The 72,089-nt window shown below is 37.4% G+C and overlaps 5 protein-coding genes across 6 annotated transcripts in view; 1 reads left to right on the top strand and 4 right to left on the bottom strand.

The window, feature by feature from the left end:
* Nucleotides 1–531, bottom strand: part of LOC107147274 (olfactory receptor 6K3-like) — a 948-nt gene extending 417 nt beyond the window's left edge. The window contains 1 exon segment of the mRNA XM_015491661.1: nt 1–531. This exon segment is cut by the window's left edge and continues 417 nt beyond it. Coding sequence (XP_015347147.1) covers nt 1–531 — 531 coding nt within the window.
* Nucleotides 532–13,685: 13,154 nt separating this feature from the next.
* LOC107147581 (olfactory receptor 6K2-like) lies at nt 13,686–24,440 on the bottom strand. Of its 2 annotated transcripts, XM_015492083.1 has the most exons (2): nt 23,547–24,440; nt 13,686–13,748 (listed from the first exon to the last, which is right to left on the bottom strand). In XM_015492083.1, exons 1-2 carry the CDS (start codon nt 24,438–24,440, stop codon nt 13,686–13,688), a joined length of 957 nt encoding a protein of 318 aa, XP_015347569.1. The 2 variants fall into 2 exon arrangements, with proteins under 2 accessions (XP_015347569.1, XP_015347568.1); XM_015492082.2 differs by lacking the exon at nt 13,686–13,748 and having other exon boundaries at nt 23,468–24,440.
* A 22,867-nt stretch (nt 24,441–47,307) lies between these two features.
* On the bottom strand, nt 47,308–48,255 carry LOC107147580 (olfactory receptor 6K3-like). The gene is given in 1 exon segment (XM_015492080.1): nt 47,308–48,255. A coding segment is annotated over 1 exon segment (948 nt).
* A 7,328-nt stretch (nt 48,256–55,583) lies between these two features.
* LOC107147273 (olfactory receptor 6K6) lies at nt 55,584–56,593 on the top strand. Its single transcript, XM_015491660.2, has one exon. The coding sequence runs from the start codon at nt 55,649–55,651 to the stop codon at nt 56,591–56,593; it is 945 nt and encodes a 314-aa protein (XP_015347146.2). The 5' UTR covers nt 55,584–55,648.
* Nucleotides 56,594–65,704: 9,111 nt separating this feature from the next.
* On the bottom strand, nt 65,705–66,661 carry LOC107147579 (olfactory receptor 6N1). Its single transcript, XM_015492079.2, has one exon. It carries the CDS (start codon nt 66,641–66,643, stop codon nt 65,705–65,707), a length of 939 nt encoding a protein of 312 aa, XP_015347565.1. The 5' UTR covers nt 66,644–66,661.
* Between the last annotated feature and the right edge of the window lie 5,428 nt (nt 66,662–72,089).

Below are 72,089 nucleotides of genomic sequence, written 5' to 3'. Positions count from 1 at the left end.
GATCTAATGGATATGGTTGGGGCCGCAGAAGGGCAGGGTAGAAATCCACGCAATCTCTGGGAGCAGTACGAGAAAGCCAAAGATGCAGGACCCTGCAGAGAGCTGAGCACACAGCAGGGGGGTCATGATGGTTGGGTAGCGGAGAGGGTTACAAATCGCAAGGTACCTGTCAATAGCCATGGTGGTCAGCAAAATGCCCTCGGAATTGCCCAGCGAATGGAAGAAGTACATCTGTAGGAGGCAGCCAATCATGGAGATGGTCCTCTGCTTACTGATAAGGTTGGAGAGTATTTTGGGAATCGTGGCACTTGTGTACCAAATCTCCAGAAATGAGAAAATGCTGATGAAATTATACATGGGGTTGTGGAGACGGGAATCCATCCTGACTGCAAAAAACACAGTGAGGTTCCCAGTTATGATGAATATGTAGATGAGGAGCAAAGGAATGAAGAAGAAGATTCCATCTTCAGGTTGGGGAAATCCAGAGAAGAGAAACTCTGTCACCACAGTAGTTTGGTTACTTGGCACCATGGTCAGCAATCTTAACTGCTGGGGGAGAAAGGCTCAACTCCTTCCTAGATAAAATTTTTAAAAAATCAAATGCATTGGTTAATATACAAGTCAGTGAAATAGGTTTTATGTAACATGCATTCCTCTTTACTCATGGATTAATAGTTATTTACTTAGAACCTATTTTGTGCCTATAGCATCTGTTTATTTGTTGAATTCGCAGTGAAGAAAACAATCTCACTTTCACAAAGCTGTATTCCAATGAAGGATACAATAAAATAACACATCAAAAATGTCTTAGTCTGGCACAGGTGGCACATGGTTGTACCCCGAAAACTCAGAAGACCAAGGCAGGAAGATCACAAGTTCAAGGACAGCCTGGGCAAACTAGCAAGACCCTCTCTCAAAATAAAAAAGATAAAAAGGGCTGGGAATGGAGCTCAGTAGTAGAGCACCCTTTGGTTTGATCTCTGCTACTAAAACAAAACAAAAAAACTCAATAGACTAAGTTGTTCAGGCTCACCTAAAATCTGCCTCAGTCTTCTGAGTCACTGTTATTACAAGAATTCACCACCATGTACTGCACTTATTGGTTCTGAACAATAAATAATTAAAATATCAAAAATAAAAGAGTGCTTTTACTATACTAAAATAAAATTAGTAAAGAGGAGTTGTGAAGGAGGGGCAAATTTGGAGAAAGTGAAGAATTGTGTTTAGAGGGGTTGACTCTGGAGTATGCATGAGACCAACAAAGGAAGTTATTCAATAGGCAGATAAACAGACAAGCCTGAAGTCCAGAGAGATGTTCCCACAGGTGATATGGATTTAGGAGATGCCCATGTGTAAGCGGAGCAAGACAGTCCAGTACAGATGAAGGTCTACACGGAGAGTACACAGACAAGGTACGAAGTGCAGCAGAGAATTGAGCTGGGAAAACACCAGTGTATAAAAAAAATGAGGTAAGAGAATCATGAAAAGTAAATTGGGAAAGGAGGACTAGAAAGGTAGAGAGGAAAGAAGAAAGTAGCAGGTGACAGTTTCAAATACTGAGGACCAGTCAAGAAATACAGAGGTGGAAATATAAGAATCTTCCACATAAACCAACTTGGAAATCATCACTAACCTTATCCAGAGAAACTTCAATGGAAAATTGGGGGGAGGGGAGTAATGGCACATGGGAATGGGTTAATTCATTTAAATACATGATTTACTCATAATAAAAAAGTTCATGAAGAAATAAAATAAGATAGTATTTAAAGAAAGGTAACTTGAGAGCTAGGATATAGCTCAGTTGGTAGAGTGCTTGCCTTGCATGCACAAGGCCCTGGGTTCAATCCCCAGCACCATTAAAAAATAAATATATAATAAAGGCAGGTAATTTGGATAGAGACTGAAGGGTCCAAATCAAAGCTCTAACACTTCTTATTTCTGTAATATGAAGTCAGTTGGGTGAATTCTCTGTTATCTCAGTTTTCTCATCTGAAAATGGAGATGAGAACACTTAATTTACAAAGTTATATTAGGAATCATGTCAGTTTACGCAGGTAGAATACTTAAAACATGAAAATATTTATTATGGTCACATAAATCAAGGAAACAACTAGAGAGTACAGAAATACATTCCCTCATTCGTGGCCAGGCAATTCAATAGAGAAAAGAAAGGCTTTTGCAAGTGGTTCTGGAACAATTGGACATAAACATGCTTAAAGCAAGGTCAATAAAAGAAAAATAACTGTCAAATTGAACCTTGCCAACATTGAAAAGTTTTTCTTCTCAAAATAAAATTTTAAGAGAAATTCATATAGAGAAAATATTTGCAAAACATAGATTTGATAAAAGATATATCTAAAATATATAAAAATTCAAAACTCTAATAAGAAAGAGATCCCAACATTTTCTTTTAGAAACTAGCAAAGGATTTGAACATACGTTTCACCAAAGATATCAAATTAGTGTATAGATATCAAATTAGTGCATAAAAATATGCTCAAAAGACTCATTAGTCAATAGGGTAATGTACATTAAGACCATAAAGAAATACCTTATCATTATACATTTTTTTTCAAATGACTACTGATTTTTTTTTTTTTTAGCAAAGAGAACCAAAACACCTAATCATACTAAGTCCTTTGCAGAATGTGGAGCAACTAAATGTCACATATTTTGTTGTTGGGAATGTAAAATGTCACAGATGGTAGGAAAACAAGTTTAAAAGTTTCTTTTAAAGTTAAACACACATTTATTATTTTAAAAAATATTTATTTTTTTATTTATAGGTGGACGTAATGTCTTTACCTTACTTTATGTGGTGCTGAGGACTGAACCCAGTGGCTCATGAATGCCAGGTGAGCACTCTACCTCTGAGCCATAATCCAGCCCCATACATTTAATATTGATAAGGCAATATTATACTCCAACATATTTACCCAACTGAAATGAAAATCTATGTTAAATCTAAAACCTGAAATAAAATACTTATAGTGGCTTTATTTATAAAACTTGAAACAATCAGAATGGTAGTCAGTTGATAAACAGATAAATTGATACATTCTGATAGGGTAATATGATTCAAAAATAAAAACAAATGAAATATGCATCAAAATTTTAAAAACTGAAATAACAGGAACAAATGTCACATACATTAGGTGAAGTGCAAGAAATCCAAGTTTACATATTGCTTGAATCTCTTTATCTGACATTCTGTAAAATGGGAAAGCATAGGACAGAAATAGATAATGGCTAGGGATGGAGTGAGAGGAGGTGTCAGTTTTGAAGGGTGCAATTAGAGAATTTGGAGAGGAGGCTGCAAGCAGTGGACTCATTATTCTCCTTGATTTTTGTTAGTAGCTTTATTATCTCATGCATTGCATCCAGCATTTTCTGTACTGTGTGAGGACCCCACCTCTGCTCTGATCCACCTGATCCTCAAATTTCATTTCATGGAGAAAATAAAACTGGGGAGAATCAGTTCTCTAATTTTATACTATTGTACTAAATTATGAATGCCTTCATTGGTAATTTCATCATTGTTGATCTGATCAACTTCTCCTGACAGCTCAACACCATCTCTTTCTCTCACCTGAGATCCCAGCAAATCAGGGCAGTTAGCAGGGTAAGCAAATAAGCACAATGCCATTCTGCAAGAGCCAAAAGCAGAAGGATCTCACAGGGTACCTTGGTGGTGCAAGAGGAGTGTGGGGGCATATTCCAGGGGGTGCTACCTCATTGTTTGCAAGACACTGAGGGTCTCTCTCAGACACAGCCTATGGGCCTTGAGAAGAACAAGCAGATCTAGTGGGACACTCCATTCATGCTGGTGGGTCTAGGCAAGTTCTCGTAGAAGTTAGGGAGCATTCATAGAGGATGCTAGGGAATTGCTTCTATATATATTTTGTTCTGAGGGAGAACTTGGGTCCTGCTCCTTAGTCCCTGACTCCCCAGCTGATCCCCACTAGTGGGTCACAATAAGGATCAAACAGCTTGGGAAGTTTGACTGGATTGTATGCAAACCCCTAGAAATCCTGGCCAAAAGTAAAATTTAAAAAATAATAATAATAATAATAATTTTTAAAAAACTAGAAAAAAACTTAAAACAAACAAACAAACACAAAACAGCTGTCATCAGCCTTCTGCTTCCTTTGTATCGCCACTCTGTGCTTCTGTCCCAAAAAACTTGGAGCAAATCCTGACCTATGGCTCTTATACCTGACAAGAGCCCTGTTCCTTCCGTCCTTCCTTGTGGGTTTAAAGATATATTAGAGGATCTCACCCAGTAGATTTTGCCCACACTTCTGTTTCCATGAGAAATGAGATTAGAAGATAGGCCAATGTTCTTCTGTCCCTAGTCGGGGATCAGACACCCTAAGCTAAAGTTAAAGTTCAATAGAGAAAATAAAATTGTATTTCTTAAGCATTTTAGCTACCCAGGCACAAGTGACTATGATTCCCACAATCACTAGCACAAAAATGAAAGGAAAACAGATGCATTCTCTTCTGTCACCACCACCCAGATCCTTGCCCATGCCTGACATGGGTGGGTTCCATTGGGCTATATTAACCTCCACTGTTATGGTTTCTATTACCAAATTTATGATTGGTATTAGTGTGTTGTCCATTTACACATCTCTGCTCCAATCCTGACAATTGCTGCAATAAGGGCCATTTTAGTGGGGCCTATGGACTACTGCAAACTTCCCTGATTCACAGAATTTTTTAGCTGTCAGTCCCTAGTGGACATATGTGCAGAGTGCTAATCTAAATCATGGCCTGTCTGACTCTCATGGCAATGTTTGCCCTGGGAGCTGCCTGTGCACAGAGGCAAATCAAGATGCCCCAGTTGCTATGGTAATAGCTGCCATGGGTGGCTACCTGCAAAGAAAGGCACATGGCTCCAATAGGAAGAAGGTTGGGTTCAGATACTAATTCCTCAGAGTAGGGAATTCTGGGCATAACAAGACAACCTCGATGTCTCGAAAGTTTTGCTGCATCCTTCAGACTTCCTGCTTTGCTAAAACTTTCTCAGAAACAACCTTTTGATGACAAACCTATATAATAAACATACTGGGCTAGCTCAGGTGTCAGTCTCCCCCAACTACGGCTTGTCTGAACTACCTGGTCCCAGCTTTTCCTATATGTGTGTCTGTTTCTTTTTTCTCCATCTCCCATCACACCTCTGGTTCCTGAATTAAAGGCCCAGACAGGAGGCCTCTGCAGACATACACAAAGTGATTGAAAGAAGGAGCCAAGAACATTTACACCATGTCCATTTGCAAATCAGTATAAAGACAACTACTAGAAATTCCTGAGAACTGAGACATTTTGGATCTCTAAAGCAGTCAAATTATGACCTTACTGTGTTTCTGGCTTTTCTATTTATTTCCCCAAGGTAGATGGTTTTAACCTTTTAATGGAATAGGGGTGCCTAGTATTTAGCAAAATCAATGTTCTACTCTATAGAGATTAATATGCCAAATAGAAGTTTTATCTGTTCCACACTGGAAGGAGAGAAATAAATTGACACAATTCCACAGGGAAGAAGGAAGGTAGGAATGAAAAATTGACCTATAGGTAGAGATTACATTTTGTTTGAATCAGTACCTATCAATAGTAATCAGGTTTCTCTGATATGTGTAATCTCTAACTATTGCAGTAGATCCCACTGGTTTGTTTTTTATTTGGCAGGAACTTGAAGCCAGTATGTGAAATGTTGTCTTCCTGTATCATAATTTAGTTTAGAAACCTCTGTGGGTATGAACTTAGAAGAACTATATCATACCATTAAAAACATATTAATTATTTCATCTATCATGCCCCTCAAAATACAATATTATATCATATGTCTAATCCTGTGTCTCCTCCCCTGATAACAATTCCATTTAGCTACATGCAATCTGAAGTGTGCTCCCAAATATTGTCATTTAAAATAACAGAAGGAGCACTTAGTCAAGTGTGCTTCTTCCTTTATCTAGTAGGCAATTTACCTTCTCCTTGACACATGATTTATCTATATCTTGCACCTCTAGGTATTCTTCTCTTACCTCCAGCAGATCAGAAGTCCCCTCCCTTTTCTGGATTTATGCAGTTTATAGACACTTAAATTCAATAGGAAAGACTATTATACCTGTTTCTAAAGGTTTCTTGGGAAGACTTCTCTACTGAGGTATTTCCCCAAGATAATCAGGGAAAAAAGCATTCTCATTTCTCCAGGGCTTAATTAATTGTAACTTCCTCTGATTTTTTTCATCATTATTTCTCCTTAGTGTAAAGAACTCCAAGAGTCTTAGAAAAGTATGCATCTCCATTGATGTATTTACTCTATCCAACAGGATATATGAATACAGTAGTTATAATTTTCATAGCAATAAAATTGACTATATAAAGGCAATGTTATAATAAATTTGTTTACTTTCCTTAACATATTCCTTTATCACAAATTCTAAATATACATCCCTTCCCCACCGTTTTAACCCATACATACATTAGTTTCAATGGTTCCAATGTAGATTTTAACAGAATGGGAGGACATCAATCTCTATGTTACAAAAAAAAAAAAAACTGGCTAACACAAACTCTTCCCTCTATCTATGCTCCTTGCAGAGTGTATTGACACCTCCTCCCATCAGAGAATAGACTCCCTTCTTTCCCCTCCATGTGCCAGTGTGGGTGAAGGGTTCTTTTCCATTCTGAGCCAAGTTCTCAAGAGGTCTTGCACATTTAAACTCAATACCCTAACCAGTCATCAGGTGATCACATGAAGGGAATGCAATTGTCTTAGCCCATGTTGTCCCAGCTCAGCCTGTTCCAACCAACTAGCTTCTGACTCTTGATCAAACAGTTTAGTGATCAACGACTAGAAAAACCACCCATTTCATTCCAGCCCAAATTGCCAACCCATGAAATATGAGACAATTTCTGTTTTAATTTACTAATTTTTAGGGTGGTTTGTTCCATAGGAAAAGATAGCTGATAAAGTCTCTTAAATTATCCTTTCTACCTCCACTATTGTTACAATACAATCTACTATCTTAGGAGGCTAAGGCAGGAGAATCATGAGTTTAAAGGTAGACTCAGCAAAAAGAGAGGTGATAAGCAACTCAGTGAGACCCTGACTCTAAATAAACCACAAAATAAGGCAGGTGATGTTGCACACTGGTCGAGGGTCCCTGAGTTCAATCCCTGATGCCAAAAAAAAAAAAAAGAAAAAGAAAAAAGAAAAACAACAACAAAAAAAAAAACCTCTATGTCGCATGTGGCCATTCAAAAATGACTTAAGTAAAAGGTACATGTCAAAACTTACACTGCCTTCTGCATTATAATAATCAAGTTGTAACTGGGCATGGTGGTGCACACCTGTAATTGCAACTATTTGGACTGAGGCAGGTTGATCACGAGTTCAAGGTCAGCCTGGGAAACCTAGTGAGACTCTGTTTTGAAATAAAAGATAAAAAGAGATGGGGCTGTAGCTCAGAAGTGTAGCACTTGCCCAGTATGCACAAGATCCTGGTTTCAATCCCCATATGGCAAACAAAAAAAGAAAAAAAAATTTTTAAAGAATCATATTCCAGGAAAAAAAAAATCTTGTAACTCATTTCTGACCACAAGATACTAGGTAGTACTTCCCACTCAACTTCCAAGTCTGCAATGTGCAAGACAATATTTAGTACTAACCTCTGCCTCTTTGAGACCCTCCTCTTGATGCTGAATTCTGCCTTCTGCCTCCTTTTCGACCTCTGCCTAGTTCTCTTCCTTTGTTGGGTCCTACTGAGACGCTGTCATCAGAGTCGTTTGCCATTTACTCTGCTAGATCTATACTCATGAGGTCATCAGCACTAAAGGCAGATGTGGGTCTTCTGATTGACATCTGAGAGCTGGGTCCTATTGATGGCCTTTGTAATAGGGGAAAGCACACCTCAGAAAATAGTGCAGCATCCTGACGATCACTAATTTGGTCATTCAGATGAACAGTTAATATTGTCAAACTGTCCATTTTATTATTTTTCACTAACTGACTATAAAACTACAAAAATTAGATGTATTTCATTATATAAAGTATAATCAAATTCAATGCCTATTATCTATCAGATCAATTGATAATACTACCTTAGAGTGAAACCTTTTGAAAAGGTTTACCAATCAAAATCGGATTTCAAGAATGAAAACTTGAAGAACTAGATGGAATATTGGCTACCACCCCTACTTCAATACCACATGTATGAGCTACTTTTTGGAATGGGCTCTTAATCAATAACAAATTAAAAAAAAAAAAGACTTACACAAAGTAGCTATTTTTCTAGGTGGTGAAATTTCAGGGTGCTTATATTTTCTTTTTTACTTTTAACAAAACTTACACAATATGCTTTTTTCTAAAATATTTTTTGTTTCCATAATCAGACAACAATTAATAGTCTCATAACTATAAACATATTAAAAACAACTGAAGGTTTGAAAAAGAATGAAAATCCTGGAACCAACAGTATGCCACATTTGTTTTTTATTTTGATAAGAAACCATCTAGAAAAGACAAGTTGCAGATTTAATCAAATATTCTAACTCTAAAATGAATAGATTTTTAAATTAAAGATTGAATAAAAGAAATTCTGCCCTGGTCTCTTGGTGTAAACCAGCAAAATGTAAAAGGAGTACAAAAACAAAATTCATTTTTCAGTAAAACTAGAAAATAATCCCACCCCCAAACACACAGTCTATGAAGCAGAGTGAATAAATACAATGAACACTTGAGCTGGCTAAGGGGGAAAACTGAGAAGACGGCAGGCAGGGTAGAGTTCTCCAACACGATGCAGATGTCCCAGAATGCTATGACAACCGTCTTTCTTACTTGGGAAAGCAAGTTCTTAGTCTGAGAATAGATGACCAGAGCATTTCTAAGCATCATGGTGCCATAAAGGAGAGGCGGGGCTAAAGAAAGAGAAGGGAACAAGGCTTGCAGGATAGAAATGGGAATGAAGTGGGGGTAGGACATATGAAGTAGACTAATTCAGTATTCAAAAAGTTAGGAAAAATGAAAACTTTTGACACAATTGTACATAACTTGGAGAATCAGTAACATAAAGTGAACAAGAAAAAAACATGGTATCAACAGATTATTCAATAATACTGTTAAAAGAATGATACTGCCAAAAAGAACAACCAAAATTTTCATGGGTAAATTCATCCAAATTTTCAAAGTGATAACCCACTGGGTATTTTAATAGTTCTAGAACACAAGGAAAGAAATCTTCCAAATGCTTGCAAAGTCAGAGTAGCATGATACTGACAAAAGACTACATTCAAAAAAGAAAATTAAAGATGAAAAGATGCAGTAATATATTAAAAAGGCAAGGAGGAGGATTAAAAAAAAAGCATACTCACATATCGTGAGAGGGCAACCCGATGTGATCTTTAGAGCAATGTGGCAGTGACTAGAATTTAAAATTCATATGCCTCATTATAATTATTATTTCTTGAAGTGAATTACCAACCATCATTTCCATTTTTCTCTTTGCCCAAACACTGCGTCTTCATCTTTATCAAACATTACATTTGAATAGTATTTCAACTCTACCTTTCCTAGGCAGATTTTCATCATCCCAAACTTTACTATTCATATCACATCAAGAATGTTATTCTAAGAATATAATTTCTTACTTAAATTTCAATGTCTTCACTTGTAGATTGAACCCCAATATCTTGTCAAATGACCTACATGGCTCTCCCCATTCGACCCTTAGCTCTTATCTTAGGACTCTTGCTCACTGAGCCTCAACTGCGCAAGTCTCCTTCCTCCTGGTTTCTATGATGCGCTCAATGTTTCCAACCTCAGGACATTTGCAAACATGATTTATCTTACATGTATTCTTGGATGATTTCTTCTTAATCTTCAATTTTCAACTTACTTTATCGAAAAAGTCTTCTCTGTTGCCTACATCCAAATGTATACCCATGCATATGATTCTTTTGATTCAAGTTACTAAATTGATTTAGAAAGGATTATACCACTTGAATATCATTCCACCACTGTCAGAGAGTATATGTATTCTTCATCACATTTAAATGATCATGTTTTGAAAATCAAAAGTTGTCTTTTAATAAAATACAAGGCACTATTATAGATAAATTAAACACCCTGGAAAAATTGGTGAAATCAGTTTCACAAATGTTTTTAATGAACTAGATTAGGAAAAAATGAATACGATTTGAAATATCACATAAAGTATGTATAACTATTGTTTGTAAAATATTTTTGTTATGAAGAGAAATATAAATGTGCAAACCTATGTTTTTATTCTAAATTATGATTTTAATTGTTTTCCTTATTTTGAATCATGATCAACAAAGTATGTTAGTAATCATGCTTGTTTTACATTATGCCAGTCCTTTGCTCTCATTTGTTATAAAATTGTATGGAATAGTTGTTTATATACTTAAAATTTCCAGTTTTTCTTTAGCCTTCTACTAAACTACTCCAGTCAGGATTTTGGCTTCACTACTCCACTCAGACATCTCTTAGTAAATTTAACAATGACCACTTATGCTAAACCCAATGATCACTTTTCACTACTTATCTTACTTGATGATTAGCAGAATTTGACACAGTTGACCACTTTCTCTTCCTTCATGTATTTTATTCATTGACTTTGCGGAGACTTGCTTTCCTTTGTATTTTATCATTCACTCCTGTTGAAGCATAATTTTGGATTTCTTATGTTTTTCCCAAATTAGTAATACTGGAGTGCCCCAGACCTTTGGTAGTCTCACACAGTCTCATGGCTTTAATCCTTAAGATGGGCTCATGATTCACCAATACATCTCCATACCAGCCTTCATTTCTGAGTGTCAAACTCATAAAATAGGCCACAAGACATTTTATCAGATGTCTAAGAGTCTAGATAAACTTAAAATATACAAAACTAAACTTTTGATGTCCTTCCTCCCCACAGCTGCTTCTTACAATGTTCTCTATGTTAAACGCACCTCCACCATTTTGGTTGGCCAATCTTGATTTCTCTCTTTTTCACTCTTTCTTTGCAATCTCTCAAGAAATTCTGCTTGCTCTTTAAACTATATCTAAAAGTGGACCACGCTTCTCCATCTCCATGGATGCCCTCCTGATCAGAATCACCATCATCTCTCACCAGGATTATTGCCATAGCTCCAGATAATTTCTATTATCTGATATGATAATTACACCAGATAATTTCTATTCTCTTCTTCAAACTCTCCAATGGCTCTTCAGTTCTCAAATTAAGAAAATCTAACTCTTAAAATGGCTCTCAATACCCGGTATCATCCTCTTCCTTTAGTACCCTTGAACTCATCTTCTAGTTTTCCATTCCCGTTTACACTCCATTTCATCCACAGTGGACACTTTGGTATCTTAAACAATCTTACTGCTATTCACTGTAGGGATTTTTTTCCCCTATAATTTATTGTTGCCTGGATTTGTCTTCCTCCATGTATCATTATGACTAGCTTTTCTCTTCAAATCTTTGTTCAAATGTGACCTTCTCAATGAGGTGCAAATGGATTAATCTACTTACTTCTACTCATTTTCTGTTTCCTACAAAACAAGTTTTATGCAATTTGTACTCTTCTAATATTTTGGCTTGTTCCAAATATCTCTCCTCCCTAAAATATCAGCTACATAAAAGCAAAGAATTTCCTGTCAGTAGTATTTCAAGCACCTTAAGTAATCCATAGCACCCTTAGTAAATTCTTGCTGCATGAATTTAAAAAAAATGAGTCACATGATTATTTTTTCAGTGAGTTAGCATTTTTTAAACCCAGCATGATTTTAGAACTAACTATGGAAATATTTAGTACTAACATTTAATATTAGAGTTTAAATATTTAATGATATTTAAATTTATTATTTATATTTTGGAATTAAAATAATTTGTGGGAGTCTACTTTGTAATTTTTTTTCCAGTATTGGGAATTGAACCCAGGCATGCTTCATCACTGGGTTACATCCTTTCTAGTTTTTACTTTGAGACAGGGTCTAATTTGCATGTCATCTTCCTGCATCAGCCTCCTGAGTCCCTGGGATTATAGGCATGGACCGCCATAGTAACTCTCTACTTTGTAATTCTAGTTCCAGATTTGTAATTAATATAAAATTTTTAAACCCAACTTTTTTGAGGTAAAATTTATACTAAAAAATGTACACATTTAAGGTGGCTTTAAGTTAAAATCTTAATATGTTAATCACAGTATTGAAACATGGAGAAGGTTTGGGGTCAATCATCTTTTATAATTTTCTTTTTACACTATAAGGGTTATAAAATTTCTATGATATTTAAATTTTATATGAAGAAATTGATATATATTTCTTCATGAAAATGTTTCCCTATATGTAACAAAATGTCCACATACATGTAGGAGGGAACTTTATTTTACAGGAGTGAAAGAGGAAAAAGGAGAGGTGGTCCTCAAAGCCCACCAGGAAACAGAGTCTGAACCTACCCTGAAATTGAGAGTAAGGTCTTTCTTCCACATTAACACTCCTAAGTGAGTCCAAGGATTTATCTACCTGACTGATTGCAACACATTGAGGCATTTTGGAGTCAAATACTACTAAATATTCATTTTTGACACCTCTTTCTTCTTCCCCCACCTCTAACTGAAACCTACTCTTTATGATAGCTCTGGACATTGCCCTGAGTCTTTATTCTTTTATCCCCAAGAGCTAGGCAATTTACTCCACCCCAAAACTGCTAGTGGTGTTTCAGGAGAGGAAGGCAAACACATGTATCATCAACAATTAAATGTGTGTGAACTTTTTAATAGATCAGTACAGGTCACAAAGCAGAGAAGAAAGAAACAAACATTCCAAAGCTGAAATACAATGAAATATAATGAGAACAAAGACATTGAGGTATGAAACTGGCATGACATTTTAACATAAAACATAGTAGGGAACATTAGTAAGTGTACTGATAATAGTATTTTAAAATTTCACAGTATAATTTATATCTTTGTGTAATTTGTATGTTTATTTTCTTGGTCTCAAGTGTGTGTGTGTGTGTGTGTGTGTGTGTGTGTGTGTGTTTGATCTTGAGATGTCCAAGAATATTTGCTCTGGAACCTTTAAAACAATTTTAAAATTAACCCAGAAGGACTTGATAAAAGCAACATGATGCAAACATCATAAAGTCAATGACAACATGTGCCACATAATCATTGTGTTATCTTAGAATATAGAGGAGTAAAGATCTCTGGGCTGAATGTTAGGAAGGCAGACTTCTTTCCCAAGCAAAAATTGCTGTACATCTCATTTACATTTTTAAGTGAAACAAAAATAACCTATATTCACAACAGGGAATAGGATGAAAGAGTGAAAAAAGGAAATATTGAGGAATGCAAATCATTCATATGATTATTGCTTAGGCCAGGAATCTTCATTGACTTTGAGAAGATGACACTACACTGTTTGTGGTTGCAAAGCAGAGCAAATATCTATTATAATCTGTGAATGATAAAAGGAGAGGTACATTTGCAGACGATTTCCTCTATTAGATCCAAAAATAGTTCTTAAGTTGGAAAATTGGAAAGAACACCCAATCAGCAACAGGAAGACAAAACATGCACTAAAAACCTGAAGTGATTTTAGAAATCAATTTGTTAGCATTTTGAACTTATGTAGATGATTTCTCTGAACAGATCTGAGTGAATTCCCACTAGTTCCCAGAGACGCTGAACATGTTTAGAGAACAGAACATTTTTTCAATAGCTTCTTTCATGTCTTCGTTCCTCAAACTATAGATTATTGGGTTGAAAAATGGGGCAAGAACAGCAAACAAAATGGGGATTTGAGGAGGAATTGAAGCTGTACTGGAGACCCTCCCAAGATAAAGAAATGTCAGTAACATGGGATGTCATTCTAGGCAAGCTGCAGGAATTGAGCAGAGATAAGCCAATAGGAAGGCCACCTGGGCTACTACCAACATGGCCATAGTGGTGGAGCTAAACAAGCTCTTTAGAGAGAAGATTACCTTGCCTTGGGCCCAAGATGCTGGAGATGGAGCCACAGGACTTGTTTGCCCAGCTGGATTTCAGTCTTGCTTTGGTCCTATCCCTTATTCTATGTCCCTAGTTTTGTGAATGGATATATTTTTTCTATTCCATTATATATTGGATACTTGTAAATTGCTTCTAATTCTATAGGAGCTCACAAGGGGAGGTTGCCTTGAACCTCAGAAAAGACTTTGGACTCAAACTTTGAGCAATCTTGAAACTGTTTAGACTATGGGGACTCTTGGGAATGGACTAAATGTATTTTGAATTGTCAGATGAGTGGGAGCCTTTGGGGGCCAGGGGCAAAATGTTATGTTTTGGATATGAGATAAAAGCTTACGTGTGAGATAATGCAACAAGGTTCAGAGGAGAAATTATTGGATTGTGAGAGCCTGAACCCAATCAGTGAATTTATCCCCTGATAGACATTAAGTGAGTGGTAACTGAAGGCTGGAAGGGTGTGCCTGGAATGAGGTGGTCATTGGGAGGGTGTGGCTTTGGGGTATATATTTTATATCTGGCTAGTGTAATGTTCTCTCTCTCCTCTCTCTCTCTCTCTCTCTCTCTCTCTCTCTCTCTCTCTCTCGCTGCTTCCCTCTGCACACTCTTCTGCCATGACGTTCTGTCTCACCTTGAGCCCTGAGGACTTGTATGGACTAAGACCTCTGAAACTGTGAGTCCTCAAATAAACCTTTCCTCCTCTACAGTTGGTCTGGAGAAGATGGTCTTGGTGTCCAGATATCTAGGAAGGAGAGGATAATGAAGAAGAAATACATGGGGGTGTGCAAGAAGGAAGCCATCTAGTCTGATGGCAAAGAATACCATAAGGTTCCCAGCGAGGAGGACCACTTAAATGAAGAAGAAGAAGAAGAAGAAGATAAAAGACCCCACCTTCTGTAAATGCATAAAATTCAGTGCTGATTCTTTTTTGTTTAATTTTCTCTTTTTAATGTGCTCTTTTTTAATATGCCAAAATTTAGTCTAAATGAAAGTAGAGTGAATTTTGACATACATACATGGAATATAACTTCCAATTTTTGTGATTGTACATGATACAGAGTTATAATGATCATGTATTCATATATGAACATAGGAAATTTATGTCAAATTTATTCTATTGTCTTTCCCATTTCCAACCACCTTCCCTTCTCTTTATTCACCATTGTCTAATCCAATTAGCTTCTTAATTGTCATCTTCTCAGATTAAAAAAAAAAAAAAGAAAAGAAATGGGGCTCTTACAAGTCTAGTTTTACAAGTTACTTAGATATTCAATTCATCCATTCATAATATATTTTATATGTTCATTTAAATATTTGGTGAGTACTTACTATATCCCATGTCCCATTCAACATGCTAAAATGAAATGAATCACTAGACTAAAGCCAGCATTTCCAGTACATAATGGCTGTATTTTCCCTAGCCAGCCACACCATGAAATTTACCTTCATGGTCAATTGACTCTGCTAACCACAAACACACTTTCATAACAAGTAGAAAATGTCCCCCTAACATTTTTATTCTGTTTTAAAAGAGTTTATGACTCTGCTATAGCTTTCCTATGTACACATATGGATAAACACAGTGAATCTCTCCATTGTGTACATCCACTAGGAATTAATTTTTAAAATAAATTATGGGTAAATAGCAGAAAGATCCAGAGAGGGAAGGAAATACAGTGTGGGGAGAGGGAAGAGGAAGGAGAAGTACTGGGGTCTGAATTAGAACAAGAGATATCCCATGCTTGTATAAATACGTCAAAATGGATTCTGTCACATGAAACTATAAAGAGCCAATAAAAAGAAGAATTTATATCACTCACTTTGGTTCCTCTATATCAGTGTGTCTTCTGCTCAGAAAAAGAAGAAATCAAGTTCCAGCTCAACTCTTACAACCCCACCCTCCACATACACACACAATGACAGCCTTAAAATGTGTGCCCTGGCCTCACAAAATTCACAAGCTGAAACCTTAATCACAGTGTCTCTGTATGGGAGATTGAGCTGGGAAGTAGGTGCTCATAATTAAACATAATTAAATGTGTTCATAAAAGTGGGTTCCAGTTCCAAAAGTTTGCACCTTATCTCTGAGGAAGAGACAGAAGCTTTGTCTCCACCATGTGAGCATACAGTGAGAATGTGGCCAGCTGCGAGGCAGAAACAGAGCCCCACCAGGAAATCAATCAGCTTGGCACCTTGATCTTGGAATCCCCAACCTGCAGAACTGTAAGAAAATAAAATTCATTTGTTTAAACCTCCAGGCTGTGGTATTTTATTATGGCAGATTGAGCACACTAATACATTCCTGTAAGTGATTCTACTGGGATTAAGATATGCTCTCCTAAGTATTCCCATGACAATTAGGTTTTTACTTTAAATATTATGGCTAATATTACAATAGTATATTGGCTTCATCAGTTAATTTTTATACTTTTGTAAACTTGATGTTTCACTAGTAAATATTCAGTGAATGTGGATGTCAATAATTATCAGGACAGATAATATAGGGTAAACAGCCTGGAGTTGTAACTATGGCAACTTCTACCTGAATTCTGAATGAGAGAGTTTGGGGCTCAAAGGACAGACCATGGACCACTTTTAAGGAATGCTTCACTGTCTTTCACGGCCAATAATAGAGAGTGAGAGATAAAGAACTCTTCCTAAACCTAGAAGGCACTTTGATCGGATTATTAGATTGTTTTCAGAAGAATTTTAAGACATTCAAAGGCATTTTTAAGGGACTTTGGAGAGAATATTTTTTTAAGCATTTGGCCCAGAGATGTGCCTTTTCATTACAAAACCCACTTAGGTAGGAACATGAGGAAGCAAGGACATTAGAATAAAGAAAATGATAGCAACGATCTTCAAAACAAAACCAAACAAAATGATTTTCTGATTTCCAAGACATCATGATAATATAATAATATATGTAATAATGCCCCCATTTTTTTTGAGGTGCTGGAAATTGAACCCAGGGCCTAGCATATGTTCTATTGCTGAGCTACATCCCCAGCCTTAAATGTCTATTTTTAAAGTGCAAGAACCCGCCCTTTCTTAATAGATGTAAAGATATTGGTAAATCTTTCCTAAAGTAATAAATGAATAAAAAATAAATTTTATGTATTGCAAACATCAAAAGTTTCATTGTAAGCAATATTTACACCTTATTTGCCCAAAGGCATATTTTCCGTATCCATGAGACATTGTGATATTTCTACTTTTTTATCATTATACTATTCTGCGCGTGAGTAATGGATGATAATAATAACAACAAAGACAACAACGATAATAGATAAATAGCACATCTCATTTGTGTTGCCAAAGGAAGATGTCAGTTACGTTTTGGTCATAAGACTCTGAATTATTGCCCAAATCGTTGAGAGCTGATATTGGTTATTGGAATTGAAAATGTAATGAAAACATTTCAATGGAAGAGACTTAACTATCTCTTAACTTCTTTCAGAGGTAAAGCCATGTCCTAGATAAGAGAACACTTCAGCTCCTGGTTACATTAGGATCAAGAAAAAATACTAAATAGGAGGTATTCTTTATACCTTCCAGAAAAAGTTCTCTCTCTCTATTATTGGCAAAGCATGAAAGCAAAGTGTTCTTTAAAAGTGGCCACGTTGCCCTTAGTTTCTGCCAAGAACTCTTTCTACGTTAAATGGAGATTGATATCTAAAGATAAACATGTGCTAAATACTTTTGAAGACTCAAAGCAATCATAATTTTTCTTTGAAGATTTTCTTGATTCACCAAACACAATTACTACTTCCTCTATTATGAATTCTGTTGTGATTCTTTTTCATATGGTACTTTCATGAGCCTCTCTACAATTTTTCAGTGGAAGCTTTTGTAGGACAAAGGACAAAACTCATGTCATTACTTAAAAATTAACTATATTGCCTGGAAGATAAAAAACTGCTCAATGATTAATGGTTTAAGAGATTCATAAGATTTCTGATATTCCAAAAATGATAGCAAATAGTTAACATTGAACATAAATAGTAACCTTCAGATTCCATGTTTTATTGCTTATGGGAGGTTTTCCACAAATGATCCTAAAGTTCACATTTGAGTCATCTATATTTTGCCAACCGCAGTAGCACACACCTCTCATCCAAACAAATCTAGACGCCAAGCCCAGAGAATTATAAATTTGAGGACACCCTTTGCAACTTAGCAAAACCCTCAACAACGTAGGGAGAACCTCTCTCACAATAAAAAATAAAAATGCCTGGGGGTATAGCTCAGTGGTAAGTCTCCCTAGGTACAATCCCCTGTACCAAAAAAAGAAAGAAAGAAAAGAAAAAGAAAGAGAAATAAAAGAAAGGATCCAAATTTTTATTAACATATTTTACACATGAAAATATTTTGTGTACACAGCATCCTTATTTCCCTGCTAATTTCTTTATTCCTCAGGCTTTAAATAATGGAATTAAAAATAGTGATAAAACGCATACATAAAACTGATAATGGTTTCCTAGAAAAAGTGACTACATATTTGAAGATGTATATAGTATCATGTGTATCATGCATATGTCTCAAAAATGTGTTAAATTGTAATGAACAATAACTATTTGATGAGATGAGAAGCACAGTGAAAGAATACACTGCAAAATACTTAACAATGTATTTTGTAACAATGTATTTGTAACAATAATCTGTAATAGTATTATCATTTCTGCTGTTACTTATTTATTTTACTTTTGGTGATTCTGGAGATTGAACCAGGGGCCTGAAGGATTGATATAATAAGACGGCAAGTTCCACCAGCAAGACAGCACTGTCTTCCCCTGTAAATCCTCACTGCTGATCACCAGATATTGCTAGGGTACACACAGGCCACTCATGAAAGTTTTGCTTTCTACTCCTAGTACTTTATGTTCTGCTAGACTAGAGCTTTGGTTCCAATGCGAATAATGCTTCCTCCGGGAGACTCAGCACGGATTTCATTAACTGGGAGTGAAGTGCCACCTGAGCCCTTGGGACTCCTCATGCCTGTGTTAATGCACAAAGAAGGAAGTTACAGAGCTGGCCAGGTGGCTGATTCAGACGACCTAGGGTGGTTTGCTCTATTATTTTATAGAGTAAGGAAGGAGCATGTGTGCAACACAGGAGGTCTTTAGGAGTGTCTCCTACTGTCACCACACCCTATGATTACAGTGTATGGAAAACTACAGTCAAATTCAGGCAGGACGACTAATGGCCCTGACCCTTCAGGAATGAAGGTTTGGGTAACCCATAAACATATCATTTAACCCTGATAAGCCATAGTTTCTTCTCTTTCAAAACAGAAGTGAGGGGCTGGGCATGCAGCTATGCAGTAGAACATTTGCCTAGCGTGCTTCAGGCCCCAGGTTCAATCTCCAGAATCACCAAAAATAAAATAAATAAGTTACAGCAGAAATGATAATATCTATTACAAATCATTGTTACAAATACAATGCCTTTAATATGAAGAGTTCCCAAAACATGGACATATGAATTTTTATCAATAGTGCAAAAAGTAAAATCAAGAATCAATAAATGGATGGTTTCAAACTAAAAAGCTTCTTCCTAGCAAAGGAAACACTCAATAATGTGAGGAGAGAGCCTACAGATTGGGAGAAAATCTTTACCACATGCATCCTGAATAAAGCATTAATCTCTAGGATACACAAAGAATTCAAAAAACTTAACACTGAAAAAAAAATAACCCAGTCAATAAATGGGCTAAGGAAGTGTACAAGCACTTCACAAAGAAATACATTTGATCAACAAATATGTGAAAAATCGTTCAACATCTCTAGCAATTAGAGAAATTCAAATTAAAACTGCACTAAAATTCCATCTCACTCCAGTCAGAATGGCAATCTTCAAGAATACAGGCAATGTAAATGTTGGAGAGGATGTGGGGGAATAGGTACACTCATACATTGCTGGTGGGACTGCAAATTGATACAACCACCCTCTATGGAAAGCAGAATGGAGATTCCTCAGAAAACTCAGAATGGAATCACCATTTGTCCCAGCTATACCTCTCTTTAGTTTATACCCAAAGGACTTAAAATCAGCATAGTACAGTGATGCATCCATGTCAAAGTTTAAAGTAACTCAATTCACATTAGCTAAACTATGGAACCAACCTAGGTGTCCTTCAATAGATGAATAGATAAAGAAAATGTAATGTGTGTGTGTGTGTGTGTGTGTGTGTATACTTTCAATGGGATATTGCTCAGCTTTAAAGAAGAATGAAATTATGATATTTGCCAGTAAATGGGTAGAATTGGAGAATATCACACTAAGAAAAATAAGCCAATCCCAAATAAACAAAGGCTGAATGTTTTTTCTAATATGCAGATGCAATAAGAGGAGGGTAAATAGAGAAAAATAGAATTACCTTAGATTAGGTAGAGGGGAGTGAAGGGAGGGGATGGTAGGGGATGTGGGGATAAGAAGAATAGCAGAACGAAACAGATATTATTACCTTATGTATATATGTGACTTCATGACCCATGTGATTCTACAACATTTACAATCAGAAAAATGATAAATTATACCCCATCTACGTATGACATATCAAAATGCATAAATGCATGGTACTGTATAACTAATTAAAACAAATTTAAAATTTTTAAATTAAAACATAAATAAATAAATTACAATTATGTAGATTCATATTGTTTTTTTATTATTACCAATAAAATTCGGTTAAAATTTGGTTAATGAAAACAACATAATTTGTTTTTTGTTATTTGTTTTTTTTTCTTTTTTTTATTGGCTGTTCAAAACATTACAAAGCTCTTGACATCATATTTCATACTTTAGATTCAAGTGGGTTATGAACTCCCATTTTTACCCCAAATACAGATTGCAGAATCACATCGGTTACACATCCACATTTTTACATTATGCCATATTAGTAACTGTTGTATTCTGCTACCTTTCCTATCCTCTACTATCCCCTCTCCCCCCCCTCCCATCTTCTCTCTCTACCCCATCTGCTGTAATTTAATTCTCTCCCTTGTTTTTTTTCCCCTTTCCCCTCACAACCTCTTATATGTAATTTTGTATAACAATGAGGGTCTCCTTCCATTTCCATGCAATTTCCCTTTTTTCTCCCTTTCCCTCCCACCTCTTGTCTCTGTTTAATGTTAATCTTTTCCTCCTGCTCTTCCTCCCTGCTGTGTTCTTAGTTGCTCTCATTATATCAAAGAAAACATTTGGCATTTGTTTTTTAGGGATTGGCTAGCTTCACTTAGCATAATCTGCTCTAATGCCATCCATTTCCCTGCAAATTCCATGATTTTGTCATTTTTTAGTAAAGCAACATAATTTGGAGGAAAAGATATATATTTCAAGTCAACAAAGGATGAGTTAGCATCATGAGCTCTCTACAAGTCAGAAGATGTGTTTGTTTCTGTAATCCTCTGCATTCACTAAGGGCATCTTTACAAGGTAACATTATTGTCAACTCACCACAAACTGCCTTTTACTATTTTCTTTTCTATTGTTTCCCTCAGTTTAAAATAATTCTTACCCAACACACACACACAAACACACACACACACACACACAAATCCACTCTCATAAGCACACACATGCACAGGTTTGCTAGTAAAAGTACTTTAGCTAATCATTTGTAGTGAAATTTGAATTAATCATGGAAGGTTTTAGGCAGAGAGTAGAGTGCTAAGAAGTGACCCAGTCTGCAGAGGGAAAGTTAGCTAGAATGTAGACTTGTATGGAAATAAAAGAGGTAATTTTAGCTATATTTATTTACAGGTACCATGTACATCTAGGAAGGTATTATATATACAAAAAAAAAAAAAACAGAGAGAACAAAGAGAATTGACCTTTTATACAATGGATGGTCATGTGTATTAATTCTGTAAAAATATTAGTAAGTTTAGAACAGTTACCCAATCTGTAAAATAATACCATTTCTCATGTCTTTTTAAAAAAAATTTTAGTTGTCAATGGACTTTTATTTTATTTATTTATATGTGGTGTTGAGAATCAAACCCAGGGCCTCACACTTGCTAGGGAAGTGCTCTACCACTGAGCCACAACCCCAGCCCTCTCATGTCTTTTGCAGAACATTAAAAATATGCTATGTGAACTCAGCCGTGTTTCTTGATTTCCCTCATTTTTTTAAACTAAGTGTTCTCTGAAGCCTTCCTTCTGTGTATCTCTCTTCCACACAAGACCTACAGCTGCTCTCTGATTTTCTGTCTCTGCTCCATTCCAGCTCATTAGTAGATAGCACTGATCTTTTTAAAACTATGACCTTCTCCTTTACTTCTGTCTTTGCATCCAGCTTTCAGGTATCCACGATTCAGTGGTGAGGGTCAGGGAAGGACTGTGCCACAGAAGCAAGGAAATGAGGCCACCAACTAGAGAGTTTATGTTGGTGGGCCGGGGACAGCTAAAATCCCAGAATTTGCACTATGTTTTACCCATCCAAACTGAGGCATTGGTCTTTATGAAGCTCATTTACTTAAGAAATAAAGGAAGGAAGGAAGGAAGGAAGGAAGGAAGGAAGGAAGGAAGGAAGGAAGGAAGGAAGGAAGATCAGCAGAAGGGAGTGCTTCCTTAACAAGGTAGAATAAAAAAGAATCTAAAATTCTAAAAGCCAAGAGAGAAAGGAGCTTGAAAAAATAATTGTTGTCCAGTACAATAGATGAATTGCCCAGAACAATCAAAATTTAGCATGGTGATGCTGACTTACTCATTCAACAGGTATTTATTATTTAATATGTACAATACAGCCGGGTGCAGTGGTGCACAACTTTCATCCTCGCAGCTCCGGAGACTGAGGCAGGAGGATCATGATGTCAAAGCCAACCTCAGCAAAAGGAAGGCACTAAGCAACTCATTGAGACCCTGTCTCTAAATAAAACACAAAATAGGAGTGGGCATGTGGCTCAGAGATTGAATCCCCCTGAGTTCAATCCCCGATACTGGCCCCACAAAAAAAATGTACAATGCATTTGATCACAGTGAAAAAACAAAGATTAGGATTTTAACTTATCCTGAGAAACAGATTCTTGGATGCACTATTTGAAGCCAGATTGCTTCTTCATCAATACTCGAATACTCGATTTACAATGTGGGGTCATTCTTCAAATATCTCCATTGGAGGCCCCATGGAGAAAACTAGTCTTAGGAAGATGATTTTCAGTTACCCTATCTTACAAACAAATGTTTCGATTCTATCAGAATTAAACTGTTCACCCAGATCATTTCAACAAAATGAACTGACTTCAACTTGACATGAAGTTTAATAAACAAAGTTAGAATCAAAAGTATGAGGAATTGGACAAAGATTGAAGAGAAGCTGTCGGATTCAGCTATTAGCAAAGTTTGATGACTAGGGAGCTTTAGGAGACCAGTTTCACTAAAAGACTTATTCCTGAGAGTTGAGGATAAAAAAAGAACCAGTTACCATATATAATCACAGCGGAAAGACCTTACTGCAGGTCCCTGGTCTTATGAAAGAAGTTCTTGGCTTGTCCCATGTGCTTTCTGATGGCTTCTTTTATCTCTTTATTCCTCAAGCTGTAGATAATGGGATTGAAGAAGGGGGATAAAACTGCAAAGGATAGAGCAATGGCTGTATCCCAGAAGAGAGAGTAGGTGGCAGAGAAGCGTAGATACATGAGAGCCACGCTGCCAAAGAAGAGCAGAAAGACCGTGAGGTGGGAGACACAGGTGGAAAATGCTTTGCGGCGACCTTCAGCTGAGCGAATCCGGAGAATCACAGCCACAATACCAACATAGGACAAGATGATGAGGGTCACCGCTGTGATAATCTCCACTGCGTGGACAACATCCACCACCTGAATCATGACAATGGCCTGTGTGTTGGTGCAGGCCAGGCGCAGCACTGGGAGGAAGTCACAGAAGATATGCTCCAGGTGATTGGAGCCACAAAATGGCAGGGTGGAGATCCAGGCAATCTCAGGGAGCGGTGTGAGAAAGCCACAAACGCAGCAACCCAAAGTCAACTGGGCACACAGCTTGGGGGTCATGATGGTGGGATAGTGAAGAGGGCTGCAGATGGCTAGGTAGCGGTCAAAGGCCATCGCTGTCAAGAGGCAGACCTCACTGATGCCTGTGGAGTGGAAGAAATACATCTGCAGGAGACAGCCATTGAGGGAAATACTCCTTCGTTCACTGAGTAGGCTAGAAAGCATCTTTGGGATGGTGGCGGTGGTGTACCAGATCTCCAGGAAAGAAAGGGCTCTGATAAAGAAGTACATGGGGGTGTTCAAGTGAGCGTTCAGCTGGACCACGGTAATGATAACCAGGTTCCCAACAACAATGAAAGCATAGATGAAGAGCAGGGGAACAAAGCAGAGGACAGAATCTCCCCAGGAATGAGGGAAAGCAGAGAAGATAAACTCCTGAGCACTGGTCTGATTGGGGCTCTCCATCTCCAGGGAAAAAGTGAGGGTTTCAACTCCTAGTGCATGCAAAGCTTCCAGACAGTGTCTACTATTCTGAGAGACAATGCCTCTGGGTAGACCCCTGTATCAGGGATGTAGAGAAATACAACTGAAAAACGAGATGGCCTGTATTCCATGCTTGCTTACCACTCTGCAATTGTAGTAAGAAAAAATATAGTCAGAAAGCACATCCAATGTGCTTTCAACCAGTGATTCTCAAGCATTAGCATGCATCAGAACCACTTGGAGGCTTGTTAAAACTCAGATTGCTGGTTCTCATCCCAAGAGTTTCTAATTCAATGAAACTGAGTTAGAACCCAATAGCTTGTAGGCAATGCTGATCCTTCTGGTCAGACCATATTTTAAAATCATTTTATTTATGGAAACATAGAACTAATAATTGAAGGAATAGCAAACAGATAAGATGATGATCTTTTCCATATTTAAATCTTACTGATATCTCCCCACAAGTGTTCTAAAATTTGTACCTCAAGCTCTTCTGATTGTTGGCAAATTATTTAATTCATTATTATAATTATAATGATAAAGAGAAAGATATTACTGGTGAATTTTTCCCATCTTCCTCTCCTTCCTTCCTCTAAATGACTGTCCCTCTCTTTGCTTGTACAGTCTGTTGGCCTTCTTAGTTAATGTGACTCCAAAATTTCTTGATTTGGACCTGTCCCTGAGCCCCACAATTTCTTCACAACTCTTCTACTTAGAAACCTCACCTTGATCCAACTTTTTACCTGTGTCTGTTATGCACAGAATTGTGTCCCTGTCTCAAGTTCATATGCTGAATTTCTAGCCCTCATTCCTGTTCTATTCCTTGTGATTAATATATGGGTGTGTGGAGGTGTGGGTATAAGTGTATGTGTATGGGTGTGGATATAATTGTATGCTACATTGACACACAATGTCTATATCTACACCTATTCCTCCAAATTATATATTCATTTGTTCTTTTTAAGTTATTTCTTTTTTAATTGCATTGCATTCTGCTGTCATGAATTTCAAAAATAAAATCAATTAAAAAATAAATTACTTCTTTTAATTTATTTTTCATATACATACCTGATATATCCTGTAAGTCTTGATGACCCCACCAGTCTTCAGTACCTCTCCTAACTATGGCCTTCAGAACAAGGTTTTAAAAACTGAACCAGGCACTATTTCAAGAAGGCAACTTCTGAGCAGATCCAGGCCTAACTCTCTAATTTACGAAGGATATATTATTAAGTCATGTGTACCAGTTGCAAAAATGCAACCCCAGCAAATTGGAAGGCTGAGGTATGAAGATTGCAAGTTTTAGGACCCTAAGCAATTTAGTGAGACCCAGTCTCCAATTTAAAAAAATATATATATACTAAAGAAAGAACTAGGGATGCAGCTCGGGGGCAAAGTTCCCCTGTGTTCAATCTCCAGAATTAATAATAATAATAATAAAATACAACTAAGCCAAAGAAAGTATAAAGAAAATCATAACCTAAAAGTATTAAACTGTGCCCACTGAAACCTTCTCTAATCCAAAGTTGGTAAAGATAACTCTGTGAAGTTAACTCTGAAGTGCGAATACCAGAGAAACTAACTGCCAACAGCCATATGGAAATCTCATCTGATTCTTGGACCACTTATTCCTGAAACGTTTCAGAAATCAATCACAATGCTCACCTGAGACTTCAGAGCAATCCTAACAGCTTGGCCCTCCTTGCATCTCACCCACTGCTGGAGAAAATTAATAATCAAAGCGTCACTATGTACTAACTTCCCTTGTAACACTCTTTCCCCACTTCTCAAAACCTTCTCAAAGGCTACCTACCATGTCTACAGGCTCAGTGAAGCTCTCCCTTGTAAGTAGGTAAGTTGTTCTTTCTCTGGATATCTCCCATTCCCCCAAATTAATTGATTCACTGACCTTGCTGCTGTTGAAATAAATATAGGGGAAGTCTCTATCTTTCCTACCCTGATGTGGGATATACAGAGCACTCTACTAAGACTAACTTCCTTTGATTTTCTGTTATGGATTCTTTTTCCCTGAGTCCTCCATCTATACTAAATTTCCTTCATCCATCAGTAATGCATATATCTGACTCTCCCTATATAATCTTTCTCTCTCTCTCTCTCTCTCTCTCCCCCTGTCTCCCTCTGTATATCTTTTTCTGAACATACATAGAATGCTGGAGTAAATATATAGACTCTCTTGGGATTTCTACACAAATGACTCAAGATAAGTAGAAGAACATCCCCATAATGGCTCCAGTTAGGAAAACAGCTCAGGCTGGTAATTGGGAGAACCCCAATCCCATGGAACTCCAAACCAATCCCAAATGAGATAGCTTGGGAACTCTAGGCACTGGAATGAAATTACTTCTCCTCTTGTCTGTTTTTCCTTCCCTTACCAGGTACTTCTGGTTGGACTGACTTTTTGATGCATTACAATTCTGAAAACACAAGATACAGATTTGGGCATTCTTGATACTGAAGCGAGGGAGTTCCACATAGATGCAGCAATGGAAGAAGGGTGCTTGGTTATTACTGGGTCCTACTTGAATTGGTTTAATTCAGGAAACACAATTGCAATTGCACATTCTGCCTACTGATTTCATATAGAAGTCTAAGGCTAATAATATTAATTTTTATCTATTTTACTTCCATAGCTGACTTCCAACAACTATATTTTTCTGAAAAAGTTTAAAAAAACATATTAAATATTTAAAGAGAAAAGGCAATTGAATTGCTCTTTTTTTGTTTCCTTATAACATTTCCTGAAAATTCTATGAATAAAGGCAATCATATAACCATGGATTTTATAAGATTGATAATTTTTAAAAATGTTCCCATTTATACATTTACATGTTACTTAGGAATTTTGAAAGTAATCTTGTTAAAAGGCTACAAGATATTCCATTGTCCCCTTGAATTTCTCTTGCCCTCTAATATGGAATGCACTCTTCTTCAAAAAGTTCTAGTTCTTTTCTTGAAAATGGCAAATAGAAGCCCAAATGTCAATTTTAGAAAAAATACATCACATTTTTTTCTTGAGTATCATTTCATATGGTAACTGATAGAAACATATTTTTCTAAAACTCACTTGTTCATGTTGACAACTTCAACTTAATGTTCACAATGTATTGGAACAGACAATGGCTATTAATTGCTTTAAAACTCGTTTTACATTTATGTGAGGTGAGAATGCTCTTAGCTCACTTGACTACTAATTGACAAATGATTCTCTTGGTCTCTTCCTAATGGCTCAAAAACGGAACTTCAAATATCACATATTGTTTCCACATTCAAGGCTGAAAATTCTATGAATAAAGGCAATCATTGGTTATCGCAGAAACCACAGGATATCCCTGCGTCCACCTGGAATTATTTATTTCTTTGCATTCATTAGTGTCACAGGACCAAACACTTTTATGATGCTCTGAAAGGTTCACTCAGCATTTGACTACATATTTTCCCTACTATAGGCCCTTGATTGCTCCAAACTGCTTCAACCTCAGATAGTATCTTCATTCATGTCAACTTACAAATAAACAAAATGTCTTTTAAACATTTCTTGGAACAGGATTACTAGGAAAGAGGATACTCCTGAGTTCACTTTAGTTTGTACCAGATTTTCCTTGAGAATGACTCTACCAGAGTGTTTTACCCAGCTTTTTCACTGCTGTGACTTAAAGACCTGTCCAGCACAATTATAGAGGAGGAAAAGTTTATTTGAGTGTTCATGGTTTCAGGGGTCTAAGTCCATAGAAGGCCAGTTCTATTTCTCAGGGCTGCAGATGTGGCTGAATATGGAGGAAGAGTATGGCAGAGGGAAGCAGCTCGCAGGTGATCAAGATGCAGGGAGAGAGAATCCACTTGCCACACACAAATACATACCCAAAGCCATACCCCAATTACCACTTCCTCCAGCCACACCCTACCACTTCAGTTACCACTCAGTTAATCCCAATCAGGAGATTAAATTACTGATTGGGTTCAGACACTTACAACCCAATCATTTCTCCTCTGAACCTTCTTGCATTTTCTCCTACGTGAGCTTTAAGGGATACCTCACCTCCAAACCATAACATTCTGCCCCTGGCCCCAAAAGCTCACAACCATCTCACAATGCAAAATACAACTTTTTCTATTTCCAAGAGTTCCCATAGTCAAACAGCTCTGAGGTTGCTCAAAGTTCAAGCCCAAAGTCTTCTCTGAGGCTTAAGGTATTCTTGTATTGTGAGCTCCTATAGACCTAAAAGCAATTTACAAACATCCAATATATAATGGTACAGAATAAGCATTTCCATTCACAAAATCAAGAAACATGGGATAGGACTAAATCAAAATTCGAAACCCAGGTGTGCAAACAAGTCCTATAGCTTCAAGACTAGAATCTTGGGCAAGTGAGATCTTAATGTTCTCTCCAAAGGGCATGGGTAGCTCCACCCCTGTGGCCTGGTGGGTTGACCCCCAAGTCATCTTTCTGATGGTTTGTCTCTGCTCAATTCCTGAAGCCTTCCCAGGATGATGTCCACATTTTGTCTTCTCAGGGGTGCCTGCAGGGACGCTGACCCTGCTACACTTGGCCTGGCCTCCCAGGCCTTCCTTTGAAATCTAGGTGGAAGCCCCCATGAAACCCTAAGCCCAGCAACCTGTACTCCTGCCCAACCAGCACCATGTGGATGATGCCAAGTTCAGCTGCCATCTAGAGCAGTAGTCCTCCCTCCAGGACCTTTGCTGTAGCAACCTCCGAGAGTCTGGGTGGCTGAGCATGTTGAAAACATTCCTAGGCCCCTGTGTACAAGAAGGGGGCCCCACTGGTCTCTTCAAAAGAGAATTTTCAACTTTACTCCCTTGAGCTTGAGATGGGTGTGGTCTTGGCAGCTCCTGAGATGCCCTCAAGCCATCCTTCTATTGTCTCTGGGCAAAGGCATTTCTTTAGTGGCAGTAAGGTCTTTAATAAAAGGCATTTCTTTAGCCCTAGTTTTACTCAGGCCTTTCAAGTCCATGGTTTTTCAAATGTTCTGCTGTGCTTTCTGCTCCTGATGCTACCAGCAGTGTACAGAGCCTGAATGCTCTGCTGCCTAGACATATCTCCCACCAGATTAAGAAGTCTTTTGCTTTTAAAATCAGCCTTACCAAAAAAAAAAAAAACAAAAAAAAACCAATTAGCCTCAAAGAAAGTCTCTGGACATGGGCAAAATGAAAATAGCTTCTCGCCAGAACACAACACTAATGGTCTTCACTCCAAATTCCAATAGAGTCATTCTTTGAACCTACTTGAGCCCTGTCTTCATTGTCCCCAGTCCCATTGGCCTTCTGGTCTCCTGAGCTCCTGCCAGAATTAGTCATGAAGCTTTCCTTGCAACAACCTAAAGCATTTCTAGCTTGCAGTATTAAGCATCTCAAAATTCCTCGCACCGATTCCAAAAAGCTTCTGATCCACATGGTCAGGTTAGTCACAGCAACAACCCGACGGTCAGTACCAATTTCTGTTTTAGTCAGCTTTTTTCCCTGCTGTGATTTAAAGACCCACCCAGCACAATTATGGAGGTGGAAGAATTTATTTGAGGGCTCAGGGTTTCTGAGGTCTAAATCCATAGAAGACCAGCTTCATTTCTCGGGGCTGGAGACGTGGCTGAACATGGAGGAAGAGTGTGGGAAAGGGAAGCAGCTCACAGAATGTTGATCAAGAAGCAGGGAAAGATTCCACTGGCCAGATACAAATACTTACCAAAAGCCAAGTCCCAATTACCACCTCCTCCAGCCAAACCCTACCACTTCAGTTACCACTTCCATTAATCCCTATCAGGAGATTAAATCACTGACTGGATTAAAACTCTTTTCTCCTCTGAACCTTCTTCGATTGTCTCACACATGAGCTTTGGGGGGACAGCTCATATGCAAACCATAATACAGTATATGTTTCAATCAACTCTCAAGTATGTTAATTTGATTTCATACTCTGTCTTGCAATCAGTCTTGATAAAGAGCTTGAGCATCTCTCTATGTAGTTATCAGTTTTTTCAGTTTATTGCCGCAGTCTGGCTGGGCACAAAATAACCAGGAGGTCTCGAGCCACTTGTAGGTTCAAACAACAACTACTTTATTGCCAGAACCCAACGGGAACTCTCCAGAAATCCACGGAAACTCCGAAAGAACCAACGGGAATCCAACGGGAACCCAACGGGAACTCCGTGAGAACTCAGCGGGCACCTGAGGTAGCAGAAGCTGCCCTATTGCCAGACAGCAGAGGTCTACATACACAACTGAATACACAGTTGGTTTCAATTTAGCATCATCCAGTTACAGCAATCAGTCATTATCTTAATAATTATACACAGCTTAACTTAATTATCATCATCTTAATGGCTCACGGGCGTCACCTCTCAACCACTCCCTCTGGCAAAATGCCAGGCGCCATCCTGACCTGGCCGTGGCTCCCAACAGTTTATCTTCTTTTAAATTGTTTACCAATATTACTTGCCAATTTACTTTCAAATTTTCTCTATTTTCCTGTATCTTTAAAAGAGTATTTTCAAGTCAATTTTTCAACACTACCTACCCCCCCACAGAAGTCTAAATATATATGTAATAAAAATGATATTATGATTTAGAAAAACACAAACTCAGCAATTTACCTAACACACCAATTTCCAGTTAGAAAATATTTTATAAAATACATCTGAAATTTGTGCTATGCTGAACTGAACATTTGTTTATGTGCATATGGCAACCATCAGGGATAAGAAAAGTAGAAAATTCTACAGTCTTTTCAATATGGTGTGCATGTGTGTTACATACACATTGTTTTCAGAGCTTTTTTATTTTACCCTTATCTGAAGAATCAAATAGTAAGCACTAACTAAAACATCTATAATCTTAGGATGCTATAAGGTCAGTGGAGCCCATAGATAGCAGAATGCCATAATTCATCAAGTGTGTTACACATGGACATGGGCATAGAAATGACAATCATTGAGCTTTGTGTTCCTGTAGGTCAGCTGCACTGGAAGGAGTTAAGCTAAGCTGCAGGCTCTGAATTCTGGGTTCTGGTCCCCAGGCACCGTCCTTTCAGCAGGTGGAATTCACACCAGCTCCTTGTGTCTTTCATTCTGTGAACAGTTGAATGACTCTCTGGGGCACTGACTTCACATGGGTTCAAGGCTGAAAGGGAAGCAGCTATCAGGGGACAAACCCAAATACAAAAGGACACACTCACTCTCCCAAATGTCCATTGACATCCCACTAGCCAAGTAAGGAGAAAAAACATGGATTATAAAATTGCCAGGCATGGTGGCACAGGACTATTATGCTAATTACTGGGAAGGCTAAGGGAGGAGGATTCGAGTTCAAGGCCATCCTGTGAAACTTAGTGAGACCCTGTCTCAAAACAAAAAAGAAGGAGAAAATTGCATATTTATCATATTAAAACTAATGTAATATCATTTAGATCAGCACTGCAATGGAAAGGAAAGAGAAAATAATTTTAGATTAATGGATTAAATGTTACTAATTTGATTATAGATGTAAATATATTCATCTATTATGCCTTAACCATCTTTTGGATTAATTCTACATAGAATAGTAAATTTTCAAAGGTGAAGATGTCACCTACTCAATTGTTTGTACAGTAATTAACCCAATACGAAATATAACCTATGATCTCAGCACCTGGAGTGCATGCTTCTCTGTAGTATTAAGAATAAAATAAAGTAAGGTGGCACATGCCTGTAATTCCAGTGGCTCCGGAGGCTGAGGTAGGAGGACTGAGAGAGTTCAATGCTAGCCTCAGCAATTTAATGAGGCTCTAAGCAACTTAGCAAGATCATGTTTCTAAATAAAATATAAACAGAGTTGGGTATGTGCCTCAGTGGTTAAATGCCCGTAGGTTCAATCCTCAGTACCCCCCCCAAAAAAAAATCAATAAAGAAAAATTAGGGGGACAGAAAATATTATTCTTGTGTGCCGGGTTTCGGTTCTCACGACTAAAAGGCTCAGGGGTCACTCCAGTTAAACTGGGCTAATTGGGCTGCACGAAATAACCACACAAGAGACACAAATACCTTTTTGTTTGGGGTCGCTGTGACAGCTCCTCTGACCTTAAGGGTCCCCAGAAAGAGAGAGAGCGAGAGCACGCGATGACCCCTTTTATTGAGGAGAAGCTATTCAAATGAGGCAAGGGGTCAGGTTTCAGGGGGCTGAGTCTATCTTCATGATGTCCACTGTCAGCAGGTTGACTGACACCTGGGTAGGCCACACCCAAGGGCACAGTAAGAGAAGGGGACACACACAAGGCACTTCCATGGAAGATTCTATCCTAAACAGGGCAAGGGGTTATATTACAAAGGAACAGGTGAGCATAGCTTCACCCATGGGGCTGTAGCAAGACACACCCATGCACGAGACACCAACCTTCGAACCCAAGAAGGGTGGGGAAAGCTCTGCCACATTTCTGTGACTGAGCGCCTCAGCACCCAGCCAGGAAGTGTGACTCAGTCACGTGTGAGGTTGGTCTCCCACATATGTGATCTATATAAACCCTCAGAGTCTATTTATAACCTCACCAGGGAAGAGAGTTGGACTAATGTATAATCTTTTAACTCCTACTCTTTTTTGAGATCAATATTTTGGTAAGGGGTTTCATTAGGGTAAAGTAAAATTTAGAAGGACTATGAGGTCAAAGGTACAGTGGCCTGCTGAGTGCTGAGCACACAGTGGGGGGTCTTGATGGTCAGAGCAGGTTGCAGTTGGCAACTTACCTGTCAAGAGCCATGACAGTTCACAGCTGTGTTCAGTGTTTCCAAGTGCAAGAAAGAAGTATGAATCTGCAAGAGGTGGCCAGTGAAAGAGAGAGAGAAAAAAATAGGATATACAGACATGGAACTGTGAAATGTCCAACCAGATGAACAGCAAAGAAGTTCACCAGGTTTCAATCACAATCAAGGCATAGATGAAAAATAAAGGAAGAAAAATACTGTCTTCCCTGGGGGACATAGAGAAGATCAGCCCAGTCACCAAATTCTCCCCAGAGCCACCTGAGAATGACTTCTTTTAACAGAGAAGCTATCTAATCTGGGGCTTTTCTTTGTTGGGAGACTGTTCATTACTAATTCTGTAACTGAAAGCTTGATCCTCGCCCAACCAATCCAATAACAAAGACAAGGTTTTGAGAAAAATGAAAAGGAAGTTATTACTTTGTTAGCAAAAGAGAAACACTGGGACTCTTGTTCCAGAGTCTGTGATTCTCCCCATCATGAGAACAGTGGGGGTTCAAGTGGTGATTCAGAGGAATCCTGTTCCCTGAGATTAGGGAGGAGTGACTAGGGAGGAAGTCAATGAATTAGGCTTTCTGTCCCATGTATTCTTCTTTATTCATGGATTAATAGCTATTTACTTAGAACCTATTTTGTGCCTATAGCATCTGTTCATTTGTTGAATTCGCAGTAAAGAAAACAATCTCACTTTCACAAAGCTTGTATTCTAATGAAGGATACAATAAAATAACACATCAAAAATGTCATAGCCAGGAACAGATGGCACATGCTTGTACCCCCAAAACTCAGAAGACCAAGGCAGGAAGATCACAAGTTCAAGGACAGCCTGGGCAACCTAGCAAGACCCTCTCTCAAAATAAAAAAGATAAAAAGGGCTGGGAATGGAGCTCAGTAATAGAGTATTCCTGCTTTGTTCTCTTCTACTAAAACAAAACAAAACAAAAGACTAAGTTGCACAGCCTGGCCTGGCCTCCATCTCAGCCTCCTCAGAAATTTACCACCAAACCCTGAATTTATTGTTTTCTGACAATAAATAATAAAACATCAAACATAAAAAGTACTTTACCGTAATAAAATAAAATTAGTAAAGAGGAGTTGTGAAGGAGGGGCAAATTTGGAGAAAGTGAAGACTTGTGTTTAGAGTGGTTGACTCTGGAGTATGCATGAGACCAACAAAGGAAGGCATTCAATAGGCAGATAAACTGACAAGCCTGAAGTTCAGAGAGATGTTCCCACAGGTGATATGGACTTAGGAGATGCCCATGTGTAAGGGGAGCAAGACAGTCCAGTACAGATGAAGGTCTACATGGAGAGTACACAGATAAGGTAAGAGGTGCAGCAGAGAATTGAGCTGGGAAAACACCGGTGTATAACAAAAACGAGGTAAGAGAATCATAGAAAGCAAATTGGGAAAGGAGGACTGGAAAGGTAGAGGAAAGAAGAAAGTAGCAAGTGACAGTTTCAAATACTGAGGACCATTCAAGAAATACAGAGGTGGAAATACAAGGATCTTCCACATAAACCAACTTGGAAATCATCACTAACCTTATCCAGAGAAATTTCTTTTTTTTTTTTCTAGAGAAATTTCAATGAAAAATGGGGAGGGATGGCACATGGGAATGGGTTGATTCATTTAAATATGTGATTTGTTCATGATACAAAAGTGCATGAAGAAATAAAATTAAGGTAGTATTTAAAGAGAAGTAATTTGAGGGCTGGGGATTCAGCTCATTTGGCAGAGTGCTTGACTCACATGCACAAGGTCCTGGGTTCAATCCTCAGAACCACAAAAAATAAATATATAATAAAGGCAGGTAATTTGGATAGAGACTGAAGGGTCCAAATCAAAGCTCTAACACTTCTATTTATGTAACATGAAGTCAGTTGGGTGAATTCTCTGTTATTTCAGTTTTCCCATCTGAAAATGGTGATAAGAACACTTAACTTACAAAGTTACATTAAGAATTATGTCAGTTTACGCAGGTAGAATACTTAAAACTTTAAAAAACTTATTATATTCACATAGATCAATAGAAACAACTGGAGAGTACATTCCCTCATTCATGTCCAGGCAATTCAATAGACAAAAGAAAGGCTTTTAACAAGTAGTTCTGGAACAACTGGACATACACATGCTTAAAGCAAGACCAATAAAAGGAAAAATATTATAAAATCGAACTTCATCCAAATTAAAAATTATGCCTTTTAAACTTAAATTTTAAGAGAAATGATGAGAAATCCATATAGAGAAAATATTTGCAAAACACAGATTTGATAAAAGATATATCTAGAATACATAAAAATTCAAAACTGTATAATAAGAAAGCTATTACATTTTTTTTAGAAACTAGCAAAGCATTTGAATAGACATTGCAGCAAAGAAAACATAGATACTAAATTAGTGTATAAAAATAAGCTCAAGAGACTCTTTGGTTATTAGGGTGATATACATTAAGACAATAAAGAAACACATTATCATTATACATTTTTTTAGAATGACTACTGATTTTTTTATTAGCAAAGAAAACCAAAACACCTAACCATACTAAGTTCTTTGCAGAATGTGGAGCAACTAGATGTCACATATTTTGTTGGTAGGAATGTAAAATATCACAGACACTAGGGAAACAAGTGTAACAGTTTCTTTTTAAAGTTAAACACATACTTATTATTTTTTAAAAAATATTTTTTTAGTTTAATGTGGACACAATGTCTTTATCCTAACTTTATGTGGTGCTAAGGATAGAACCAGTACCTCCTGTATGCCAGGCGAGCACTATACCTCTGAGCCACAACCCAGCTCCGTACACTTACTATCGATAATGCAATTCCACTCTAACATATTTACCTAAGTGAAATAAAAATCTGTTAACTCTAAAACCTGAAATAAAATACTTATAGTGGCTTTATATATAAAACTGGAAACAATCTAAATGGCAGCCAGTTGATAAATAGATAAATTGATTCATTCGTATTGTAGAATATGATCCAAAATAAAAATGAATATAACATAAATTAAAATGAAAAAAAATATGAAACAACAGGAACAAATGTGAAATAATTAGGTTAAATGCAGGAAATCCAAGTTTACATATTGCTTGAATCTCTTTGTCTGACATTCCAAAAAGTGAAAAAGCAAAGGATAGAAACAGATAATGGTGGCCAGGGATGAAGTGAGAGGAGGTTTCAGTTTTGAAGGGTGCAATTAGAGAATTTGGGAAGAAGGATGCAAGCAGTAGTCTCATTTTTTACCTTAATTTTTGTTTAAAGTTTCATTATATTATGCATTTCATCTACCATTTTCTGTACGGTGAAAGGACCCCATATCTGCACTGATCCACCTGATCCTCAAATTTCATTTAATGGGGGGAAATAGAACTGGGGAGAATCATTTCTCTAATTTTAGCTTCTTACTCATACTATTGCAGTAAATTATGAATGCCTTCACTGTTAATTTCATTGTCATTGCTCTGATCAACTTCTCCTGACAGCTCAATACTATTTCTTTCTCTCACCTGAGATCCCAGCAAATCAGGACAGTTAGCAGAGTAAGCAAATAAGCACAATGCCATTCTGCAAGAGCCAAGGGCAGAAGGATCTCACAGGGTACCTCGGTGGTGCAAGAGGAGTGTGGGGCATATTCCAGGGGGTGCTACCTCATTGTTTGCAAGACACTGAAGGTCCCTCTCAGACACAGCCTGTGGGCCTTGAGAAGAATAAGCAGATCTAGTGGGACACTCCATTCATGCTGATGGGTCTAGACAAGTTCTAATAGAAACCAGGGGGCATTCTTAGAGGAGTGTAGTGATTTGTATATATAAATATTTTGTTCTGAGGGAGAATTTGGATCCTGCTCTTTAGTCCCTGACTCCCCAACTGAGTTCAGATTAAAGATCAAACAGCTTGGAAATTTGGCTGGACTGTATGCAAGCCCCCAGAAGTCCAGCCCAAATGAACAAATTTTTAAAAATAATAAAAATTTTAAAAAAAATTCCTGAAGACAAATAAGCAAAAAAAAAAAAAAAAAAAAAAAAAAAAAAGACAGCTGTCCGTTGGTCTTCTGCTCCCTTTGATTTTCTCTCTCAGGAAATGTGAGCAAAACCTGACCTATGCCTCCCACAACTGACAAGAGTCCTGTTCCCTCTAACCTTCTTCCTGCTTTGTGGATTTAAGGATGTGTTAGAGGGTCCCACCCAATGGCTTCTGAGTTTCCAAGAGAAATTAGTTAAGGGATAGGCAGACGTTCTTCTGTTCCTTCTGTCCCTGGGGGATCCCATACTCTAAGCCAAAGTTAAAGTTCAATAGAAAAAAGAACATTGTACTTCTTAAGCGTTCTAGCTAACCAGGCACAGGTGACTATGATTCCCACAACCACTGTCACCAAAATGAAGAAAAAACCGGTGCATTCTGTTCTGTTGCCACCACCCAGATCTTTGCCCATGCCTGACATGGGTGGGTCCCGTTGAACTTCATTAATCTTCACTGTTACGTTTCCTACTATTAAATTTATGATTAGTATCAGTGTGTTTTTATATGTGTACTTCTTTGCCAATCCCTGAGAATTGCTGAAATTTGGGGCATTTTAGTGGGACATATGGACAACTGCAAACTTCCCTGATCCACAGAGTTTAGCTGTTAGCCTGGCTACTTGTGGGGTCAATGGAAAATCTAGGTCTGACGATACAAGTCCCCCTGTGAGGATGAGACATTCAGACAGAAAACAATTCCTTCTGTCACCCTTGTGAATGCTCACCAGAGAGGCTTCTGCTAACAAGGTGAGGGGACTTGAACAATAAGCAGACTGCACTTGTCAGCTCATCACAGAGATTAAACTGTCCTCAGCCCCAGAGCAAGCGGAAGTGCAAATGGTTACCTCTTTCTTTCATGTCAGGATGGCCCCTGAAAACAGACACCATCCCGACTGGATCCACCTAGGTGGGCTGCCAATGTCATCAGAAGTTTCCAACACAGCAGGAAAAGCTGTCCTGCCTTCAGACCCTGGCTAAGGCTAATACTGCCCATGGACAGATTCTCAATCTAATAGGCCATAATATTCTTGGCAGGTAATCAAAGTGTCCCATTCAGAGAGCTTCTCTGGATGTTGACAACAGTTGGCACCTTCTCTGGATTTGGTGGAGCCATCCCAACATGTTCCACTGACTCAGCCACACTTTCGGCCCTTCCATGGTCACCTTGATTTCTGTTCACTTTTTCTAGGCACATTGCATTTGATGTTTAGATTCAGTTTCTGCCCAATCATCAGATGTTGCATGGACTCTACATATTCCACATCATCCAGTAGCAGGAGTAATTGAGTGTTTTAATAGAAAATTCTAGAACAGGGGTAAGGAGCTGGTGGGAGAGGACGAATTCGTCCCAGGCTAGGCTGCATTTCTCAGACAAGAAGTCACAGGGCAGCAATTCCCTGAAGGGACCCTTCTGATTCATGTACTTTTTGCCACACTATTTTTCCCTTAATTCGATTCCATAGATTTCGTTAACAGTTATTGACACCTTGGTCTTTGTGGGGGATCTAGTCAGGGCTTTCCAGACCTTTGAAAACTCTATTTTAAAGATTCACATAGATGAGAGACTTAAATGGCCCTTAAATGGAGATGGCTGGGAGATTGTAAATCCATTATGAAATTCTTGAAAAAGTAGAAAGTTTGTGTTAACTAACTCTTAAACATGATGAGTTTTTCTGGCTAAGTCATATTAAAGCAAGTTGGTACCTCTGAAATGGAATCCTTTGGAAAAAATCTAAGTAAAAAATAATGGCTAACTTTTTTTTTTTTCTTTTTTGGCCCTGGGCATTGAATCCAGGACACTTAACTACTGAGCCACATCCATAGCTCTTTTTTTTTTTTTTTTAATTTTATTTTTGAGACAGGGTCTCACTAAGTTGCTTAGGGCCTCACTAAATTACTGAGGCTGGACTCAAACTTGCAACCCTCTTGACTTAGGCTCCCAAGTGGCTGGGATTACAGACATGTGCCACAGCATAGGGCAAAGGGTAACTTTTTTTAATACAAAATTTTGATTAGTATTTGAGGCATACTGGTAACAAATTAAAACCTAGGACCTGGAGAAACACTGGGGAGATGGAGGACATCGAAGATCTTTAATTTTTGGACTTGGTCTTAAAGTTTTCCTCCCTTTCTATAAAAACAAAACAATACTCCCCCATGCTGTGTTTTCAAGTTGCTGTGAACTGAAAACTCTGACTTTGCAGTAACTGAGAATGACCTCAGTTCCTATGTGTTCCACAAAAAAACACATGCAGATATCATCCACATTTGTGAGACTGACAGATTAATAGCGCAGACGAGCAAAACGTTTTATAATTCACTGCTTCAAACAGTCAATCTGGAACTAAGAACTAAACTAAATTATTAAGAGTAGCCTGGAAACCCCAAGACAGGAGGTCCCCATGATGGGATGGGAGATCCTATTAACCTACTACCTGATTAATGTATGTCCCATTTGGGTGCCTTAACGTGGACAACTGTTTATACAGATGCCACGTGGGACCTCTGAGATGGTGCTTGTTTTGTGCCACCCTTGGCTCTCATGACACTGCCTTGATGCCAGAGGCCATCAGATTATCTGACCAGAGTGATTCTGTGCCTGACCTCATGCCTCAGTCAAAGGGATTCAAATAGAAAGGGAAGAGAAAAAAAAAAACAAAACTCCTAGTTTCCTAAGGTAGACCCAAGTAGGCCGTAGAGCATCTTTTCCTAGCTTGGTAACCTTAGGGACTTCCAATCAATCCTCCAGGCAAATCTAATCATTTTGCTTAGAATGATCTTAATCATGGCCTTGGTCAACTCTTACCCCTGCTAATTACCCAGTTTCTGTCCCAGCCCTTCACATCTGCGTACTCAGGTCCATGATAGGGTCGCTTATGTTTCTCACTCAGATCGTAAGAAATCAAAAGCTGGGATTGCAAGTCTAGCTCCTGTCTAAAAACCTACGTATGATTTTTCAGACTTGACCCACAGCAATGGCAAAGGATTACCTGGCAGGCTCGGGGGGAAGGCTCCCCTCCCCACTCCAGACTTGCTGTGTGGCCACTACATTGCTCCCAAGGGAATGGTGGTCAAGGACTTGTGCTTCCTCCCTTGCTGTACATGCTCTTTGCATATTTGTATTCCTGGGCTCAGAGCCTCATCCTCAGTCTTTTCCTCTGAAGCCTTTGACCAAGGCCCTCCTCTTCTGTATCTGTGAGCAATTCTTATGGAAGCAAGAAGGGAAAGTTTGAAGACAGGTTTCCTCAGCTTAACTCAGCGCAGCGCTTTTAATATTCCTAGCCTTCTATTTCCCATCCCATCAGGATCCCTAAAACTGCTGCAGCTTTTGGTTTAGAGCTCTCTGCGCAGTTAGACAACACTTCCAGCTGCAGTTCGACCTGGCCCATGCATGGGGAAAAGGGAAGAGTAGAGTGGACACTGTCTCTGGTTTTAGCCTCTTGCTCATGCTGCAGCAGTTAGACTTCACAGTCAACTTTCCTTTGGCTCCCTGTGGCTTTAATTGGCTGCTCCAAACCCTATCAGTTCAATACCCTTTTTCAATTCTGCTGAGTTCCTAGTGGACGTATGTAGTGCTCTACACCATGGCCTGTCTCACTCTCATGGCTACATTTGCGCTGTGAGCTACCTGTGCAAAGGGGCAAGTCCAGACGCCCAGGTTGCTTTGGTAACATCTGACATGGGTGACTACATGCCAAGGCACATGGCTCTAACAGACGCATGGATTCAGATACCAATTCCCTGGGGTAGGGAATTCTGGGCATGACAAGATGACGTCTCAAAAATGCCTTCTTCAGACTGCCTGCTAAAACTTTCTCACAAATAACTTTTTTTTTTTCTTTTTAACTTTTTGCTGAAAAAACCTATATAATAAATATGCTGAGCTAGCTCGGGTGTCAGTCTTCCCCCATTAGGGGTTGGCTGAACCACCTGGTCCCAGCTTTTTCTATGTGTGTCTATTTCTTTTTTCTCCATCCCCTTTACCCCTCTGGTTCCTAAATTAAGGGCCCAGACAGGAGGCCTCTGCAGACATACACAAAGTGATCCAAAGTAGAAGCCAAGAAGATTTACACCAAGTCCATTTGCAAATCAGTATAGAAACAACTACTAGAAACTCCTAAGAACTGAGACAGTTGGGATCTTTTTAAAGCTGTCAAAGTTATAACCTTACTGGCTTTTTTATTTATGTCCCCAAGGTAGCTGGATTTAACCTGTTAATGGAACAGGGGTGCCTATGTTTTAGCAAAATCAGTGTTCTACTCTCTAGAGATTAATATGCCAATTTGAAGTTTTTCTGTTCCACACTGGAAGGAGAGGAATAAATTGACACACTTCCTCAGGGAAGAAGGAAGGTAGGAAAGAAAAATTGGTTTATAGTTAGAGATTACATTTTGTTTGAATCAGTACCTATCAGTAGTAATAGGCTTCACTGATAAGTCTAATCTCTTAACTATTGCAGTAGAGATGTTACTGGTTTGTATATATTTGCCTGGAATTTGAAGCCAGTATGTAAAGTGTTGTCTTCCTGTACCAAAATTTGATTTAGAAACCACTGAGGGTTTGAGTATAGAGGAACAATATCATGTCATTAAAACATATTAATAATTCCATCTATCATGCCACTCAAAACACAATATTATATCAGATGTCTAATCCTGTGTCTCCTCCCCTGATATCAATTCCATTCAGCCACATGCAATCTCAAGTATGCTCCAAATATTGTCACTTAAAATAACAGAAGGAACACTAGCAAAGTGTCCTTCTTCCTTTATCTAGTAGGCAATTGACCTTCTCCTTGACACGTGATTTATCTATATCTTGCACCTCTAGGTATTCTTCTTTTACCTCCAGCAGACAATGAACTTCCCTCCTTTTCCTGGGTTTATGCAGTTTAAGTCCCTTCACTTCAGCAGGAAAGAGTATTATACCTGTTTCTAAAGTTTCCTTGGGAAGACTTCTCTACTGGGGTATTTCCCCAAGATAATCAGGGAAAACAGCAACTTCATTTCCCAAGGGCTTAATTAATTGTAACTTCCTCTGATGTTTTTCTCATTAATTCTCCTTAGTGTAAAGAATTCCAAGAGTCTTAGTAAAGTGTGCATCTCCATTGAAGTATTTGCTCTATCCAACAGGATATATGAATACAGTAGTTATAATTTTCATAGCAACAAATTTGACTATATAAAGGCAATGTTATAATAAATTTGTTTACTTTCCTTAACATATTCCTTTATCACAAATTCTAAATATACATCCCTTCCCCACCGTTTTAACCCACACATACATTAGTTTCAATGGTTCCAATGTGTATTTTAACAGAATGGAAGGACACCAATCTCTGTTACCAAAAAAAAAATGGCTAACACAAACTCTTCCCTCTATCTATGTTCCTTGCAGAGTGTATTGACACCTTTTCCCATCTGAGGACACACTCCCTTGTTTCCCTTCCATTTGCCAATGTAGGTGAAGGGTTCTTATGCCAGTTCTGAGCCTAGTCCTCAAGAGGTCTTGCACATTTAAAATCAATACCCTAACCAGTCATCAGGTGATCAACCTTAATTCACCTAGTAGAAGGTAAAAGATCACATGAAGGGAAGGCCAGTGTCTTAGCCCATTTTCTCCCAGCTCAGCCTGCTCCAGCCAACCAGCTTCTGACTCTTGATCAAAGAGTTTAGTGATCCAGGACTAGAAAATCCATCACTAATTCTGGCCCAAATTGCCAACTCATGAAACATGAGACAATTTCTATTTTAAGCCACTAAGTTTTAGGATGGTTTGTTCCACAGCAAAAGATAGCGGATAAAGTCTCTTAAATTATCCTTTCTACCTCCACTATTCTTACAATGCAATCTACTATTCTTATCACATCAAGAAGGTTATTCTAAGAATATAATTTCTTACTTAAATTTCAATGTCTTCACTTGTAGATTGAACCCCAATATCTTGTCAAATGACCTACATGGCTCTCCCCATTCGATCCTTAGCTCTTATCTTAGGACTCTTGCTCACTGAGCCTCATCTGCACAAGTCTCCTTCCTCCCGGTTTCTATGATGCGCTCAATGTTTCCAACCTCAGGACATTTGCAAACATGATTTATCTTACATGTATTCTTGGATGATTTCTTCTTCATCTTCAATTTTCAACTTATATCATTGAAAAAGTCTTCTCTGTTTCCTACATCTAAATGTATATCCATATATATAATTCTTTTGATTCAAATTACTAAATTGACTTAGGAAGGATTATACCACTTGAATATCATACCACTACTGTGAGAAGGTATGTATCTTCTTCATCACATTTAAATGATCATATTTTTAAAACCAAAAACTGGCTTTTAATAAAATGCAATACTTTATTATAGATAAGTTAGACACCCTGGAAAAACACAAAGTTAAAAATAGAAACCATTTTATTTGAATACAAAGATAATCTGAGTTAAAGACCTAATTTAATTTTGTTTACAAATTGAGGGTCACAATCCATTAGTGAGTGGTTAAATAAGCTTCAAATGTTTTTAATGAACAAGATTAGGAAAAATAGAAAGGATTTAAAGTAGCACATAAAATATGTGTAAATATTGTTTGTAAAAATATTTTTGTTATAAATAGAAATATGAATGTGCAAACCTATGTCTTCACATTCTAAGTTATGATTTTAATTTTATTCTTCATTTTGGATCTTAGCCAACAAAGTATTTTATCAATCCTGTTTGTTTTATATCATGCCAGTCCTTTGCTCTCATTTGTTATAAAATTCTATGGAATAGTTGTTTATACTTAAAATTTCCCATTTTTTTTTTTTTTTAGCTTTCTACTAAACTACTCCAGTGAGGATTTTGGCCTCACTACTCCACTCAGACTTCTCTTAATAAGTTTAAAATGACCACTGATGCTAAACCCAATGATCACTTTTCACTACTTATCTTACTTGATGATTAGCAGATTTTGATAAGTTGACCAGTTTCTCTTCCTTCACGTAATTTATTCACCTGGCTTTTAGGAGACTTGCTTTCCTTTATATTTTATCATTCACTCCTGTTAAAGCATAATTTCAGATTTCTTATGTTTTCCCCAAATTAATAATACTGGAGTGCCCTGGACCTTTGGTAGTCTCACCCAGTCTCATGGCTTTAATACTTAAGATGGGGTCATGTTTCACCCATCCATCTTCATACCAGCCTTCATTTCTGAGTATCAAACTCATAAAATAGGGCCAAAAGATATTTTATTAGATGTCTAAGAGTCTAGCTAAACTTGAAATATACAAAACTAAACTTTTGATGTCCTTCCTCCCCACAGCTGCTTCTTACAATGTTCTCTATGTTAAACGCACCTCCACCATTTTGGTTGGTCATTCTTGATTTCTCTTTTTCACTCTTTCTTTGCAGTCTCTCAAGAAATTCTGCTTGCTCTGTTAAACTATATCTAAAAGCGGACCACATTTCTCCATCTCCATGGCTGCCCTCCTGATCAGAATCACCATCATCTCTCACCAGGATTATTGCCATAGCTCCCTAAGGACTCCATTTTACAACTTTGCCTTCCTTTATTCTCTTCCCGACACAGAATCAAGTATGATTCTGTTAAACATACACCAGATAATGTCTCTTCTCCTCCTCAAGCTCTCCAAAGGCACCTAAATTCTCAGATTAAGAGAATCTAACCCTTATCCCTTTCCCTTTTATTCCCTTAAACTCATCTTCTAGTTTTTCATACCCATTTACAGGCCATGTCATCCACAGTGGACACCTTGATGTCATAAACAATCCAAGTGCTGTTCACCGAGGGAAATTTTCCCCAATTTTTTATTGTTTCCTGGATTTTTTTTTCCCTCCATGTATCCTTATGGCTAGCTTTTCTCTTCAAATCTTTGTTCAAATGTGGCCTTCTCAATGAGGTCCAAATGAATTAATCTTTTTAAAATTATGATTATCTACCTACTCTAGTTCCTCACTTTGCTATATTTTCTTTGCTATTTCCTAATTTCCTACATCTACTCATTTTCTGTTTCCTACTTCTCATTTTCTGTTTCCTACAGAACATAAGTTTGTGCAATTGGTAATCTTATAATATTTTAGCTTATTCCAAATACCCCCCTAAGTATCAGGTAAATAAAGGCAAGTAGTATTTTTAAGCACCTAAAATAATACCTGGCATATTAGCCTTAGTAAATACTCACTGCATGAATTTTAAAAATGAGTCATGGGATTATTTTCTCAGTGGGTTAGCATTTTTTAAACTCAACATGATTTTAGAGCTAACTTTAGAAATAGTTAGTGCTAACATTTAATATTTGTGTTTAAATATTTAAATTTAATATTTGTATATTGTAATTAAAATAATTTGTCCAGCTCTTCTTTGTAATTTTTTTTTCCAGTACTAAGGATTGAACCCAGGTGTGCTTCATCACTGAGCTACATCCATTCTATTTTTCATTTTGAGACAGGGTCTAATTTGCCTGTCACCTTCCTGCATCAGCCTCCTGAGTCCCTGGGCTTATACGCATGGACCACCATACTAACTCTCTACTTTGTAATTCTAGTCATATTTGTAATTAGTTTTGAATTTTTAAAATCAATTTCATGGAGATCAAATTTATAGTAAAAAATGTACACATTTAAGGCTACTTTAAGTAAAAATCTTACTATTTAATCACAGTATTGAAACGTGGAAATGGTTTGGGGTCTGCCATCTTTTATAATTATCACACTATAAGGGTTAAAAGTGTTATAAAATTTAAATTATGAGAAAAAGAAATTTATATGATTTTCTTCATCACAGTGTTTACTTATGTGTATCAAAATGTCCATAATGATGGAGGAAAAAATTTTATTTTATAAGAGTGAAACAGAGTCATGAAACAGAGTCAAAAGCTAAATGAAATTGGGAGTCAGGAATTTCTTCCACATAAATACTCCTAAGTGAGTCCAAAGATTTACCTACATGACTGACTGCAGCAGACTGAGGTATTCTTGGGTCAAATACTACTGATATCCATTCTTGAAACCTCTTTCTTCTCCCCACACCTCTAGCTGAATCCTATGATACCTCTGGAAATTGCCCTGAGTCTTTGTTCTTCTATCCTCAGGAGCTAGGCAGTTTACTCAGGCCCCAAAACTACTAGTGGTGTTTCAGGAGAGGAAGGCAAACACATGTATCACCAAAAATTAAATGTGTGTGAACTTTTTAATAGATCAGTACAGGTCACAAAGCAGAAAAGAAAGAAACAAACATTCCAAAGCTGAAATATAATGAGAACAAAGACATTGAGGTATGAACCTGGCATGACATTTTAACATAAAACATAGCAGAGGACATTGGTAAGTGTACTGATAAGAGTATTTTAAAATACCAAATTATAACTGTATATCTTTGTGTAATTGTATATTTATTTTTTTGGTCTCAAGTGTGTGGTGTGTTTGTGTGTGTGTTTGATCTTAAAATGTCCAAGAATGTTTGTTTTGGACCTTTAAAACAATGTGAAAGTTAACCCACAAGGTCTTAATAAAAGCAACATGATGCAAACGTCACAAAGTCAATGACACCATGCACCGAATAATCATTGGTGTTATCTCAGAATTCAGAGGAATAAAGATCTCTGGGCTGAATGTTAGGAAGGCAGACTTCTTTCCCAAGCAAAAAATTGATGTACATCTCATTAACATTTTTTAAGTGAAACAAAAAGAACCTATATTCACAACAATAAACAGGATGAAAGAGTGCAAAAGAGAAACATTCAGGAATGCAAATCATTCATATGATTATTGCTTAGGCCAGGAATCTTCATTGACTCCTAAAAGATGACACTACTGTGGTTGCAAAGCAGAGCAAATATCCATTATAATCTGTGAATGATAAAAGGAGAGGTACATCTGCAGGAGACTTCCTCTATTAGATCCAACAATAGTTCTTAAGTTGGAAAATTGGAAAGAACACCCAGTCAGCAACATAAAAACAAAACATGCACTAAAAATCTACAGTAATTTTAGAAACCAACTTGCTAGCATTTTGAACTTATGTAGATGATTTCTCTGAACAGATCTGGGTGAATTCCCACTAGTTCCCAGAGACACTGAACATCTTTTGAGAACAGAACATTTTTTCAATAGCTTCTTTCATGTCTTTGTTCCTCAAACTATAGATTATTGGGTTGAAAAATGGGGCAAGGACAGCAAACATCAGTGCAATGGCTTTGTCCCTTAGTGGTGGGAATGTGACAGAGAAGCGCAGGTACATGAGTGTCACACTGCCAAAAAACAGCAAGAAAATGGTAACGTGGGCTGCACAAGTGGAGAAAGCCTTGCGACGGCTCTCTCCCGAGGGAATCCTCAGAATCACAGTGATGATTCTTAAATAGGAAAGGGTGATCACAGAAATGGAGGTGAGGATGGAGATAGCATGGATCACATCTTCAACCAGAATCATGGAAGTGTCTGTACAAGCCAAGCTCAGCACAGGCTCAAAGTCACAGAAGAGTTGATGGATTTGGTTGGGACCACAGAAGGGAAGAGTAGAAATCCACACAATCTCCGGCAGCAACATAAGGAAGCCAAAGATGCAGGAGCCAGAGGACAGCTGGATGCAGAGCCTAGGGGTCATAATGACTGCATAGCGGAGGGGGTTTCAGATGGCCACGTACCTGTCAATGGCCATCACTGTGAGGACGAGACCTTCTGTGACCCCAAGTGAATGGAAAAAATACATCTGCAAGAGGCAGCCAACCAGTGTGATGGTCTTCTGTTCACTGACCAGGTTGGAGAGCATTTTGGGAATGGTCACCGTGGTGTACCAAATCTCCAGGAAGGAGAAGATGCTGATGAAATTGTACATGGGATTGTGCAGGCGGACATCTAGCCTGACAGCCAAGAAGATTATGAAATTTCCAACGATAATGAACATGTAAATAAAGAGCAAAAGGATGAAGAATAAGAGGCTGCCTTTCTCAAACGGAGGGAAATCAGAGAAGTAAAATTCGGTCACCATTGTCTGATTCTCCTGGTCCATATTTTCAGTGGTTTCCCTTGTGGGCTGAAGGAATAAAACACAGAATTCTAAGTATATTCAAAGAACAAATAGAAACTCCTTTTAAGCCAGTTGAACAGCTTTGAAATTAGCTATTGAAAAAAAAAAACATTTTCTCATCAGTTGTTTTGCAAATTATAATGGAATTCTGTCAAATTTGCCAATGCTTTTTTAGTAATGACATATTATGTTATCAACTATTCTGTTAGGCAATAGTTGGCTATTTAGACATATAAATTGGTATAAATACTTCTGAGTGGCCAACTGGCAGTTTTAATTACGAGCCTTAAAACTATTTAGAGCCTGCCTTTCACTGTGTGGTCTAAACAAAAATTACATATAATAATGATGTACAATTGTGTCTCTAAATATAAAATTAAAAGGGCTGCATATGTGCATTGGTGGTTGTGCACACCTGGGCTCAATACACTGTACTAAAAAAAAGTGATGTATAAAGATATTCAATGGAATATTAGTTAGAATATAACTTACCTTAAAAAGTGAGAGCCTAGACCCATGGGATATGTATGCAACTTAATCTAATCTACAATGTAAGTGGGGTTAGTTAATGCTTGAAATAAACTAATCTAGAAATCACATTTTAAGAGTAGTTTGTGGACCTTTGCAAGATTTTAATAAGCAATTCATATCCAGAGGCAGGTTTGGCAAGAGCTTCAAATATCCTCATCTGCACGCACACTACAGAGTTCTGCTCTGAACTTCATTGAAATCAACTTTTTGATATTCCACATCTGAGTGAGATCATACAGTACTAGTCTTTCTGTTCCCGGCTTATTTCACTTAACATAAGGATCTCCTATTTCATCCATGTTCTAATAAATGACAGGATTTAATTCCTTTTTATTCAATTGTATATATGTATTGTATTTTCCTCACGAATTCATCAGTTGATGGACACGTAAGTTAACTTGAAATCTTGTCAATTGTGAATAGTGCTGCAGTGAACATAGAAGAGTGTATGTCTCTTTAATATTCTGATTTTATTTCCTTTTGCAAAAAACACACTGTATCAAGATTTTATGGTAGTTTTATTTTTTATTTTTTGAGGAACCTCCTTACTCTTTTTCATGATGGTAATACTAATTCACATTCCTGCAAACAGTGGGAAAAGGACCCCCCTTTCTCCACAATCCTCACCAGCACGTGTTATCTTTAGTCTTTTTGATCATAGCAATTCTTGCCAGAGCAAGATGGTATTTCATTGTGGTTTTGATTTGCATTTCCCTGATGATTAATGATATCGAGCTTTTTTTTTTTCATGTATTTTTTGGTCATTTATGTCTTCTTTTGAGAAATGACTATTTAGGTCTATTATGATTTTTAAATGATTGTTTGATTCCTTTTGCTTTTGCATTTTGTAGTTACTTATGTATTGTGGATATCAACCTTTGCCCAAATTATATCTTGTAAATCCTTTTTTTTTTTTTTACCATTCTATAGGTTGCTTCTTTGACTCTTGTTATTTGCTTCCTTTTTTTAAGATCTTCTCTGTTTGATGTAATTCTACTTGTCTTTTTGCTTTTATTTCCTTAATTCTGCACTAAAAAAAAAAAAAAATCTTTGCGTGTTCCAGTTTCCTGAATAATTTTCTCTAGTTGTTCTTCTAATAGTTTCATTGTTTCTCATATGTAAGTCTTCAATGCATTTTGAGTTGATTATTTTTTATCTGATGGAAGATAGAAATCTAGTCTCTTATGGTATGTATATATACATTAAATTAATAACTTTTTTTACTTTTTATAAAATCTCCTAAATTTCATTCTAAATACTAAATTTTACTTTTATGTTAAATTTTTAAACTATCTGTAGTCAATTTTGTGGAAACGTAATGAAGTTTGGATACAATTTTATTTTATTTTTGACCTCATATGTTAAGAGAAAAATTCCAGCAGTGTTTATTAAACATCTGTATTAGGCAGGGCTCTCTAGAGGAACAGCATCAACAGTAAGTACAATTATAAAAAGAGGACATACTAGGTGGCCTTACATGACTCTGCAGACTGGAGAGCTGGGAAAATCAGTAGTTGTGTAGTCTAAGAGGCTGAAGCCTCAGACTAAGAGGGTCCACAGTGCTACCCTAGCCTGAGACCTGAGGCTTCTAGAGAATCACTTGCAGAGTCTGCTTTGGAAAATGAAGAAGGAAAAGTTCAATATCCTCAGACAATTGCAGGAGCAATCAAGAAACCCATTCCAGAAGAATCAAGCTTGCATCTGCTGCCACTTCCTTTTTCTTCCAATTTTTATTCCATCCAAGCCATCATCCTATTGGACAATGCTGCCCACACTTAGGGAGGGTCTCCATTTCAGTTGGGTATCACACATGCCAATCATTCCTAGACACACCCTCATCAGCACACCCATAATCCTCAGCATCTCTTAATCCAATCAAGTTAACAATTCAAATTGACCATTACAACACTGCTTGCTCTCTTTCCCAACAGACTATTGTTTCACCTATGACCTTCTTTTCCTGGTGATCTGCTCTATCTCCTCTACCATAGGTCAAATTTCATGTCCCATCAATTTCTTTCTTCATGTACATTGATTTATTTTCTCCAAGTGGTATTTTATAATATCACTTTATAATGATATACAACTGGAAAACCCTCACCATTTTAATCTTCCTGATCTTTTCCTCTCCTCCCTATCGAAAATGGGAGATTGACTGAAAAATGCACCCAAGTTAAAGATAGATTTGTATGATTGGCATATTTATGTTACTGAGACACTCTGCTTATTAAAACAGCATCTATCAATTTATTTAGGTTCTAGTTTAATGCTTTGTTTATATTTCAAGTGGTATTCTCTTTATTATAATTTCTATTGACTAGAGGCATATTATAGTTGAATTATTAAATATATTGGTTTGTATTGATCTACTTGCTAAATCTCTTAAAATTTATTTTATGTTCTTCTGGAAGATTCTATATAAAATTTCATACCATCTTTAAATAATGCTATTTCTTTCTTATACTCTTAATGCTGTGTATTTATTTATGTTTTACTATTTCCAAGAAAATCTGTATTTTATTTTTAGTGTTTGTGGTAGAACATTCTTGTCTTATTCTTTATTTTAAAGGGAGCAATAAAACCATTTCATCTCTAAGTATGATTTACAACTTTTTAAATATTTGACTTCTTACTATTAGAAGTGATTTTTGCTTTTTGCTAGTATATAAAGATTTTTTTCTTTTAAAGCACAAATAGAGGCTAAAGTACATGAAATATTTTCTCTATATTTATTAATACAACTGTACAGTTTTGCCTTTAATCAGATAACATGGTGAATAGTATTAATTGGTCTTGAATCCTAACCAAATAAACATTTGATTGAGGATCTGTACTTTGAAATATTTTTAATGCACCATTTAACTTATTTGGAATTCAGAATTTTTTCAAAATACTTTTGTTCTTTTACCCTCTACATCTAAACAGAAGCCCTCATTACTAAAATGAGAATAACTCTTTATTAAATACATAACTCATACAAATATATTTTTTAATTGTAAGTATAAAAGAAAACATACGATTTTAATGATTTTTGAGGATACAAAAAGATTTTTAAGGGATCAAATGAAATGGGTTTAAAAACTTCTAAAAATATATTTTTATATAATATATTTCATATGTTTGTATATGTGTATGTGTGTGTGTACACACTTATCAGTGGGAATGGAAATCATAGTGAAAAACAGAGGGAAGCAATGCATTTACTGGTGTGCATTCCAGAGAAGCAAGACCTGTCTAAAGTCTGTTTTGAACTCCTCAGCTACCCAGAGTGCTGGCATTCAGTTTAATACTCAACTATGAGAGACAAGGCTTTGTATCCCAGGAAGCTTTAGAAACCTGACCCTGGGGAATACACAATTACTGCTGACACTTTTCTCCTAATGTGTCCCTTGGAGGGAAGAGTGAGATGCACCCTTTTCTTTTAGGTATTGCATCATCTAAAGAGAAACTTCCAGGAAAGATTATTTTTCCATTCTAAATAGTCCTTGAAGAGACATCCAATAGTCCTTACAGAGACATCTGTTATCCTCATCAACAAACTAGAAGGGACAGGTGGTTGCAGAGCTTTTGTGGAACATTCTCATGGTCCCAGACAGGGTGAGTGCTGCAGACTGTTCTTGAAAGAACAACCTTTAACCAAGACTTCTCACCTGCGCCTACCCCTACTGTGCCTGCCCAAGGCTTTCCTGACGACCTGGCTGCTGCCCTGTGGGGTAAACCCTTGTATTTTCAAAACTTTATTACGTGAGTAATTAAAGTTAGAATACTGAAACATGAAATATGTTCAGCTAACAGAAAACGATACTGATATCTAAGTTCTTTAAGCACTGAAATTCTGAGGGAGTTTCAAAAAGTTATAAGTGCCTGGGGACTTACAGAGCAAATTACTGCATTTTTTAAATGACTAAATTCTAAGTCATGTCTCTTTTCATTATACAAGGAATATTTGGAGACTGAGCTTCTTGGGGACTCTAAATATCTGTCGATGTAGAAAATCTTGTAAGTCCTTTATGTGTTTCAGAAGGAAGAATAATGTTTATAGACCTTTACATAGCCCTTAAACCTATGCTACTCATAGGCACATAACAAAGGATCAATCAATATATATGAGTGTTAGGTGGTTAAATGTATGAATGATGAATAAAGATGCAACTTTACTAGTGAGAAGGGACCCAAGCTTAGAGAAGCAAACTAGTCACTTATGAGCTATTTAGCACTGGACTTTTTAGCTCTTATCCATAGCTCTGTAGCATTCTGCTCTATGCATTCATGCTTTCTGTAATAACTACTCAATATGGCCATTCTCTGGTGTTTTGGGCTCAGAAAATGACAGACAGTATAGAGAAGTGAATATTTCAGTCAGAGGACACTTCCAGTCTCTAACACCATTCCTCTTGCAGTTCTGCCCTTCTGCTGAGCACTGTTGCTATTTCTTTTCAAAGTTCGTCTCTCTTACCTTTCCTCCTCAAAACTTGAGGGAATAGGCAAGAGATATTTTCTATAAATTAATTTCTCTAATTTGCAATGCATTCTGTGACTTTGCTCTTGACTTCTTGAAGAAACCATATCATCTCTCTCTTCATTCCTAAGACAGTCCTAAACATACAGAAGTACTCAGAGTTGGAAACCAAGAGAATGGTGTATGAATCCTGATCTGGATTCACCACTAAGGTATAAAAAATGGTAGTGGACTTCTGAGACAAATGGATCTGTCTTCTGAGTTTTTGATTTGAATCCTAGTTATGTGAATTTGGACAAATTACTTCTCTCTAGTTTCCAGTTTCCCTATCTGTAACACAATAGTAATAGTCTCTGCCATAGATAGAAATAACTTAGATAAAATATTTAAGTAAAATATATAAAGACCCTAGCATCATGACCATTCCATGGGAACTCTTAGAAAACACCATTTCATTTCTCCTGTATAAAAACTCCCTTAAAGAGTTTTCAGTTTACTTGGATGAGATAATGATGGCATATGAATATTTGAAATTCAAATAAGGAAATATTAAATGTAATGAAAGAGAAAAAATAAAGCACTCTTAAGGTTAGCCGTGAGAATTATCACTCCTGGCAGAGGATCTGAGTAAGACTTCCATGATAATGAAAATATTTAGTGGATATTGGCAGCCTAGATTCCAACAGAAGGAGATCACAAGAAAATAGAAGAAATTAATGACATCGGCAAAAACTGAAATGCAGGATCTTGGTCCTATTTAGCCAAGTCATTAAGTATGTAGAAGGATATTTGGTTCTGAAATTTAATTGGAACCACATTAGGGATTATCAGAATAAGAGTTCTGAGTTTTATTATTAAATTAAAAAAAAATAGGCATGAAAACTCCTATTTGGGAAAATATATTTGAAGAATGATTCCTTCAAGATAAGAATACCAGTGAAAAGATGTTAAAATAGTCAAGGTACAAGGCACTGCTTACTGAGGTCACTAATTCAAGTTAGCCTTGCAAAAAGTTTAGTTGTTCTTTCTCCCCAGAAGTAGACACTGCTCTGGTTTCCATTAAAAATGATTTTTGTGACACTTTTTCCTCCCTGTGACAGCCATTTGGTGCTAGAAATGAGGTTTTTTTTATTCAGAATGGTTTGCATTCTTTTGTTCTTAGGTATGGCTTTTGAAGGAAGGATGGGATGTTCAGGGTAGAGTTAAGTGCCTATCCAGAATGGCCACAGTCAGGTGCAGGGTGATTCTGGAGAGATTCCTGACTGGAGCAATTATCAAAACAACCAGTGATGGAGGAGGAGACGGGAAAGTCACAGAGAAAGCAGAGAATGTGAGAAGGAATTTCCTTGTGCCAGATACTTACCATCTGATGATAAACAGACATGCTAATATGAAACCAAGGAGAAAAAGGCAGACAGAGGGTTAAAGATGAGCACTTTGGCCAGACTGAGGCTACAGATCAATGCTGGGAAAAATGGGCAAAGTGAATAGAGAACTATTGGGAGAAGGGCTCCTGATTGTGTCTGCATTGTTAATTTTTTTTAAAATTTTTTTCTTAATATTCATACACATACACAAATAAATATATGCTTCCAGTGCTAGGAGTTGAACCCAGGGGCACTTCACACTGAGCCACATCCCCAGCCCCTTTTACTTTTTATTTTAACATAAAGTATCCCATTATCAGCTTTAAGTAACAGATAACAAAAAGGAGTGATTTTTCTTTTCTAATAATTTTTTTTGATGCATTATAACTGTACATAATAGTGGGATTCACTGGAGCATATTCATAATGCACACAATTTGGTCAATTTTATCCCCCAGCTCCTTCTCTTTCTCTCCCTTCCTCCCCTCCCTTGGTCCCCTTTCTGTTCTACTGGTCTCCTTTTTGTTTCCATGAGATCCATCCCCTACCCTGTTTCACTTCCCTTTTTTAATCTAGCTTCCACACATGAGAGAAAACGTACTAACTTTGACTTTCTGAGACTGGCTTACTGTACTTAACATGATGCTATAGTGCTCCATCTGCTTACCAGCACATCACAGAATTTTATTATTTTTATGGCTAGATAAAACTGTATTGTGTGAACATACCATATTTTCTATATCCATTCATCTCTTATGGAAACTAGGCTCATTGCATAACTTGCTTATTGTGAATTGTGCTGCTATAAAAATCATGAGTATACATGCATCGCTATCATGTGCTGACTTTAATTCTTTGGGGTAAATACCAAGAAGGGAAGAAAGTTGGATCATAAGGTGATTCCATTCCTAGCCTTTTGAAGAATCTCTGTACCGATCTCCATGGTGGTTGTACTAATTTACAATGGGTAATCAACATTCCAATTCTAAGTTTCCTTACTTCTTGTCTTCCCTTTATAGATGACACAATGGATGACCAGTGAGAATCAAACAATGGTTACAGAGTTCCTCTTCTCTATTTTTCCACATCTGCATGAAGGTGGCCTCTTATTCTTTGTTCCCTTACTTATTGTCTATGTATTTATCATAACTGGGAACCTAGTGATAGTCATTGTTGTCCAATTGGACACTGCCCTGCGTACCCCCATGTATTTCTTCATCAGCGTCCTTTCCTTCCTGGAGATCTGGTATACCACAACGACCATCCCCAAGATGCTCTCCAACCTCGTCAGTGAGCAGAAAACCATCTCTCTGGCTGGCTGCCTCATGCAGATGTACTTCTTCCACTCATTAGGTATCACAGAAGGCTGTGTCCTGACAGCAATGGCCATTGACAGGTACATAGCTATCTGCCATCCTCTCCGGTACCCAACCATCATGACCCCCAGACTCTGTATCCAACTGACAGCTGGATCCTGTCTCTGTGGCTTTCTCCTTGTGCTCCCTGAGATTGCATGGATGGCTACACTCCCTTTCTGTGGTTCCAACCAGATCCATCAGATCTTCTGTGACTTCACACCTGTGCTAAGCTTGGCCTGTACAGATACCTCCCTGGTGGTCATTGTGGATGCCATCCATGCCGTGGAGATCCTGGCCTCCTTCCTGGTCATCACCCTGTCCTACATCCGGATCATCGTGGTGATTCTGGCAATGCCCTCCGCTGAGGGACGTCACAAGGCCTTTTCCACCTGTGCCGCCCACCTCGCTGTGTTCTTGCTATTTTTTGGCAGCGTGGCTGTCATGTATTTGCGATTCTCAGCCACCTACTCAGTGTTCTGGGACACAACAATAGCTGCCACTTTTGTTATCCTCGCCCCCTTCCTCAACCCCATTATTTACAGCCTGAGAAACAAGGACATGAAAGATGCTATCGGGAGGCTTTTCCGCAGTCAGAAGACAGCTTGATAGGGCTGGGAGATAGAACTAGAGCCTGGAGACTGTGACAAGTCTCCTGGAAGTTCAGAATCTTGCTCTTCCTTGTCTTGCTCATGGTTATGCTCTTTCTATAATCCACAGGGACTTGTTCTCTTATTATTAATAGAAACCACAAACTGCCCCCCCCCCCAGGTCATGGGTGGCAGCTCCACATTCTGTCTACAGCAATGCACACCAGGCTTAGGGTAGCTGAAGGACTATCTGTGGGTCCTCCTGTTTTATAGCACAAGTTGGCCTCTTCCTCATGCTCTGCGAGCTGGAGACCTGCCCTTCTTGTCTGTCATTCCACATGCTGCTAAGATCAGGGTGCAGAATAGAAAAGACACCACACACAGAGTAGATCTGAAAATTGCTTCTGTTAACTTTCTCCCTTTTGTCTTTCCAGCCATGAATCCCCATCACTTAGCGTCCCGCATAAAGTTTCTTGACATGAGAGAAAAGTTTCTCCACTTTGACCTTATTTAATCCACAAGTTCAATCCAGCAACTATATACTGATCGCTTACATGATGCGTTACACAATTTTAGGTCTGAAGGAGTTTCACAAAAATTAATGACATAAATATTCTATTTCTTTGTAGTTCACATTACTTATTAAGATATTTCCATCTGTGTGAAAACTCTGAGAATTTAAAATACACTGAATAATCATCATTATTTATATGTGTAAAATAAAACTCAAAAAAGTTTAAATACTTTTGCCTAAGGTTATCCATGTATTGGATGACAAAAGATGGGGTTTAACCTCATCTCTACTGCATTTGCTTACAATAAACATATGGTCTCACTTAATCTACTTGATGTTCAGAAACTAAATTATATGAATATTTTTTCTCAGAAATAACTTCAACAAAACCTGACAAGTTCTCATAGAGTCCTGGGAGTCAATGGTTCTTTTCACTGTAGAGTTCCCAGATCCTAGGTGATTGTGGATCATGAAAACACTATCAAACTACTGTGTTCAAGGAACACAATTTATTCCCTTTCTGCCACTAAATTGTGCCATTTTGGATTATGTACTTAATCTTCTGGCCTTCAGTTTCCTATTCTGTATTTATGTTCTTGGATTAAATCAGTGAGTTCCCAATCTGATTGATCATCAGAATTTACGACAGAAAAGATCTAAAAATTATAAGGAGGCTGACTCATAGTGGGGTAGAGAGGGGGAGCATGGGAGGAATAGATGAACTCTAGATAGGGCAGAGGGGTGGGAGAGAAGGGAGGGGGCAGGGGATTAGCAAGGATGGTGGAATGTGATCATCATCCAAAGTACATGTATGAAGACCCGAATTGGGTGTCAAAATACTTTATATACAACCAGAGATATGGAAAATTGTGCTGTATACATGTAATAAGAATTGTAATGCATTCTGCTGTTATTTCTTTTTTAAAAAAAAAATCAATAAAATATAAATAAAATAAAAATTAAATTAAAGGTGAAGCCCAAACATTCACTTTTCTGGAAATTTCCAAAGAAAATTCTAATGTTGGAACAACTGGATCAGATGATCACTTAAGATCATTTCTAGTCCTAATGCTTATTAATATTCATAAGAACTAAGCATTTTCCTGTATATTATCACAACAATCTCATGAAATAAATATTAACCTCTGTCTTTGTTTTCAAATAAGAAACAGAAAAAATAGAATTTCAATAATTAAATCAAATATGCAGAGCTAACTATTAGGAATTCAGGACAGAAACTCAACTATGTCTGGTTCCACAGCTAGGTAATTACTGACTATGATCTTGTATCTATTCCACAAAACTTGCATTCTGATCACTAAATCTAAGAAGAGTTCCAAAGGAAATATGGTCTTCAATGAGTAAATGTGATGACTATTAATTATAATAGTTAAAATGATAACAAGAATCTCACTCCTTCAGTCTTCAGCATATATTAATATACTAACTCTACACCAGTCAGTCTCTCAAGTGTAGAAAATTCATTTGGAAAGTATCATATGAGTAGTCTTAGCCTTTGGAGGCATCAGAAATAATAAATCATTATTGCTATTTATAAGAATGTCATTGTTCATCAAATTCACTGTCTTCCTGATCATGAGATGGAAGGGTCCTTATAGATTGTTTTCAATTCTTTTAATTCAAGCCCCTTTCTGTGCTCCCTTCTCTCTCAAAAGCTATGGAAGCATAGAAAACAGAGATAAAGGGGTCAATATACAATGTCAGTAAAGATGTATGGTTTATAAATATTATCTCCCATTCTATAGTTTTTCTCTCTCCTCTCCTCTCCCCTCCTGTCTTTACCCTCTCCTCTCTTCCTCCTTTCCCCCCCTCCTCTTCCTCCTCCTCCTTCCTCCCCTTACCTCCGCCTCCCCTGCTCTCTCTCCCACTCCTCCTTCTTTTTTCTTTTTTTCTCCCCCGCCCCACCTCCCTTCTTTTTGATATTAGGGGTTGAACCCAGGAGTGCTTTACTACTGAGTTACATTCTCAGCACTTTTTCCTGTTTTGAGACAGGGTCGCACTAAATTACCCAGAGGATCCTCAAACGTGTGATTTTCCTGTCTCAGCCTCTCCAGTGCTTGGGATTACAGCTGTGTACCACCACACCTGGCTGAACATTGATTCTTTCCACAAGGATTTCCATAAATGTTAGGGGGTACAAGTCAAAAATATTTATTTTGAACACTTTGCCCACTATTTCTCAACCTTGGTCCTAATATGGCAATCTTCAAAATATTTTTGCACTGATGTCAGAACCAATATCAGGCCTTATTTTGATATGACTTATTTTTTTTTCCTTGCTGTTAATTTTTTTTTCGGTTGGTTTGTTCTACATTTATCACTGAAGTAATAGTCACAGATAGCAGGATTGAGGTTTCTTTAACCTCCTCAATGTCAAGATATTCTGCATAGCATTTTGCAAGTTATCTATTATCTAAGCTGTCCTTTTGGTTAATGGAAGAGCTGACTGACAGACTGGGCTGCCAGGGAGTAAGTTGGGTTAATACCCAAGAGAGCAAAGGAAACAGTGAGAAAAGGTACAAACTTTAATGTCGATGTACAATGACAGTAAAGATGCATGGTTTGCAAATGTTCTCTCCCATTCTGTAGAATGTCTCTTTACTGCATCATGGAGATTTTCCCCAATGTTTTCATTCATCTACAGGTTTTATCTTTGCTTCGTTTTGGCTGGATATTTTTTTAATATAGGGCTATATAAGGAACTAATTTCACTTTTCTGCATGTGTAAATCCAGTTTTCCCGGCCCTATTTACTGAAGGGACTCTCTCTATTGTGTGCTTTTGATCCCTTATCAAAGATCAGCTAATCATGAGTGTGTGGATTTATAGCTTACCCTATCTGTCCCATTGATTGACATGCCTGCTTTTTTGACATAATTTTCCACATGATATGTCACTACTATGCTATAGGAATTATAATAGGTTTGTAGTATATTTTTAAATTGGGCAGTGTGATGTTTCGAGCTTTGTTTTCAAGATTACTTTGGCTACTTAGCATCTTTCATGGTCTATACAAATTTTAAGAGGGATTTTTCTGTTTTTGTCAACAATGTCACTGGGATTTTGATAGGGTTTACATGGAATTTGTAGATCAAATTGGGTAATATGAACATTTAGCAATATTAATTCTTTCTTGCTGGGTATGGTGGTGCATACCTGTAATCCTAGAAATTCTGCAGGAGGAGGCAGGAGTATCAAAAGTTGGAGACCAGCCTCAGCAATTTCATAAGACTCTAAGCAACTGAGACCTTATCTCAAAAAAATAAAAAATAAAAAGAACTGGACCATAGTTTATTATGGCACACATATTCCCATTACCAGGTTCTGCTATATATTTATATATATGTAAATATAAATTAACAAATATATATGTATAATTAAATACGTATGTATATGAACACAGCATTTTATATTTTTATCTTCTTCAATTCATTTATTAATGAATAAACATATTTTGCTTATCTGATCCTTCCTTGATGGACAATTGGGTTGCACTACTATAAATAATGATGCTATAAACATTCATGTATAAGGTTTTGTGTGGACATATATTTTCATTTTTTTAGGCACATACCTAAGGGTAGAATTTCTGGATCATTTGATAACTCTATATTTAATATTCTGAGGAACTTGCAGATGATTTCAAAGTGGCTCTACCACCTTGCATGTACTAGCAGTGGGTGAGGGGTCTAATTTTCTATATCCTCGATAGTATCTGTGGTGATTTGGCCTTTTTATTCCAGCAATTCTAGTGGATGTGTAGTGTTATTTCATTGTTGTTTTGACTTGTATTTCTCTGATAAATTATGCCCAGCATTTTTTTGTGTGCATATTGGCTATTTGCATATATTCTTTTCTTTTTGTGGGAGGGGGGTGCTAGGGATTAAACCCCTGGGGGCTTGTGCATGCAAGGCAAGCGCTCTACCAGCTGAGCTATATCCCCAGCCCTCTTTTCTATTTTTATTTCTAACTGATGTATAAGAATTGCATATATTTATGAGGTGATACATACATATGTACATATACACACATATACATGTCGACCACATTATCTATTCATCCATAGATGGATACCTCTAGTGATTGTTTGTATTACCTCTTTTGAATATTGCTGCAAAAAACATGGGAGTGCAGGTTTTTTTCAAATTATAAATGTAGGGCAAGATAAGGATTTCCTTTCTTTTGAATATATTCCCAGTACTAGGATTGCTGGATCATACAGAATTCCTATTTTAAGTATTTAATGGAACCTCCATACTGATTTCCATAATGACTAGACTCATTTACATTCTACAGTGACAGTGTGTAACAGTTCTCATTCCTCTGTATTTTCAGCTATTGCTAAGTTTTTTTGCTTTTTGATAATAGCCATTCTAACTGGGTTGATACCTTGTTTTCTGTGGTGCATATGTTTTTAAATTTGAAATAAAGTAATTTAAAATGTCAACAAATCCTTACATATGTCAATGTCCTGAAGTGTCTCTGCCCTCTGTTTCTTCTAGTAGTCTCATAGTTTCAAGTCTTGCATTTAAGTCTTTGATCTATTTTGAACGGATGTTTTAATATGATGAATTGATGTTTCAATATGATGAAAGAGATCTAGTTTCATTCTGCATATGGATATCTAGCTTTCCCATCACCATCTACTGAGTAGACAGTTCTTTCTCCAATGTATGTTCTTGGTACCTTTGTCAAATCAGTTGGCTGCAAATATATATGGCTTTATCTCTGGCTTCTTTATTCTGTTCCATGGTCTATATGTCTATTCTTGTGTGTTTTGGGTTATTATAGCTTCAAAGTATGTTGTGAAGTCAGGCATCATAATACCTTGAGCTTTGTTTTGTTTTGCTCTAGATTGTTTTGGCTATTCAGGGTCTATTGTAATAATATATGAATTTTACATTTTTTAAATTTCTGCAAAGAATGTCAATTGTATTTTGGTAGGGAATGCATTAAATATGTAGATTGCTTTGGGTTGGGTGAACATTTTAACATTAATTCGACCAACCCAGGAACACAGATCATCTTTCCACTTCGAGGTCCTCTTCAGTTTCTTTCTTCATTGTTTTAGTTCACATTGTAGAGATATTTCAATATCTTGGCTAAGTTATTTTAAGTATTTTTGTTTTGTTTTTGCAACTATTATAAATAGATTTGGTTTCTTGGTTTGTTTTACAGCTTTTTTTTGTTGTATAGGACCACTTAATTCTTACACGTTAGTTTTGTATCCTACAACTTTAATGAATTTATCAGTTCTAACAAGTTTTTTTGTGGAACCTTTAGATTTTTCTCTATATGAGATCATGCCATCTGCAAACAGGGACAGTCTGACTTCCTCCTTTATTTCTTTCTCTTGCCTAATGCTCTGCTTAGGACTCCCAGTACTATGTTGAGTAAGAGGGACGTGGGGGGGGCATCCTTATCTTGGTCCAGATCTTAGAGAAAATACTTTCCACTTTTTGCCCATGAATATTTTCTTGAAAGAAATATCTGTTCAGATTAATTGCCTATATGTAATGGGCTATTTGACATTTTATTACTGAGTCATAAGAAAGATATATATATATATATATTCCAGTATGTATATGTATGTATGTATGTATGTATGTATATGTATATGTGTGTGTGTGTGTGTGTGTGTATATATATATATATATATATATATATATATATATATATATATATATATGTATATATATATATATATATACACATACATACATACTGGACTTAGTCCCTTATTAGATGTTTGCAAACGTTTCCTCCCATTCTGTGAGTTGTCTTTCACTTTCACTTTCTTGGAGGTAACACTAACTTTTCTCACCTGCTTTTGCAGCTCCTCAGGAATCCACAACCTGGCTGCCTACCTATTTGCTTCCAGAGCCATAATCTATCATCTTCCTGTTACTTCCATCTCTTTCCCTTTTGCCTTTCCTTCTCTATACCTTTTAAGAGCCTGGGGGGATAAATACTCTGCTTTCTTCTTGGGAGTCCCTGTCCTTGCCTTGCTCCCTGGATTTCGCAGGTTGTGCCAACCATCTAGGCCCACATTTCCAACTTGGTGAAATAGACGTAATAATTGCTACGTTTGCTTTCATAAATGACTAATTGATTTATCCAGTTTTCAGAACAAATGTAATGTACTCAAGAAGAGAATGCATGCTTATCTTATTATCAATTACCACAACTGTATAGATAATTAAGCAGAACTAATCATCAATTGTCATTTCAAAGTCTACATCCTTGACTATTTTTAAGATACCCTAAGGGCAGGAGCTAGAGAGTATTTCTTTTGCTCATCACATTGTTAAGGGCTTACCACTGTATCTGCAATACAGTAAATCTAAATACACAGGTTGAAAGAAAAGAAGAATGGATGGATGGATATCTTTAAGGCAGCAGAAATAAAATTATTTGGAGATCTCATTAAAAGATCAATAGAACTGGAAGTCTTCTTATAGCCCAGTTATGATCCTCTGCTCACAAATAATATTCCCATGCACAAACTATCCTTAATACTAGTGAATAATTAAATCCCCAGATTCCTATGTGCTAAATTTTAGGGGTTTTTTTTACATATTATTGGAAATGATAAGCATAAAGTTAAATAAAAATGTGATCCAGTGTAAAGAGCAAACTTAATTTCTGCCACTGTTTCAACTCCTACACTTTCATGCTTTATCGGGTGCATAGATATTAGGACCACTAAGAATGACACATTCAATTCACCAGAACAGATTAGGACAGAGTAATATCCCTCTCACAAGCATTCTCTCTGGCTGGTTTAATTCTTCCCTGGGAGAAATAGTACCTGGGAGTATTTTTGTTTATTTATATTTTACTGGATACTTTTCTGAGACTCAGAAAAAGATAAGAGGCCTGGGCAGAATAAAAGAAATAAAAATAAGGAAGATTTTTGTTTGTTTTTTATTAACAGCCATATGCCAGGCACTGTTGTTGACAGATTTTACTGTTAATTGTAAAGCAACCTAGAAAGAAAATTACTATCAAATTATGAAATTAAGCCTCAGGTTGATTTACCTTCTAGATTTCAATTAATTGAAAAGTGACTAAATGAACTAGGATCTAAACTCATCACATATATCTATATGTGATTTCAAAAAAACATGTTTTACTATGTTTTCTATATGAAATTATTTGAAGTGGTATGTGAATACTCATTTATTTTTGCTCTAAATTTTATTTAACAAATATTGTTTAGGACATGACCAAATGGATTTATATTAAATCATATCAATTTAAATATATATATATTGGGGCTGGGATTGTGCCCCAGGGTAGAGCATTCTCCTCTCATGGGCGGGACCCTGGGTTAGATCCTCAGCACCACATAAAAATAAATATGTGAAATAAAGATATTATGTCCAACTAAAAAATAAAATTTAAAAAATAAATAAAAAGAAATTGATATATTATAAATTTGAATATACAATATCTAATTATATTAAATCAAGCCAATCTTACCTATTATGTATTTGAATATTATACATAGTTATATAAAATCAAGTAAATTTAATATACATTATATATTTAAATATATTTTATTAAATTAAATAATTTGACTATATATTATATATTTGGATATGAATTCAAATTATATACATGCATATATATGGACACAAATTTGACAAAAACATAAATATGGTACACAAACATTTGAGCTTTGAAAATTACTGCACTGCATCATGTTCAGACAGTGTATCATTTTAGACACACTTTTTAGATAAGGTGTGCTGAATGTGGTTCCAGTACATAGCATAATGGTGGTTGTAATGCAGAAGACCAGGCAGATCTTGTTCCAGCTCATTCTCCCATATATAAAAGCAAGGAATGGTAGCCAGGTGCAGTGGCACACTCCTGTAATCCCAGTGGGTCAGGAGGCTGAGGCAGGAGGATTATGAGTTCAAAACCAGCCTCAGCAATTTAGTGAGGTGCTAAGCCACTCTGTGAGACCCTATCTCTAATAAAATACAAAATAGGGTTAGAGATGTGGCCCAGTGGTCAAATGCCCCTGAGTTCAATCCCCAGTACCCCCCAAAAAGAGAAAAGCAAGGAATGTCCAATTTCACATTTTCATCCGCTGATAACACCCTACGGTCACCACATTCTCATCTCTAGCTATGTTAGTTTTTGTAGCTGTGATCAAAATACCTGACAGGAACAACTTGGAGGAGGAAAAGTTTATTAGGGGCTCAGTCCATGGTCACGCACCTCCATACCTCTGTGCCTGAAATGAAGCAACATGTCATGGTGGAACAGAGTGGCAAAGAAAAGCTATTCAGCTCACGGCAATCAGGAAGCAAAGAAAAAAGCCAGGGACAAGATATAGTCCCCAGAACATGTCCCCAGTGACCTACTTCTTTGAGCTACACCCTACCTGCCTACAGTTGCCACCCAGTAGTCCATTCAGATTATTAATCCATCAAATGAATTAATCCACTGATTAGGTTACAACTCTCATAATCCAATCTTTTCACCTCTGAACATTGGTGCATTGCTAACAACTTAGTTTTTCAGGACACTTTCTTGGATCCAAACCATTAACACCAGCTTTGATCTTCTCCAACTTCTCTATTCACCTCAAGTTCCCTACTCTCCTCATCTGCCTCTTCATGGCCTCCTTGATCTCCTTGTTGCGTAAGCTATAGATGAAGGGGTTGAGGAAAGGGGTAATCACTGAGTAGACCACCGCCAGAGCCCGGTCATAGTCCAACGAGTAGCTCTTCTTCAGCCGCACATACATGAAGAGGATGCTCCCGTAGAAGATGAGGACCACCGTGAGGTGTGAGGCACACGTGGAGAAGGCCTTCCTCTTACCAGCAGCTGAGGGAATCCTGAGCACAGTGCAGATGATCTGTACATAGGAGCTGAGGATCAGAAGAAAGGTGGCCAGGATCTTGCAGGAGTTTATCACAAAATCCACCAGGACATTGATAGATGTGTCAGTGCAAGCCAAACTCAGCACAGGAGGAAAATCACAAAAGATATGTTGAATGTGATTGGGGCCACAGAAAGGGAGGCGAGAAACCAGGGAAATCTCGGCCACTGGCCCAGCCAAGCCTCCCAACCAACAGCCAAGAGCAACCTTGGCGCACAGTGTTTGGGTCATGAGGGTAGGATAGTGGAGGGGCTTGCATATGGCTAAGTACCTATCATAAGCCATAGCTGTCAGGAGGTAGCACTCAGTAGCTCCAAGGGAATGAAAGAAATAGATCTGTAGGAGGCATCCGGAGAATGAAATGGTCTTCTTCTCACTGAGCAAGTTTGCCAGCATCTTGGGGATAGTGGCAGCTGTATAGCTCAGCTCCAGAAAGGAGAGTACACTGACAAAACGGTACATGGGTGTGTGGAGCCGGGAGTCCAGGTAGACCACCAAGAATATCAGCAGGTTTCCCAGTATAGTAATGAGGTAAATGACAAGCAACAAGGAAAAGAGGTAAGTCTGTACACCCTGGAGATTAGGGAAGCCCAGGATGATGAATTCTGTGACCTGGCTCCAATTTCCAGTGCCCATTGTTCACCATTCATGTCCCTATAATGTGAAATATGTAAGGATGAAGAAGAAACTTAAGCCATAGAAGTCTTAGCAAAGTCACCCAGAAAGGACTCTTTTCCCACCCCCAGAGTAAAGCCCCCCGAGTAAATACCTTGAGAATCCAGCATTTCCATTCCATGGCTCCCTACTCATCCAGCCACCAACCTCCTTCCAGAGTATCCATCCTTATAATTAGACTTAAAATGCCTTTTGTGAATGACACAGCCCAATGCTGTCCCCATAGTTCATCCTATGACCAAACTGTTTTGTTTAATGAAATCAGCATAGGTTTTAGAAATTTCAGTAGTCCTTATCTGAAGTACACATTACCATTTTTATTACTTCTCTATTACTTCTCTATTCACATTTCTTCTCTATTCACCTTGTCTATTCCTTGTCTAAGGTATAAATCATCACTCATAATGATAAAATATTGCTAACATATTTAGACCAAGGATACATAATATAAATTACATGCTCTGATTTCTGATTCCAACTTACTTTCTTCTTGAACTTTCTGACTACTGAAGAGTCAATATTTGTATCTCCTTCTATCTCTCACTTTGTCATGGAAACTCAGATCTCACATCATCTTTTAGGAACATGTAGGTCAGAGTTTTAGACCTCTTTTGGACACTGGTGAAAATCCTAGTTGAGACTAAGGGAGTTTGAGTAAATACAAGAGGTCCAGAAAGGAGGTGAATCTCTTTGCATTGATACTCTAAAGTAACCACTTCCTGCAAGGGGGGGTGAGGTGGTACAAGTGTATAGAGGCTGACAGAGAGGATCACGAGTTCAAGGTTAGTCTGAGCAACTTAGCAAAACCCTATCTGAAAAAAATAAAAAGCACTGGAGATGTAGCTCAGTGGTGAAGGACCTCTGGGTTCAACCCACAGTACAAAATAATAAATAACTAAATAAGTAATTAAAAAACAATCTGGTTTCTTTCTCAATCCTTCTTATTGCTTTTCACCTCCACCAATCTCAAATACCCTTTGATTTGAAAATGAAAAATATTTATAACCTACTGTATTGATGTCAATGGAACAAAAAAAAACCCTATTGAACATTTTATTGACATTAAACTTAGAATACAGATTAAACGAATAAAATATGGCATCTGATGCTAAGAAACCACTATTCCTGTTTTTTAAAATTTTTTATTATTTTTAATTGACACGCAAAATTGTGCCTATATATTATGCACAACATTGCATCATGATCACTACATTATTTATCATAATTTTGGACTATTTATATAATGAAGAATGACTACAGATACTTAACTAACATATGCATTACCATACCTTTTTTTTGGTGAGAACATTTAACATTGATTCTCTTAGCATTTTGCAAAACTACAATGTGTTGTTATTTACTAGAGTTGCAATGTTGTACAAAGAAAACTAATATAGAGGAAAACGGAGAAACAACCAATTGCTAGGGAGAACTTTACTGGACATCCCATCAGTATACAAATATGCTATTACTCACACTTATTAAACAACAACAACAAAACAAACAAGTCCCCACCTTCTTCCTGTTAACTTCTGTCACAGCCAGTGCTGCAGTTCTTCCTCTATCCCAGAACAAAACCCCTCCAAAGTTGCCTGTACTCATCGCCTCTAATCTCTCTCTTGCAGTTTCTTCTGAAACACATTCTAATTAGACTTTTACTACTCCATCAAAATGTCCCTTCTCATAGACACCAGTTACCTAAAATCTGCTAAATTCATTGTTCACTCTTCATTCCTGAGCGCAATGGGCCATGAATAGTCTTGGACAAAGTTGATCTATCCTTGAGCCTCTTGATACCCTGTCTTCACGTAGTTCTTGGGGACTGCACTTTTGGTTTCTTCCCACATTACAAATCACCCCTTCTCCTTTTTTGTTAGTTCTTCCTATTCATCCTATTTTTATAGCTTTTCTTGGTGCGTGACATATAATAGGATTCATTACGACTGATTCATACATGTTCAAACATCATTTGATCACTAACTCCATTTCCTGTTCCTTCTTCTTCCCTCCTTATTGACTTTATTGGTCTCCCTTCTAATGCTCTATCTTTTTAACCTTACAGTTACCAAAGGTCAGTGCATGTTCTTTTTTCTCCTTAAACTCCTTTGTCAATATCATCCAATGGCATGGCTTTAGGTACCATATAAGTGCTGCAGAATTCTGAATTCATTTCTCAGTCAAATTCTCTCCCCTACTTCAAAATCATATATTTGGGGGCTTAGTCACATCTCCACGGGTGCCTAAGTGCCATCTTGACACTTCACCTATATGGGCTTCACCTCGAGCTTCTCCATCCCGGATGATGGCAATTGCAATCTTTTAGCTAACAGGCCCAAATTCTCCCAGTCATCATTTTTATTTCTTTCATATTTCCAGGATCTGATGATTTCATACCACCTTAGTTTGAGTCACTGTCATTTCTAACATGTGTTCCAATAATTGACTCAAATCTCAGCATCTCACTGGCCTTACCTGTTACCCACTGTAAGACTGTACTTTTCCTTCATTCCAACATTCATATCTTAGAGTGCCATCATCTGTCCCTACTCATCTTTAATTTATTCATAGGACTTATGAACTTCTAATATGTAAAATATACATATTTTTACCCCTATTATTGTTTTTATCCTCTTAGAAAAATTCTGAGAGCAAAAGATTTTTTTTTTTTCTATTTTGTTCATGGGTGTATCTTAAGTACTAAGAGCCATATCTGAAACATCAATAATAGTTCAATAAATATTTGTTAAATGAATTTTAAAATTCAGTAAGTTAAATGCTAATTTTAACATGCAGTAGGTGTTGGAAGCATAGTAAACAAAACACAGGCTGGATGTGGAGATCAGGAAGACATCCCAGACATAAATTTTGATGTAAAACAAAACATCAGAATTTTCCAGATGGAAAAATTAAAGTACTTGCAGTACAGAGGAGTACTTGCATCAAGGAAAATAATTACCAAAGACAGGACACTCAGAATTCTCTTTCTGCATTTCAAGTTTATCATTTCTTTTTTCTCCAGGATCCTTTAATTTTATCTAAGCTAACTTCACTTACTATTTTCTCTACCATATACTTTCTCCTAAACTCAGACCATATTCTCCTCCCCTTATATCAAAAGCTATTCCTTCAATTAATTAATTATTTATTTTGTAGTACTAGGGATTAAACCCAGGAAACAGAGGCATTCTACTACTGACCTATATCCCCCGTCCTCTTTATTAATTTTTAAAAATATTTTGTTTTAGTTATAGATGGACACAATACCTCTATTTTATTTTTATGTGGTGCTGAGGATCGAACCCAGCTCCCCTCACGTGCTAGGCAAGCGCTCTACCACTGAGCCACAACTCCAGCTCCTAATTTTTATTTTGAGTCATGGTTTTGTTAAATTGTCCAGTCTGGGCTTGAACTTGAGCTCCTCTTGCCTCATGCTCCCAAGTCACTGGGACCATACTCATGGGCCACTTCATCCATCACAACTTAAGCTTTTCTCAACCTGAGACTTAACACGGATGTTTTTCCTAAGATGGCAAAGAAATTTTTCTGGGAAGAACACTAGTATGGATGATCTTGCTTTAGTAGAACCATTTCAGTATTCAAGTTCTCCCTCTTCTTGTTCTTCCTCCCTTCAAATTCAGCCTGTCAGCTGCCTAATTCTGTCTTCTACTCATTCAAATCTATGGTGCATACCTGCTTTCTGTAACAGATTGATCTCTAAATTTTTATCCAACTGAAAACTTTTGTTCTCCTACATGTATTACATTCCTTTTCTTCCCAATATAAACATAAAGCACATTCTGAGGCTGCCCCTCTCCATCCCTGGCCTCCATCCCTCACTCACAGATCAGCTGTCCAGAACCTTTAACTGAATTCTCAGATCTACATGGGGTAGGGGGGTAGGGAATGGACTGGCCACAAGGTTGAATATTGGAAGCCAGTATCTTGGCCTTGCCTTTCTCAGAGGGTAGTTTCCACATGATCCTAGGACTTATTCACAGTCTATGCATTTTATTATTCCATACCAAGGACTCACTATTATTCACTCCCTGGATACTCTGCCTGAGAAATCATGGGGAGCTATCAGGATGAGCTCAAACATGATTTCCCAGTGGAAACTAGCACCCACGCCCCCTCAACTCCCCAGTTCACAGTCTCAGAGATTTTGACCATTCCCTTTCCCCCTTCACATCCCATTCAATAGAGCAAAATATATTTATAATTTTTCCCTTACTTTATTTTTTTCTAAATTTAATATTCTTTCATGATTTCACATCACTATGATAATTTCCAGCGCCCATAAACATTGAGTCAGTGTTGGAAGAAGTTTTAGGAACTATCACCTGCCAGTAGCCCCATAAATTGGGAATTTTATTGGAATGTTAGAGAATTTTAAATATATCGCTGGGTATATGATACACACATGTAATAGCAGCTACTTAGGAGACTGAGGCAGGAGGATCACAAGTTCAAGGCCAGCCTGGGCAGCTCAGCAAGACCCTGCCTCAAAATTTAAAATAAATAATTTATTTAAAAATAAATAAACCATAAAGAGTTGGGGATATAGCTCTATACTAGAGACTGGATTCAGTCTCTAGTGAAGAAAGAGGAGGAGGAGAAGTTAGGGAAGAGGGGGAGGAGGAAGGGGGGAGGAGGAGAAGGAGGAAAAGGAAAATGCTGAAATAAGATAAATCATCTGTACCAAACATCATATTCTCCTTATCTTTCCCATTTTGACTCTGATAAGGAAAATCTTACAACTCCTTGCCCATGAAGTAGTCTATACCCTGGGTGCTCCCCACAAACAGGCATCAAACCTCTGCCAGGATCAATAATGCCAGAAGTTCCTGCCCCCCAAAAACAGTCCTCCCCATTGTTGAAATGCTTCAAAACTGATAAAACTCTTCCTCCTGTGGATGTGAAATCTGATTCTACGGACTCCTTTTAGTTTTACTCTGTGGAACAATCCTGCTGCTTTGTTCCAAAGCCAGGCTTTTAAACATTATTATTATATTTTGTCTTTATCATATAAACTTCACTGTTGGCCAAATGAGTCCTTGTATTTAGTTTTGACTCCTTTTAGCTCACCAGAAATATACTGTACCTTAAGTGAGACTGAAAACACTTCAATCACTTTCTAGCTCAAGTCCACCATTTTCTTTCCCAGCTGAACACTGATCAGCTATATCCCCAGCCCTTCATATTTTTTATTTTGAAACAAAGTCCTGTTAAGTGCTGAGGTTGGTCTTAACTTTATGCTCCTTCTGTCTCTGCTTCAGGAGTAGCTGGGATTGCAGGCATGTTCCCCTGTGCCCAGTCAAATTCTGACCTTTCTTGTCTCTAAATTCTCAGTAGTACTTCCTTACTGTCCCTCTGTATCTGGTCATGTATTGCAACTATTTTTATTCAT

Source organism: Marmota marmota, unplaced genomic scaffold (assembly GCF_001458135.2).
Source record: "Marmota marmota marmota unplaced genomic scaffold, marMar, whole genome shotgun sequence".
In the NCBI taxonomy this organism is placed as follows: Eukaryota; Metazoa; Chordata; class Mammalia; order Rodentia; family Sciuridae; genus Marmota; species Marmota marmota.
This window is presented reverse-complemented; position numbering and strand designations above follow the sequence as displayed.

Excerpts from the sequence above, each read along its gene's own strand:
- LOC107147581 (XM_015492082.2), bottom strand. The coding sequence starts at position 24,440 with ATGGAGAGCCCCAATCAGACCAGTGCTCAGGAGTTTATCTTCTCTGCT.
- LOC107147273 (XM_015491660.2), top strand. The coding sequence starts at position 55,649 with ATGACACAATGGATGACCAGTGAGAATCAAACAATGGTTACAGAGTTC.
- LOC107147579 (XM_015492079.2), bottom strand. The coding sequence starts at position 66,643 with ATGGGCACTGGAAATTGGAGCCAGGTCACAGAATTCATCATCCTGGGC.